Here is a 72,089-nt window from a genome sequence, read left to right as displayed (position 1 = left end):
TCTTTGGCACTATTCTTAATATTTAATTTTGTGTATTCTTTTATAAATAAATCATTGCAATACATGCAAAAATAATGTAAAATATAAATTTAATAGATATAAAATAAACTCAGTTAAACAATGAATTAAACAATGAAAAGACAATAAATTCTTAAATGTATGTTTGTTTAATTTAAAACAATTTTATCAAATATTTTCAGAAAATCTGCCAAATAACAGAAAATATTTTACACAAATTTATCCAAACAAGAGAAAATATTAGATTTTCCAAAAAAATCATTTTTAAAAATAATTTTTCAAAACTATTTTCAGTCAAATAAATGGACCCTAAATGTAAATCCAACTTAAAAAATATAATAGTAATGCCACAAAAATTATATTTAACATATATTTCGTTGATCAACCCCAGATATAATTAATTTTCAAGTTTCTAATAATATCAAATAGAATTGTTTTTGGTCTTCTATATATAAAAATGAAGATCTGTAGAAGAACAGAACAAAGAATCGGATGGATAAAAATGAGGATGAGGTGTTGTAATGTTCTTAGACATACAGGGAAGCAGCCATAATAAAAATTTGTTGTTATTGTATTTATGAACTGTGTCTCAACGGTTTCTTTCCTTGCCTTTTTATGATATGATGATTCAATCTTAAACTCTCCGAAAGAATTGGCGTCAATATCTTATCCTATCAAACAGATCACATAAAATATTCATTTTTTATTATTTATTACCCTAACAAATAATGAAGTGATTAACAAAATTAGTAGAAAAATACCTTTATAATTCATAAACTCAAAAGACCCAGAATTTTTTTCCCCCTAAGAAGCATTGTTTGGTTGAAAATCTTTGTTGATTGATACCCTAGACTATTGGAAAATTGGACACTTAATTTTCTTGCAATACTTTTTCCTAAGTAACCTAATGAATGAAAGCCAACACGGGGACGATGAAGGCCAATGCATCAACCGCCCCTCCAGCCCTACCCCCACTACTACCTCTCCTGAAAACTCTGTCAAGAATGACAAGAAAAAGAAGGTATATAATAGTATATTTCTTGATTTTATAGACAATTTGTCGTAGTTTTTTATATATATATTTGATTGGTTTTTTGGGTTGCTGTTGGGGGGTTCAAGTCCTTTATCCCAAAGATTTTTTCTTACAAGAGACGAGCTAGAGGTGGCTCATCAGACGAGGATTTTGGATGTGAAGGAGTTTCTTCTGGTATTACGTTTCCTCTCTCTCATGCTATTTGAATCACATCTTATTTATTTATTTTAAATATTCAAGTCCTTTACGTGATATGTTTGGTAGAGTTGGAGAAGAAGATTACATCAAACACCAAAGAATTCATGGAAGCCGCTCCTTTCATGAAAAAAAGTTTTTCAGGTATATATGATGAGTGTAATAGGAGCATTGAGCCATAATTTCCTCTCCTTTTTACATTATATATAGTTATCTTATATGAATATGAACAAACAGGCCCGCCATCGTGATTTAGTTTTATGTATAAAGGTTACCGCCACGTATCCCGTTCGCAGGGAGACTAATTAATTTCTTCTCATCTGCCATAGAGCTTTGGTAGCTAACCTAACAAGAAAATAGTTAAATTTACAATGTAGTTAATTATGATTGAAGGGGAAGCCTTCGGCTTTTATCATTTACAAATTTGTTGGTATTAGAATCTAGAAATGATAGAGCCAAAAAATAAAAAACAATAAAAAAGGAAAAAAAGAAATGTACACCATGATGCTAATTTGTTATTTGATCCCAGAAAGAGAGGAAAGTAGTGGAGGGTTAATCGAGGGGCTGAATCTCTCGGATTTCGGGTGTTCCATGGCTTCAGCAAAGACTGAAATTCGGGATTTTCGGTATCCATTTATACATACACTTTGATATGATTTTATGAGTTCAGTGAATTTTACGTTTTAGTTTCTTTCAGGCCTATATGTTTATATGTTATAGCAGTAAAATATGGGATTATTGGGATTTGCAGGATATTTGTTGCCACTTGGAATGTGGGAGGGAAGGCACCCAATCTTGATATGAACCTGGAAGATTTCTTGATAATGGAAGACTCTGCAGATATTTATGTGTGTGGGTATGATTCACTCAGCCTTCAGTTTTCATTTATTTGATTCTGCAATGAGAAGATGTTGGAGCTTGTTTTTACATAGGATATTGTTTTCCCAGGTTTCAGGAAATTGTGCCACTCAATGCCGGGAATGTTCTAGTAATTGAAGACAATGAACCTGCTGCAAAATGGCTAGCCCTTATAAACCACGCACTTAATAAGCCAGATTACGATTTAACGCACCCATCTCCCGACGCTAGCCAAAGTTCGAAACACTTCAATACGTTATTGAAGGATCACTTCTTCTATAAACCGTCACTCAAAGTCCTGAGTAGGAATTTCAGGGCTGAAAGCAGCCTTCTCAAGACCTGCAACTGTCCCGTTGAATCCACACATGGGGAGAACCGAGGCCAAAAAAAGCTTAGGGATTTAGCAAGCAAACTAGACCTTGGTCCCCTTCCTGCGCGTCGTGATGGTGCAGTTGATGAGTTGGTTGAACTTTCTGGTATGCCCCCCAATTTTTCAAGTGGCCAGATGGGTTACCGGCTCGTAGCTAGTAAGCAGATGGTTGGGATTTTCCTCTCAATATGGGCTCGAACTGAGTTAGTGCCATACATTGCTCATCTACGAGTTTCCTGCATAGGAACAGGAATATTGGGACGCCTTGGTAACAAGGTTAGTTAATGAATGTTCCTTGAACAGGATGACTTTCATTCATAAAAAAATGAGGCATCCGATGCATTGAAATGTTAGTCATGCCACTGCAGGGATGTATAGCAGTAAGTATGACATTGCACCAGACCAGCTTCTGCTTCGTTTGCAGTCACTTAGCTTCAGGCGAGAAGGAAGGCGACGAGCTGAAGCGGAATGCTGATGTTAATGAGATACTCAAAAGCACACAGTTCCCTAAGATTTGCAAAGCTTCAAATCCTCGAGCCCCAGACAAAATTATCGAGCATGAGTATGTTTGCTTTCATATAACCATTTTTCAATATTTTGTTCGGTAAAAGTACCGCCCAAATAATGTATTAGGTATTAGATTACTTTTTATCGGCTCTATTTAAAAAGAAATTAATTAATTTTATATATTAAATTATAAAATAATCTAATTTTAGTGTTAAAATTTATTTTTGTAGTTAAAATTTAATTTTATACATCAATATAATATACATATAATAAGTCATATATTATTGTTTGATTATTTTATCAACTAAGTTAATTTTTAACAATATTAATGAATATAATTTTTAATAAAAACATAAATTTATTTTTAATTTAATCTATATACAAACTAGTTTACCTTCGTAATACTTTTAGCCATGATTTGTATTTTACTATTATTGTTATTATAAATATTGCAGCCGAGTATTGTGGCTTGGAGATTTGAACTATCGGGTAGCCTTGAGCTATGAAAAAACCAGGACTCTTTTGGAGGATAATAATTGGGACATCCTCCTCGAGAAAGATCAGGTAAAGCTCCTCACAAAATAAAATAAAATAAAAAAATGTTAGATTGTAAAAGGGTAATAATTCTCTTCAACTATCACTTAACTGTCCATTCATTAATATGTTATATACTTTTTTTCTTTTTTATGAACGAATATATAAAATATTTTTATAAGCAAGGAAAAGCAGTGGGAAAGCCAGGGGTTGGCACGCCCTAAAATAAAACTTTTTTCATTTCATATTTTATAATTTATAAAATTTTAAATTAATAATAAAATTATATTTTTATCTTTTATAAATAATAAAATTTAATTTAATCTTTTAAAAATTATAAAATATAAATTATTAAAATATTAAAATTATTTATTATTATAAAAATATATAATTTAATTATGCAAAAAGTTTTAAAATCGCCCTTCAATATTATTTTCCTAAAATATTAATATCGAAATAATATGGGATTGACACATTTGAATCCCACTAACCAAAAATTTGAATCTTGTTTCACTCTTCCCATAAAATATGATTGCATGTATAAGCTTTGCACTCTTTTGCTATGCTCATAATTCATGACCTCAATGAATGGGCAACATTATAACTTTATATTAAAATTATGTAAACGATCGTAATTATTAATTTTGAGTTCGAAATTTTGCATAATGAAATAATAAAATAAAATATGCTACACTTGTTTTAAATAATGAAAAATTAAACTATTTTCTTACAAATGATTTAAAAAATTTAAAAAACACTTAATAAAGTTTAAATATTGTTCTTTATTGTAATAAACTTTTTTTAACCAATCAAATATTTTATAATAGAAAAAATATAGGAGTGGAAACGAGTATTGAATTTTGTTAGAAATATTATCAGCATAAAAATTGATAAATTATATCTATATTTATTATAAAGTTTTGATTAAGTTGGTATCACAATTACTCAGATACTAATTTAATTGAGAAAAGATTTACAAAATAAATTGTATTATTTTAAAGATATTTTTGTGACTTTGCATATATATTATTTTCTAATATATTGGTGCAGTTAAACATAGAGAGAGATGCGGGAAGAGTGTTCAATGGTTTCAAAGAGGGACAAATACACTTCGCTCCTACATACAAGTACTCTGACAATTCAGATACATACGCTGGTGAAACTGTTAAATCTAAGAAGAAACGTCGAACCCCCGCATGGTATATTTTCTCTCTTCTTAACTCCATTAACACTGAGTTCAAAAAAATTTTCACATCGAAAACATTTCAGGTGTGATCGGATACTATGGCACGGTTTTGGCATTGAACAATTATGTTACGATCGTGGTGAGTCACGATTTTCCGATCACCGACCTGTTTCGTCGATGTTTTTGGTGGAGGTGGAAGTAACGAGAAAGTCTGATAATAAATTCAGGAAGGGCTATTCATGTGCGTTAAAGATGTCGGAATATGAAGATTCGATGCCAAAACGACATAGTTTTTATGATTTGTAACTAAAAGCTTCAGTTTATTTCGTTTAGGTCATTATCAAGTTTATTTCACCTGTATCTATTTTCCTTTGAAATTATTTGATTTTAGTTTCTCTTTACGGGCTTAATAAATCTGAGGTATTTATACTTACTATGTTGGCAACAAGGAAAAAACTTACATATATTAGGCATGACTTTTCGCATTTAATTTTTAATTATATTTTAAATAATGAATTTTTAATTATTGTATTAATATAAAGTAATATTTATTATTTGAATTGTAGAACATAATTAAAATATATTAACTTAAGTATTGCTTGATAAATTGAAGATTAAGAACTGACAAATTAAGTACTAAAAATTAAATGCTGAATCGAATGATAAAATCTATTTAGTATGTTACTTAAAATTAAAATTAAGCACGAATATAATTAAACTATCTAATAAGTTTAAATTTTAAATTATGAAAGTTTCTATTTTACATTTGTTTTCTTACATTTTAAACATTTAATATTATTTTAAACAAAATTCAATTCCTAAATAACATTTTATAAATATTAAAATTTTGGAATAAAATATATTCTTAATAAGTATAAATATTATGAATCTAAAAATAAACATTTCTCATTCTTGCTCGTTAGTCTCGCTAGATGATTATATTCACTAATACTTTACTATACCTTAAGAACTAGAGATAAAATGTAAGTGGGAGAAAGGGATATACGGTGGTAAGCTTAAGGGTTAAATTGGGGAAGTATTGGGGTCAATATAATGTGTCAAATATTTTCGTGCTTTAATAGTTTTGTGTGCTGATTTCTTGGTTTCGAACCAACCTAAGTCGCAGAACGTTACAAGTCGAAAGACCTTTCTGACCTAAATGATACGATTTATGGATGAAAATTGACTAAAATTTGATGTTTCTAAATACTTGTTTTCTTCTAGCATAAATGATTTTTTGTGTACATGTTCTGATGGATCAATATACTTAACACTATTGAATTTTTTTGTTTTGTAATTTTATGAACTAATGTGTGTGAAATTGAAGGTTGAGTGTCAATTGTATATCGTGTTAGAGTTACATATTCGTTCACATTGTCCTACATACATAGGTCCAATCTAGTCCTTGTATATGACATGCTCAAACACTGTTTGATTTTATGCATGTTTTATTTTAATTCTTTTTATCTTGTTGCTTGAGGACAAGTAACGAATTAAGTGTGGGGGAGTTTGATCTGCCACAATTTGTTGTGGAAAATTAATGTATTTCTGACACTTAACAAGCTTATTTATAACTGTTAACAAGCTTATTTTATAACGGTTTTATGTGTTATTATCTCATTTTTTAGTTTTTATTGCTTTGTGTTTAATTAATGCAATATAGGTGCTTCTATGCAATTTTGAGTTATGTAACAACCTAATGGGCCACTATGGGCCTAGGGATGATCTAATGGCTCTATCTAGTGTGTAGGACATTGTTTTTGAGCTTAGAAGGTGATGGACGACTTTAACATCATGACATTGAGGAGTGGTGTCTGTCGCGTGTGAATATGATATGTGAATTGTGAAAGTATACACGTCGAACCAAGTAATAAAGTGATAAGTGAGATCGTCTCTACAAGGATCGGATTAGGTATAGAAATGGTTAGGTTATGATAATGATTAATGTTATGGCAAAGATGAGTTAAGTACGCAGTGGTAAATGAAAATAATAAAGATGAGTGTGAAATATATACTGACTAATTCTGGAAAATGCTAAGGAAATGCAAGAGTAAAAAAGCAATGGCAATTACAAGAATATTTTATGAATAAAACACAAGTGAATAAATAAATAACTAGGACTGTTATGGCAAAGATGTTGTGGTAACGATTTGAAGGTCTACAATAGTGATTTGTAAAGTTGAGATTACTAAGAATCTGCCTTTACTTTTAGTAATGCCTCAGCATAATTGTACTCAATCTACTACTCAAAAGTGACCTAAAGTGACCTGCTTCTTTCAAGAGCTAGATCTCAAGTTACCTAGCTTGTGCCTATATGCTTTAGCATGGTACCCTGCAATATTTTGTCTTCATTCTATACAAATGATGCTGTATGTCCAGAGTCTATTGCAAGTATTCGATTGAATACTCACTTGCATCATTCAATTTCGGTCCAACTAATCCAACCTTTTCAAAATTAGAATTAGTTTATGGCCATACTGAACATTCATCTATCTCTAGGGAATGTACGCATACAATTGGGAAATAAATAAAAAATTGAATGAAACAGTTGGTTAAATCAAATATATGCTTCAATCATTAAAGAGAATAAAAATTTTCATCTTGTAATCCCTAACCTATGAGATTTAGCTCATGGGTTGGTGATTAAAATTAAAGTTCAAAATAACATCCAACATCGTTTCAATCAATTCAATTCAAGGGAGAACAGATTAAGAAATAATAGAAGAACTTAGAAAGATGGTTGCCGCCAAACCAATTCGCAATCCAACAGAACAATGTCCTGTGGTGGCTGAGAGGGACTGCCTTCGGTGTCTTCTTTCCTTCTCTACTCAGTCGCCACCTTCTATTGTTGCCTCCAGATCTCCACACTTAGTGCTTCCTCCTTCGACTTTTTATAAGCTTTTTGTCATTAGGTAACTCCAACAGCCTACAATATCTTTTCCTTTTTAGGCATATTTTTTTGGTACAAGTAGAGGTGAGCTGAGAGTGGTATGCGCTGGATGTTGACTCAGTCATCTTTCTAAATTGCCACGGCATTCAAGATAGAAAATTGTCCAACCTTTTGCCTCAGAAAACCTTCACTCCTTTATTTCTTTCTCCACAGCCTACATCTACCAACCCACCAAACACAACCCTTCCACACACAATTAAAAGCATCTAACATGTAAACACCATCCAAGCTTTTATGCAAATGATAAATAATAATAAAATGTCCTTAAATGCCACTAAATATACCCAAGTACAAGCAATTAGCTAGGTCTAAAGGCATGAAATATAACTCTTTTTTAGAGTTTTCAGTGTTGCAACATTAGACTTTGAAGCCAAAATCCTAGGAAATGAAGGCAGTGTCGCGATATCGGTCTTGTGGTGTCGCGACATTGTTAATTAGGGATATTTTAGTTCTTAAAATGTATCTTAATCAGAATTTTGGGCTGTTTAGCAACCTTAATTAAGTTGGAGCATAAACTCTATAAATAGGCATGTTAAGTCTCATTTGATAAGGCTTGGCCAAATGAGCCGTTTTAGTATTTTTAGGTTTTTAGTTTAGTTTAGTTTTCTTTTCTTTTTAGTTTAGTCATTTTTATACTTTTGTTACAATTTTAACTTCGATTCGATTTAGATCCAAGGCTTCAATATATTAGTTTTTAATTATTTTGTTGTTGATTCCAATTGCAATCAAGGTGATCTTCGTAAATGTTACAAAAGATTTTGCTTCTAAGCTTCAATCAATATCGAAAAAGGATTTCTTTCTCTACTCCTTACTTTTATTTAATTTGCTATTTTGCATGCTAAATATCAGGTTAGGAATTATTGTATTTCGATCCATGAGTAGCTAATTTCTATAGGGAGTTTAATAAATGAATGTGTGAATAATTAATGAATGAATGGGGATTGAATCCAGGTTAGTTGGTTTAAATTCTGTGCAATTAAACCCTAGGGAGTGACAACCGTAGGAAGTACTTTAGGATTCATGAGATTGAGATATAAGTTTACCAAGTACCTCATAATTTATTTCAGTCAAGAAAGTGTGGCGAAGAGGTAAGTGTGTATTGGTCTATTAGTTAATTAGTTAGAGGCCTAGATATAATAACTAGCTATTTAATAGCTAACTTGATAAAACCTGAGTTCTGAAGTTAATTAGGATCCTTGAAATGAGTTAAAATCCAACTTGTTTTATTGGGTTTTTTTCAATTGTTAAATTGGTTGATTTTGAGTTTAATTAATTTTCAAGTTAATTAGATTAATTGATCTTTATTTGATTTTTTTGTAATATAATTTTAAATCGGTACTATTTAGACTTATTAGTGTAGAGAATTAATTTTGGTTTAATTCAACCTCCCTTGGGTGCAATCTTTGGAATACCTCCCTAAGTGTTTCGTTGTAACATTCTTCTATATTACAATTTGACCCGTATACTTGCGGGCACCGCTATTTAATTAATTAATTATTTTTCTGCAGTATTTCTAGTCCAGACGTTTGTACATCTAGCAATGGTCAATAACTGAGTGTGAAAGGCTATAAATATCTAGGAAATGACTTCCGGAGGATACTTCTTATCAAATATGTTTGATTTTCTTCATTTCTTCATCTTTTTCCTTGGTTGTTGGAATGATGAAAATGTGCAAGTGTACACAGTCATTGACAAGTAATAAAGTGATAAGTATCGAGTATCGTCTCTATAGGGACTGTTAAGCAATTCTTTCTGAAAATTTAAAACTTAAAGAAATTGGTGATGAAAAATAATATGGTTTAAAAATATGGTGCAAAAAAATAAGAGTAGATTACTAATTTAATTAACTACTAATTACCTAAGTATGCAAATTAAAATATGCAAGTCTTAAGAGTTATCACAATAGATGCTTGTGTTAGAATAATCATTCTTCCTAGCTTAGAATTATTCACACTGTTAAAAGATGTTACATAGATTCTGTGGCAAATTAATCATTTACTAGCCCTATTCAAATTAAGTAAAAATATTAAACTTATTTAATTACTAAACTTATGATCGCGAGATTTCGTGATAGGTTTTAAATATTTATAATTACTGATTCTTGAACTAACTATTATCGCGATGTAGGCAAGTGTACCTATTGAACAGTAGTATAGTTTTAGCAAGACTGGATTGTCAAACCCAAAGGAACTAAAAGTACTAGTAATGACTGTCTTTTTATTATATAGCCTAAGAATAAAGAGGTTTTGTTTTAATTAACTAATTATCTAAACTAAGAACTCACAGAGAAAAGAATTGGGGAATTGCTTTTGGGAAAATTGATTGAATGAAGACAATACATAAGGAAAAATCCACCTAGACTTTACTTGTTATTTTGGCTCCGAATCGGACGATTTATTCATTCAACTTGTTCCGTAGAGATCCCTAAGTTATATTATTATCCCTATTCAAGACTAATAACGTCTAATCCCTAGATTGAATAACCGAGACTTTTCTCTAATAAACACTCTAGGGTTGCATTAACTCGATCTATGGATCCCCTTATTAGGTTTCACCCTAATCCGGCAAAATCTTGTCACCCTATTTCTAGGCGCGCAATCAACTCCGCTTAATTATGAAAAAAGTACTCTTAAACAGGGTCTATTCTTCCTCTGAATAAGAGCATGTCTTGAATCAGTATCCTGGGATATCAAAACAAGAATTAAGAACACATAATTAAGAACAAGTTAAATATTTATCATACGATTCAGAAAATAATAACAAGATTCGTCTTAGGTTCATTCCCTTTAGGTATTTAGGGGTTTTAGTTCATAACTAAATAAGAAAACATCTCAGAAGAATAAAGAATACAAAACATAAAGAAAATCCAAAACTCCTGAAGGGAAATTGAGGAGAGATCTTCAGTCTTCATGATGAATCCTGGCTTCCGAGATGGATCAATCGGCTTCCATGGAGTAATTCCTTATGTAACGCCCCGTACCCGAGACCGTCGCCGGAGTCTAACACGAGGTGTTAACAGACTTAATTAATTACTTAAACAGCTCAAACAATTTATTTTTAAAATTTCCAGTTAAACTAGCAATCTGCGTCACAGTCGCTTAAAAATTCATATCTCAAGTTACGAAACTCGAAATCCAATTCGGTAAATTTTCCCTGAAAATATACCCATTTATATATTTACTATTTTTTTTATAGAATTTTTGGTCAATCCAATTAGTACAGTTTATTAGTTAAAGTCTCCCCTGTTTCAGGTTCATTGCTCGACCTCTGTGTATTACGAATCAGATATCTCTCTGTACAGAATTTCAATGACTATGAAGTTTGTTTCTCATAAAACTAGACTCAATAAGAAATCTGTACATATAAATAATGACTTCTAATTATATTTGTACAGTTTATGATAAATTTTTAAAATCAGAACAGGGGATCCAGAAATGACTCTGGCCCTGTTTCACAAAAATTCAAATATGTCATAAAATATAATTCATATACCTGTTTTGTTCAATCCATATGAAAATAGACTCATAATTCTTAAATTCCATATTTTATTTATCATCTAATTATATCTCTACTGTTTTTAATGATTTTTCAAACTCACATCACTGTTGCTATCTAAATCTATTTTATGGTAAATTTTACCTATTTCATGGTTTCCATGGATTAGCTAGCAATTTAGCATACATAACACCAAATATGGTCATGATTAGCCATTCCAATGGCTAATCATTACCAAGCATTTCCATACCACTCAATAACCATATCATAAGACCATATATACAAAATGATTATAATGCTATACATGCCATACTCAAAATATACAAGCCATTATGCCAAGATGGTATACGGATAGTGTGAGTGTGCCTCCGACCGTTCCTGATATTTGAGCTGGCTTGTCAACACTACAAGGAATGAAAAGGAGGGAGTAAGCATAAATGCTTAGTAAGCTCACATGCAAATAGCAAGTAACACAACTATATACGCAAACATAAAACATCATTTGCATAATCATCACCGAGACATTCATATCACATTTTCATTTATCATCTTACCATATTGTTGTTATATCGAGTTTTCAACCCAAGGGTTAAGTACATACTTGTTCAAAGTATTCATTTCACAACACTTACCAATACGTCCCTTTCATCTCGAGTATTCCTCCATTTGAGTAGAATTTTACCCGTTGAACACATCGGAATATAATTCGGATACATGGAAAGTTTGCACATAAGTGCCACATATGTAGCCAAGCTACCATGTAACCTGCCCATAAGTGAACTCGGACTCAACTCAACAAGTTCGGGCGTTCGCATCCATAAGTGAACTCGGACTCAACTCAACGAGCTCGGATGCCTAGTTACATCTCTCGAACTCGGACTCAACTCAACGAGTTCGGACATTCGCATCCATAAGTGAACTCGGACTCAACTCAACGAGTTCGGATGCCCAAATATCCTAGTGACATGTCACTTGTATCCTAATCCATTCCTAAGGTTCAACGGACCTTTTCCCAATCATGTGTCTCAACCATCTTCTACGGAATGTCGCTTCTGATACTCGGTAGTATTTCACATTTTCCAAGTATATCACATAATTTGACATATTAACAAACAATTATCACAAGATAATATTTCATAATAATTATCATATCATTTAAATAACATTAAAATATTTAAAATAATAACTATGTTACCAACATTTACATATGAACTTACCTCGTATGCTAAAATGGCTACTTTTACCATTTCGTCCACAACTTGGTATTTTTCCCATTTTAGCCTAAATTTTAGTTTTCCTTGCTCTATCATTTAAAATATAGTCTAATTAGGACTCACATTATTCAAATTGACCCAAAATCATATTTTGGCAAAATTACGCTTTGCCCTAAACTTTTGCATATTTACACTTTTCCCCAAAGCTCGTAAATTAAACTTCAGCCTATTTTCTTATGTTTTATGACATGCTGATCATTTTTCCCTTCTATGGTAACATCAAATTCTTACTCTAACATGTACTTATGACTATTAGGTATTTTTACCGATTAAGCCCTTTTGCTCGTTTTCACTTAAAACCGAGTGGTACAAGTTGTCTAACATAATTTAAAACCTCATATTCTATCATAAAACACCAAAATACACAAATTTCACCTAAGGGTATTTTTCCAAATATGAACCCTAGGTTGAATTATTGCTAGCATAAGCTTAATCGAGCTACCGGGACTCCAAAAATGTAAAAATCATTAAAAGCGAGGCTAGAACGGACTTACAATCGAGCTTGGAAGCTTGAAAAACCCTAGACATGGTTTCTCCTTACTATATTCGGACATGGGGTTGAAGATGAGCAAAATTGGCTTTTAATATTGTATTTTAATACATTTTACCCCTAAATGACCAAAATGCCCTTACTACTAAACTTTCCAAAAATTCCATCCATGTCCAGTTTTTGTCCATAGACTTATAAATTGGTAAAATTGCTATTTAATACCTCCTAATTAATATTTCAAAACAATTTCATACTAGAAACTTCCAGAATGCAAGTTTTACAAATTATTCGATTTAGTCCCTAATTTCAATTTAAGCACTTTATGCATAAAATTTCTTCACGAAATTTTCACACAATCATGCAATCATATCATAGACCTCAAAATAATCATAAAATAATTATTTCTATCTCGGATTTTTTGGTCACGAAATTGCTATTCCGACTAGGCCCAAAATCAAGATATTACACCTTACCCCTTCTTCTCCGTCTTCTCTTTTCTCCTGTTCTCGGGTGTATTTATAGGCTTTGGAATGCCTATAAGCCCTCAAAAGTGGCCTTTTCTGAATTGGACTCAACTTGGGCTCGACAGGGACATGCCCGTGTAACACGCCCATGTGCGATTACTTTAGGCTGTGTTCGAGCCTGTTAAAATGGCACGGGCGTGTGCTATACCCATGTGAATCATGCTTCAATTCTTCTAGATTGACACGGCCGTGTGGTCTGCCCGTGTGAAGAGGTCCAGGCCGTGTTGATTTCGTACTTTGGCCCATTTTATCTGTTTTTAGCCCGTTTCTCGTTCCTTTCGCTCTCCTATGCTCTCCTAGGTATAAAATATGAAATTAAAGCATTAGGAGCATCGAATTCACCAATTCTAATGAGAAATCATCCATAAAATGCATTAAACATGGGGTCAAAATATGTATAATTTACAGTTTATTAAATAGCCTCACACTTAGGCATTTGCTTGTCCTGAAGCAAAATTCTCAACTCATAATCAAAATAAATTCTTCTTAACTTATAATTTCTATCGATGATATCTTAGAATAACCCATAGATAATCATACATTGAGCATTCAACTAAAAGAACATAAAAGTTTCAAACATTCAAATTTGAGTATTTAATCATGCAAACATAGGTGTCTCTCTGCATCTAAGTAATTACCTTTGATTCAGAATATCATAGAGTTTCACATCCTCATTAAAGAGTCACTCAAATCACTCGACGTGTTTAAGGACAATAAATGAAGCACTCAATAGTCAATAATGAAAATTCATTACCATAGGCTTGCATGAAAATCAAATCTCCACCACCATAATTTAAGATGATACATCAATCAAAAGGTCTTTAGAGGGTTGTAGTGAGGCTTGGTTAGGGGATGTGGTCACAAGCTGAAAGAAAGGGTTAGAATCGAGATTGATTGAAAAATTGCCTAACTAGAAAAAGAGTTAAACTTCACTTGCGTACAACAGAGCTTCTTTTCAGAATATGAAATTACAAATATGTATACTTAGTTTTTTTTTTAAGAACAAGTTAAAATAATATAGACTAACTATTAAAAACAAAACATAGCTAGGCAGTCCATTCAACTCAAATCTCGAAAAAAAAATAGGGATTAATTTAGGGGATTTCAACAATAATGGGTTAAAGGTTAATATTAAGGGTAATACAAGAAATGGTTTGTTAGGCTCAAGGGAGTTTACTAGGGGTTAATTGTGGAGGTAGGCTTTTTCATGGCATGAGTGGGTTAATCCTAAGTGCCTTAATCATTTTGACATATCAAATCAAATGGTGTGGTCTTGACATGCATAATCAAGCAAGTTCTAGAATAACAGTTCAATACTGACGCACTCAAAGCAATAATAAAAATGAGCATGAAAGAATTAATATATGCTCAAAAGGCTCAAAAATCTCACAATAAATTATGGCTTTTTGATGTTTAGACTCATGAATTCCATTTCAAAGTAATACCTAGACTTGGGAAACAACTTATAATTTTAAATTCTTAAAAATAAATTTATCATGCTTGATTCTCTAAAGTCTTAAAGTTTTAAAAAATCAATACATAAATCCCTATGTTTTAATTCAAGATATATCAATCAAAATCATAAATTAATTAAAATTTATCCTAAATATGATATGAGATTTTTTCAAGAGAACAAGATGATTATTCAGGGATTTTTCTGATAATGAAATAAATCCCCTACACTTAAGATGTACATTGCCCTCAATGTACAAAGATAGATGTTAAAGTATAAAAATAAGATAGGGAGTGAAGTGAAACTTCCTGTATGATGAATTCCTCGAATTAGAGTTATGGAAAATGATCGGTTCGAGAGTGAAGGAGGATACTCCGGCGGTTGTAGAGGTTCATTAGGCCATAAGTCCTACGCCAAAAGAATATTATATCTAGTGGTAGCTATGGTCGTGGTCGAGCAGGACATGGCAGTCGTGGAGAACCTTTCCCGGTGGAGTTTTAGTTCCTATGTGATGATTTGCTTAAGAGCTCTATATAACTGTGATAAAATCAGGAACTTTTTAGGGGATATTAGGAAGAATAAGTACTCGAAAAGAAATAACTGAAATTAATAATAAAATTCTAAAATCTAACAAAAAATGTAGTTTCAATAAAAATTAAAAACATAAATAATAAATAAATATTTCTAAACATCTTCATCGCTGGATGGTTCACGAGGTGGGACTGACGATGAGATGTGGAGGTGCTGACAAATCTACTGTAGGGTAGCATCAATGTTGTCAAATCGTTGAAAACACTGATGCTCGAATCGGGTAAGGCGCTCAGAGATGTCAGCATATGAAGCCGCCGCATGAACTGGACGAGAGGGTGGGGGTGGCTGAGTCGGTGGGTCCTCGTGCTATGGGGGGACATCATCAAGAATGTCCTTGTAGGCTCCTCCTCCGTAGATTGGGCAAGACGATACTGGGGAGGGTAGGTTCCTCGGCGCCTCTCGATCATCCTCATGCTAAGTATGCTCGAGATGCCTTCTGGAGACATCTGGCCGATGAGGGTGAGGGATGATTCTTGGGTCGCGGTGTTGAGGAGCCCGAAGTGTCGTGCCAGCCTAGTCACGTAGGGGCCAATGGAGATGACCCCCTTCCAATGTCGTTCTGTAACAGCCCTAAATTGACCCTAGTCGGAAAGTGGGTTCGGGACCACTAAACCGAGTCATAAAAATAATTAACTGTTATAGTTGATGCTCATTATATGTACATATGCATGTGTGAAAATTTCATGTTTGAATTTTGTTAATTATAAGTGAAATTTGTCAAATAGGACTTATGTGAGAAAATTTAGAAATGTGCTAGGCAAATGTAGGGTGGCCTACAAGTGCATGTTGTGAGAAAAGGTGGGTTTGCATGTCAATTTACCCAAATTTAAGCATGATGGCCGGCCATGCTAGGGGTGGAAACATGTTGCAAACATGTTTAGTTAGTGGGTATGTAGGAAAAAATAAAATAAGAAGCATGAGTAATAAAGAAAAAAAAAACAAGAGAATGGTGTGGGTGTACCCCCCATTGCCGTGAGTTGAGGGAGAGAAGAAAGAAAAAAATGTTCATCATTTTCTTTCACTTCTTGTGGCATGAAAATGAGAGATTTTGAAGGCTTAATAAGGAGGGAAGAAGGAGTGCTCATGTTTTCTTTCTTTTTGCAATTTTCGTAACTAGAGGAAGAAGTGTAACACCCCGAACCCGAGACCGTCGCCGGAGTCGAACACGAGGTGTTAACAGACTTCAAACCACTTATTGAGAATTTCCAGACAAGCTGCCAATCTGTGTACTAGTCGCTTCAAAAATCATAACTTGAGTTTTACAACTCGAAAATCAGTTTTGTAATTTTTCCCTGAAACTAGACTCATATTTCCATCTACAGATTTTTTTCTAGAATTTTTGGATAAGCCAATTAGTACAGTTTATTAGTTAAAGTCTCCCATGTTACAGGGGTCGACTACACTGACCTTCGTGCGTTACAACTCGAATAACTCCCTGTGCAGGGCTTCAATACTGATTCTGTTTGTTTCTATAGAAACTAGACTCAAATAGGAATTTATAAATATATGGTATGACTCCTAATTATCTCTGGTTAATTTATAATGAATTTTAAAAGTCGGAACAGGGAATCCAGAAACCGTTCTGGCCCTGTTTCACGAAAACCCAAATATCTCTTAACATACAACTCATATGACCGTTTCGTTTCTTCCATATGAAAATAGATTCATCAAGGTTCATTTAAATAATTTATTCACTATTTAATTCCATTCCTACTATTTTTAGTGATTTTTCACATCCACATCACTGTTGCTGCCAGCATCTATTTCTAGGGTAGACTTTCTCTAACACATAGTTTCTATGATTCAACCACCCCTTTTTCATATATAGTCCAAAATATAATCATGATGACCCATTCTAATGGCTGGTCATTGCCAAACATTTCCATGCCTCTTAATGAGCATATACATACCAAATGATTATAGCATTATGCTCAAAACATTTATAAGCCATTTTCGCATGGCTATTCAAAATTTTACATACCAAGTTCAAACAAAACATAATAGCCTATACATGCCGAAATGTACTCCTAGACCAACTACGAAGAAAATACCAAAAGTTGTTAGCTGGTGTGATGACTTCGACGACGGTCCCGAGCACGCAAAATGGATCAAGAACCTAAAAAAGCAACAATAAGCACCAAATGAGTACAACTCAGTAAGTCATAAGCATTGCACTACCATCCATTAATAACATTGTCATAAGAGGAAACAAAATGGAACGATGCTAAGTACTTCCTCCAAGCCGAACTATACCATAGTTCCTTAGACCTTTCGGTTCAATCTCACACCAAGTTACACACTCACATTCACATTCCACATACTAATCAATAGGATATTTGAAGTGTTTTTATACATCATTTTGTTTTCGTTACAATCATACAACTAAATAGCCTTTTCACTTATTCCACGATAATTCTCATGTACGTGACTTCAATTAAAATTGTCACATAGGTTCAAAACTTACCAAGCTCAACTCCAAATATAAACATAGCGCCTATTAGCCATGAACTCAAGGTGCTTACCCGATCCGCTGTCCGTGATCAACTTAATAATGTCGCACACTCAGTGTCAATGGTGATTCAAAAACATATAGTGAGTCCGCACACTTAGTGCTATAAAATCAACTCGCACACCTAGTGCTATATAATCAAACTCGCACACTTAGTGCTGTACAAATTAAAAACCCGCACACTTAGTGCCATTCTCATGATCACAAATGTTTATACCCGCACACTTAGTGCCGAAATCAACAACTCAATACATCTCACCTCTTTTCCTTTCATTCAATACTTTCATCACCACATACATACATGTATATAAATTCATCATTCCATTCGGCATAATTTCATAGACATCATGTCTATTTAAATCGATACAAAATATACGCTTAGTGACTTACCTTGTGTTGGGTAAAATAGTTCCACGTCGGCTACTCGATGACCTTCGTCTTTCCCTTGCTTGATTCTCCCTCTTTAACTCCTTGAGCTAAATCAATAAATTAACTAGTTTAACCATCTTGCTAAACATTCATAATTCAATTACACATGCATATGAATGTTTGTATATTCGGCACCCATCCTCACTAATTACCCATTTAGTCAATTATCTAAGCCAAGATAAGGCTTCAATATGGTTGCCTCTAACCGAATACATGCACACCAATCTACTTCATTTGGCCGAATATGCATGTCTATGTTGAGGTCAATTTTACACTAACACCACACAAAAAAAACAGCATACATTTTACTTGTCTAACGATTACATATTGTAGCTCAATACACATCTCTCATTTACTTCATAACCAAACATCATCACAAGCAAATATACACCTTGAAATAGTATATATATCATACCAATACATCATGTGCAAACATATATTCATGTAGGTGCAAGGGCCGAATCTCAAATTGTTTATATCCAAATATAAACACATATCCAAAGCTCAAATCTTACCTACCATGCAACATGCATGAATCATACTTATGGATATACCATGACCGAATACATCACAACACCATAATTTTGGTCATGATTAAGCAAAGAACTTAATGTCTTACTCAAAAATACTAAAAAGAAAGTCCAAGAGCCATCAATCCACCATCACATATACCATTAGCAAGCTTCATATTTAACATGCAATGGCATTAACACAAAATCCACCTTGGCCAAATACCATCCCCATGATATAACAAAGATTTGAACCATGGGCCAATAAGAACATCAAGCTAGTAACTAAAAACATGCATGAATCCCATGGCACAACCTCAAACATACCTTAATCTTGATGCAAGTATAGCCAAACCCCTTCCTAATCCTCTTCCAACCCAAGCATGAAGCAAAAATTCTCTCTTCTTCCTTAGGATTTTCGGTCAAGAGAGAATGGAAGGATGAACAAAATTATTTTTCTTTCTTTCCCCTCAACTCACGGCAATGAAGCATGCATGAGACCATTTTTTTCTTTTTCCCATTTCTTTATTACCCATGCTCATTAATTTATTTTTTTCCACCCATGATGCACCAACAAAACATGTCTATGACATGTTTTGCCCATATTTCTTTGTCATGGCCGGCCACTAGAACTTGGGGGGGGAAATTTGACATGCAAGTCCTCCCCTTTGGCTACATGCACTATTAGGTCCTTATAGATTAGCCTATCACTTTTCAAAAGTGTCACACAAGTCCTACTAACTGAATTCACATGCTATCGACTAAATCGAAGCTTGAAATTTTCACACATTCATAATTACATATTCTAGACAATAAATATTACGTTCAAACATTTCGGTGACTCAGTTTAGCGGTCCTGAAACCACTTCCCGACTAGGGTCAATTTTGGGCTGTCACAAGAAGAGGAAGCAAGATTCGGCCAAGGTGGTCCTTTAGATCAAGGTATGTTCAATGATATTTTTTTTGGAAGTTTACACAACCTTTGGGTGATGGGTCTAAATACTATCTATCCCAAGGTTGGATTTGGAGTTGTTGGAGAGTTGGAAGTTGACAAGAAGCTTAAAAATTTTAGTTGATACCTTGATGCTATTAACATGTTAGTTGTATGGATGAACTAAGTTGCTTGTTATGTTAGCATGAAAAGGAAGATGTTAAGTCCTTTTTGTTGGAGGTGCCAAGTTGGGACTAAGAAGGGAGGAGTATTCGCTAACATAGTTGAAAGGGGATGTTGCCGATTTTAGAATTTGATTATGGGAGTGGCTATAATGGGCATAGAGATGTTGAACTTAAGAAATGTAGCAACATGCAAATTTATATGATATCACAAATGGAGGTGAAGCTATGCTAGATTGGGAAAAAGGTTGATCAAGTGTGCATGAGAAAAATTTAGGTGTTTAGATGATGTTGTAGATAACACTATACATGTATATGTATATTCGGCCATCAAAGTGAGTATGTAGGTGATGTTGAGTCAAATTTTGGTGCACAATCGGTATGTATATATATATATAAGTATGCCCATTCATGATGTTACCTTTAATCATGTATATAATCGGCTAAATGGGTAATTAGTAAGAGGGGTTGCCGAATATGCAAATATACATGTGCATGTGTAATTGAATTATAAATGTACAGCAAGATGACTAAACTAGTTTATTTATCTATTAAGCCCGAGAAGTTAAAGAAGGAGAAACAAGCAAGGGCAAAGCCAAGGACATCGAGTAGCCGGGTCGGAACCGTTATACTCAACGCAAGGTAAGTCCTTAAGCACTTGTTGTGAGAACTCCTTGATGGATATTTTTGAGTGATTCTCCTATTTATTAATATAACCATATGTACAATTTGAATTTAGTAAATTGCTTTACCATGATGAATTGACATAGGGCACAATGTGTGCAAAAATTATGTGGCACTATGTTTGCCGATTGGGAGGTTGAGGCATGAGGCTATCTCAAATGCACTATGTGTGCAATTTATTATAGCACTATGTGTGCGATTTACTATGGCACTATGTGTGCGATTTACTATGGCACTATGTGTGCGAACATAATAAGCACTATGTGTGCAACGTTTGGTTGTTGGTATAAATTGTGATGAATGAGGTAAGTGATTGAGCTATTAACTAAATATCGAATTTGAGGTTGTGCGGTGTATGCATAGATTTATCTAGTGCATCGTTGTTCCAAACTTGAGGAAATGGGTCTACATTGATTGGGCTGACTTGGCATTGAATTAATTGAAGGACTTGGCATGAGATCGAACCAAGAATTTAAGAAACTGTAGCATAGTTGTTATGATTTGAAAGAAAGAAAAAAAATGATTATTAATGTTGGATGGTAGAGTAGTGCTTATGACTTACTGAGTTATGTACTCATTTGGTGTGCTTGTTTGTTGCTTACCTAGGTTCTTGATCCATTTTGGTGTGCTCGAGACCGTCGTCAAAGTCATCACACCGGCTAGCAACTTTTGGTACTTTCTTCTTAGTGGGTCTAGGAGAGCATTTTGGCATGTATAGGGCTAATATGTTTTGTTGAAAATTTGGTATGTAAACTTTTAGCCATGCGAAAATGGCTTGTATGCACCTTGGCATGGTATCATGATCATTTTGTATGTTGTTCGTTAAGAGATGTGGTAATGTTTGGAATCGATTAGCCCTTAGAATGGTTAATCGTGATTATCTTTTGTGCTATGTATGTCAAAAGGGCTAGTTGAATCAAGGAAATTATGAAGTAGGTAAAAATCTACCTTAATGACAGAGGCTGGCAGCAGCAGTGACGTGGATGTGAAAAGTCACTAAAAATAGTAGGAATGGAATTAAATAGTGAATAAATTATTTAAATGAACCTTGATGAATCTATTTTCATATGGAAGAAACGAAACGGTCATATGAGTTGTATGTTAAGAGATATTTGGGTTTTCGTGAAATAGGGCCAGAACGGTTTCTGGATTCCCTGTTCCGACTTTGAAAATTCATTATAAATTAACCAGAGATAATTAGGAGTCATACCATATATGTATAAATTCCTCTTTGAGTCTAGTTTCTACAGAAATAAACGGCATCAGTATTGAAGCCCTGCACAGGGAGTTATTCGAGTTGTAACGCATGAAGGTCAGTGTAGTCGGCCCCTGTAACATGGGAGGCTTCAACTAATAAACTGTACTAATTGGCTCGACCAAAAATTCTAGAAAAAATCTGTAGATGGAAATATGAGTCTAGTTTTAGGGAAAAATTACAAAACTGATTTTCGAGTTGTAAAACTCAAGTTATGATTTTTGAAGCGACTAGTACAGATTGGCGCTTGTCCGGAATTTCTCAATAAGTGGTTTGAAGTCTGTTAACACCTCGTGTTCGACTCCCATGACGGTCTCGGGTTCGGGGTGTTACAATTTTATTGGTATCAGAGCTATGGTTTAGTCGGTTCTAGGACTACCATAGCGCGTGTGAGTCTATCTATACATGCCAAAATGTTAGCGATTAAAAATGTGATGACTTCTGACGGTTGAAATTTTTGTTTTGATTAGCAAATGGAACCCGGGGTAGAGAGACCCTTGGCGGATGACGTTGAAAGTGTAGCGGCTGCTCCTGCGCAAGGGACACCGCCTGTTGAGCCTCAGTCATCTACGAATAATCAAGATGAAGGGGCAAAACAAGCCTTCTTCACCATGATGAATGAGTGGGTCGCGCAATATGCCCGAACCAATCCGGCTGTCCAACCATTCCCAAATTTAAATAATCCACCCTAAGAGCCCGTAATGCCATCAGTTGCTGATCCTGTGAGACTGAGTAAACCACCTGTGGACTTGATTAGGAAGCGTGGGGCCGAGGAGTTTAAGGCCATAGTTACTGATGATGCCGAAAGGGCCGAGTTCTGGCTTGATAACACCATTAGAGTGTTTGATGAATTGTCATGCACACTCGATGAATGTCTTAAGTGTGCTATATCCTTGTTGTGAGACTCAGCCTACTATTGGTGGAGGACCTTAATTTCCATAGTCCCAAAGGAACAAGTTACTTGGGATTTCTTCCAAACGAATTTCGAAAGAAATACATTAGTCAACAGTTCATCGATCAAAAGCGTAAGGAATTCTTGGAGCTCAAGAAAGGTCGATGATGAGATCTCGAATCTGAACATGAGTTCGTAAGACTCGATCGGTATGCTCGGGAGTGTGTGGCTGATGAGGTTGCTATGTGCAAAAGATTTGAAGAGGATTGAATGAAGAGTTAAAGCTACTGGTGGGTATTTTGGAGATAAAAGAATTTGTAACACTAGTTGAACGAGCACGCAAGGCGAAAAGAGCTCGAAAGGAGAAGAGGAAGGCTGAATTTGAAGCTAGAGATTATCGTAAAAGATTGACGGGCAAGGCTCCATTTTCGGTGTAAAGAAGTTCGAGAGGACACAAATAAGTCGAGGGCGATCGGGGATTTCTATTAGAGCACGACCATCGATGGACTCACGAGCTACTTGGTAGCTAGTGTGGGCAATAATCATCAAGAAAAGCCTGAATGCCCCCAATGTGGAAGACGACACATAGGTGAATGTTGGGGTAAGTCATTAATAGGGCTGTTATGGATGCGGTTCAAGGACCACTTCATTAGAGATTGCACGAGCTAGATGAGAAGAATAAGATGCAAGGTGCAAGATCTAGTGGACGACGGCTAGAGGTAGACTCAGAGGATTTCGGGAGGTAGGGGTGGTAATCGAGAGAGGTCTCGATACGGTTGCTCGATCCGAGACTCGTGCTCTGCTAGAGCATATGCTATCCACATACGAGAGGAGGCATCCTCCCCTGATGTTATCACTGGTACTTTCACTCTCTTTGATACTAATGTGATTGCTTTAATTGACCCTGGTTCTACTCACTCTTATATATGCGAAACCTTAGCATCCAGTAAGACTTTACCTATTGAGTCTACTGAGTTCGTAATTCGGGTGTCAAATCCCTTGGGTCGTTATGTGCTGGTCGACAAAGTGTGTAAGAAATGCCCCCTAGTAATTCGAGGTTCCTGTTTTCTGGCGGACTTGATGCTTTTGCCGTTCGATGAATTTGATGTTATTCTTGGGTTGGATTGGTTGACCGTGCATGATGCGGTTGTCAATTGCAAAAGCAAGACTATTGATTTGAGATGCGCAAATAATGAGATGATCCGAGTTGAGTTTACGGACTTAAAGGGGTTGCCAGCTGTAATATCATCAATGTTGGCCCAAAAATATGTAAGAAAGGGGTGTGAAGCATACCTTGCGATGTACTTGATGATAAGGAGTTAGAAATAAAACCCGAATTTGTGCCGGTGGTTCGTGAATACCCGGATGTTTTTCCCGAAGAATTACCGAGTTTACCACCTGTTCGGGAAGTAGAGTTTGGTATTGAGCTTGTACCTGGGACTACGCCAATTTCGATAGCTCCGTATCGTATGGCACCAACGGAATTAAAGGAGTTGAAAGCTCAGTTGCAAGAGTTGGTGGATAGAGGTTTTGCTCGCCCGAGTTTTTCACCTTGGGGTGCACCAGTGTTGTTTGTGAAAAAGAAGGACGGAACCATGAGGTTGTGCATCGACTATCGTCAGCTTAATAAAGTGACAATAAAGAACAAATATCCGTTATCGCGTATCGATGATTTATTCGATCAACTGAAGGGAGCCTCAGTGTTCTCAAAAATAGATTTGAGATCGGGCTATTATCAGTTGCAAATCCGAGATTTGGATATACCCAAACGCCTTGAGCGAGATATGGTCACTCGAGTTCTTAGTGATGCCGTTTGGGCTCACTAATGCCCTACAGATTTATGGATTTGATGAATCGGATCTTCGAGACCGTACTTGGATCGGTTCGTAGTTGTGTTCATTGACGACATCTTGGTCTATTCAAGAGATGAGACCGAACATGTGGAGCACCTGGGATTAGTGTTGCAAATTCTACGGGATAAGCAGTTATATGCTAAGTTCAGCAAGTGTGAGTTCTGGTTAAGAGAGGTTAGCTTCTTGGGTCATGTGGTATCTGCATCGGGTATTCGAGTCGACCCGAGCAAAATTTCAGCCATACTTAACTGGAAGCCTCCAAGAAATATTACTGAGGTTTGGAGCTTTTTGGGACTTGCCGGTTACTACCGACGGTTTGTAAAAGGATTCTCGATGATAGCCACACCCATGACGAAACTGCTTCAGAAAGATGTCAAGTTTGAATGGACGGAAAAGTTGTAACACCCCGAACCCGAGACCGTCGCCGGAGTCGAACGCGAGGTGTTAACAGACTTCAACCCACTTATTGACAATTTTCAGACAAGCTGCCAATCTGAGTACTAGTCGCTCCAAAATTCATAACTTGAGTTTTACAACTCGAAAATCAGTTCCGTAAATTTTTCCTGAAACTAGACTCATATGTCCATCTACATATTTTTTCTAGAATTTTGGTCGAGCCAATTAGTACAGTTTATTAGTTAAAGTCTCGCCTGTTGTAGGGATCGACTACACTGACCTTTGTGCGTTACGAATTGGATATCTCCTGTACAGGGCTTCAATACTAATGCCGTTTGTTTCTATAGAAACTAGACTCAGAGAGGAATCTACACATATATGGAATGACTCCTAATTATCTCTGGTTAATTTACAATGATTTTCCAAAGTTGGAACAGGGGATCCAGAAACCGTTCTGGCCCTATTTCACAAGAACTTTAAAATCTGTTAGCTTATAACTCATATGACCATTTCGTTTCTTCCATATGAAAGTAGATTCATCAAGGTACACTTACATAATTTATTTGCTATTTAATACCATTCCTACTATTTTAGTGATTTTTCACATCCACGTCACTGCTGCTGTCAGCATCTGCCTTTAGTAGGCTTTACCTATTTCATACTTTCCATGATTCAATTGGCCCTTTTTACATACATAGCACAAAGCGTGATCATGATTAACCATTCCAATGGCTAATCGTTTCAAAATAATTCCATACCTCATAAGGGTCAACATACAAACGATTATAGTTCTATGCTAAAACGATATAAGCCATTTTCGCATGGCTATCCAAGTTTACACAAACCGGAAGGTACATGACCTTCAACAAAGGATGGTCCTATACATGCCATTTCAAAGTTCAACCAAAATTTGTACCAAAATGGGGCTTCGATAGTGTGGATGACTTGACTTCTTTGATCCCGAATCCGATAGCTAACGAGCGAAACCTATAAAACAGAGAGCCAAAGCAACGGGTAAGCATTTTAATGCTTAGTAAGTCTCAAGCAATGAAATCAGCTTTGACTAAGGTATTTTATTCACATGGCTAATTAAACCACTTTACTAATTCACATTCCCATACTCATACTTATTTCACATCACCGACCCTTATGTTCATACACAAAAGAACAACTTAGCCCAAGGCGGTAGCTCGTTTATCAACTTAGCGCATACTTACTTGTAAGAATTCAATTAGTACAAGTACATACAAACATACCTCATTGCTGGAATTTTCACAAGTGTATAAGCTGAAATTTTCACAGCAAGATTGCTCACTTCGAATCACATACTTTCGATTTAACCGGATATAGCGACTCATACGATTGCCTTGGTCATAACCCGGATTTGGTGACTTGCACAAAGGCCTTGGTCTTAGCCCGGATATATCAACTCGCACGAATGCCTTGGTCTTAGCCCGGATATATCAACTCGCATACGAATGCCTTGGTCTTAGCCGGATATATCAACTTCATACGAATGCCTTCGGTCTTAGCCGGATATATTTTCAATGTTCACTTACACATATATCAATATTCAAGACACGTCCATAGTTCATTTTCGTTACTAAAGCTCTAACACAAAATATTTATCAACCTTTACTATTTCGGCTCAATGGCCACACAAACAAGGAGCATAATTTTGATATAATTCAAGTAGGGTCATCACTCAAGACTTACCTTGGATGTTGTCGGCGATTTAACGGCTATTCAACTACTTTTCCTTCCCTTTATCGGATTTAGCTCCCTTTGCTCTTGAGCTAATTCACACAAATTTAACTTATTAAAATCTCATCATGATAGCTTATGGCGAATATGACAAGGAGTGTAAATGGTCATATGGCCATCCTTTAGCTCAAATACACAATGGTCATGCACATTTTACATCACAACAAGCAATTCAATACATTCAAACATCAACGTGAAGTTCAAAGTACTTGGCCCTTATATACATTAGGCATCAAAGTTGCATATGTACGAAATCATAAATCGAACTCAACACATTAGTTAATATTCCTCTTAGCGAATTTTCTAAGCCAAGAATAGGCATCAATATGCTTGCCTCAAACCGAATGCATGCACACTAATTACCCCTCATGTGGCGAATATACACTTAATACCACACAAAAAAAACAGCATACATTTTACTACTAACACATTACATATCGTAATTCATTGCACATCTCTTATTTACTTCATAATCAACACATCATCACAAGCAAATATACACTTTGAATTAGTATATATGTCATACCAATCCATCATGTGCAAACATATATTCATGTAGGTGCAAGGGCGAATTCTCAAATGGCTTATATCCAAATATATACACATTTCCAAAGCTTAAATCTTACTTACCATGCAACATGCATGAATTATACTTATGGATATATCATGGCGAATACCACAACACCACACCATTTCAATTTGGTCATGGTGAAACAAAGAACTTAGTATCTCATTCAAAAAAAAATGCTAAAAGAAAATCTAAGAATCTTCAATCCTCCATCACATGTATCACTTTCAAGCTTGTCATTTAACATGCAATGGCATTAACACCACATTCACTTTGGCGAATTTCATTCCCATGACATAACAAGGATTTGAACCATGGGCTAACAAGAACATTAAGCTAGCAACTAAAACATGCATGAACCTCAAACATACCTTAATCTTGATGCAAGTTTAGCCAACCTCTTCCTAATCCTCTTCCAAACCAAGTATGAAGCAAAACTCCTTCCTTAACCTTAGTATTTTCGGCCAACAAGAGAGTGAAAAGAGATGAACAAAATTTTTCTTTCTTCCTTTAGGACATTCGGCCAAGCTATGGAGGAAGATGGACACTTTTTTTTGTTTCTCATCTACTAACATTAATTGTTTATTCCATACCCTTATTTTATTCTTTCCATCATAACCCATTTACCAAACATGTTTCATGACATGATTTTTGCCCATAAATCCTTGTCATGGCGGCCACTAGCTATGGGGAAATTTGACATGCAAGTCCATTGTTTTGCATGCATCCTTTAATTAGTCATCACACATTTCCCTCATACTTTCAAAGTTTATTACTAGGTCCTTTCTAGTGAAATTCACATCTATAATTCTAAATCAAAGCATAAAAATATCACACATGAGTTAACACACATTATAGGCAATAAAATAAATATTAAATTATTTTTATGCCTTGGTTTTGTGGTCCCGAAACCACATTTCGACTAGGGTCGTTTTAAAGGCATCACAACTCTCCCCACTTTAGAAATTTTCGTCCCGAAAATCTTACCGATAAATAGGTTTGGATATTGCTCTTTCATAGAGTTCTCGGGTTCCCAAGTAGCTTCTTCTATCCGTGTTTGAGCCATAACACTTTCACTAGCGGAACCCTTTTGTTTCGCAACTCTTTCATTTCACGAGCTAGGATACGAATCGGTTCTTCTTCATAACTCATATCGGCTTGAATTTCAACCTCGATGGACTAATTACGTGCGACGGATCAGATCTATAGCGTCGAAGCATTGAAACATGGAAGACGTTGTGAATCTTTTCAAGTTCGGGGCAAGATCAAACGATACATGAATCGGGCCAACTCGTTCGGAGATTTCAGACGGCCCAATGAATCTCGGCTCAACTTGCCCTTACGGTAGAATCTGAGTATCTTTTTCCACGGCGAAACTTTAAGAAACACTTTATCTCCCACGATACTCAATGTCCTTTCGTTTCAAATCCGCATACGATTTACGACGATCGGAGGCTATCTTGATTTTCACGGATTACTTTTACTTTCATTCAAAGCATCTTTAATCAAATCCACTCCAAAAATTTTGTTCTCACCGAGCTCGGTCCAAAACAATGGTGTACGGCATTTACGCCCGTACAAAGCCTCGTAAGCGCCATCTTAATACTTGATTGAAAACTATTGTTGTAAGCGAATTCAATCAAAGGTAGGTACCGCTTCCCACGAACCATTGAACTCGAGGATGCAACATCTCAACATATCCTCAAGTATCTGAATTATACGCTCGGATTGACCATCGGTTTGGGGTGAAAGGCGGTCTTGAAATGCAACTTGGTGCCCAATGCTTCTTGTAATTTCTTCCAAAATCGCGAGGTGAACCTCGGATCTCTATCCGACACAATGTAAATCGGTACCCGTGTAATCTCACAATCGAGAAGCGTACAATTCAGCTAGTTTATCCAATGAAAAATCCATACATACGTGGATAAAGTGAGCCGACTTAGTTAGTCTATCAATAATAACCCAAATTGCATCCTTCTTACTTGCTGACAACGGCAGTCCGGACACAAAGTCCATTGTGACTCGATCCCATTTCCACTCGGGTATCGTGATCGGCTGAAGTAACCCTGAAGGCACTTGATGCTCCGCTTTCACTTGTTGACATATTAAACATCTTGCAACAAAGTCGGAGATGTCTCGTTTCATACCATGCCACCAAAACCGACGTTTCAACTCATTGTACATCTTCGTACTCCCCGGGTGGATTGCCATTCGGCTACAATGAGCTTCGTTCAGAATTATCGAAATAAGTTCCGAATTCTTTGGAACACACAAACGACTTCTGAACCTCAAACAATCGTCATCATCAATTTGAAACTCCGATTCCTTGTTCGAACACACTCGGCCCGTTTTGCACGCAACTCCTCATCAACTTTACGAGCTTCACGAATTTGATGAGTCAACAATGGTTTGGCCTTTAATTGGCTACTAACACATTGTCGGGTAGGATAGACAAGTGTACATTCATCGTCAGAAAAACAAGCGGTGATTTCGGCTTAAGGCATCCGCAACCACATTAGCCTTTCCCGGGTGATAGTCAATGACCAGCTCATAATCCTTTAACAGCTCGAGCCAACGTCTTTGTCGCAGATTTAAGTCTCTTTGAGTCATCAAATATTTGAGACTTTTGTGATCCGAATACACATGGCACTTCTCACCAAATAAGTAATGTCGCCATATCTTTAAAGGCGAATCGATGGCGACCAATTCGAGATCATGGGTCGGATAATTTTTCTCATGTGGCTTTAATTGTCTCGACGCATAGGCCACAACTCGACCTTCTTGCATCAATACGCAACCTAACCCAAGTAGGGAGGCGTCACTATAGATGACAAACTCTTTGCCAGATTCGGGCTGTACTAGTACTGGAGCTTCCGTCAAATGAGTTTTCAATTGGTCAAAACTTTTCTGACACTTTTCCGTCCATTCAAACTTGACATCTTTACGAAGCGGTTTATCATGGGTGTGGCTATCATCGAGAATCCTTTACAAACCGTCGGTAGTAACCAAGTCCCAAAAAGCTCGAACCTCGGTAATATTTCTTGGAGGTTTCCGCTAAGTATGGCTGAAATTTTGCTTGGGTCGACTCGAATACCCGATCACGAGATACCACGTGACCCAAGAAGCTAACCTCTCTTAACCAGAACTCACACTTGCTAAACTTAGCATATAACTGCTTATCCCGTAAAATTTGCAACACTAATCTCAGGTGCTCCGCATGTTCGGTCTCATCTCTTGAATAGACCAAGATGTCGTCGATGAACACAACTACGAACCGATCCAAATATGATCTGAAGATCCGATTCATCAAATCCATAAATACCGCGGGGCATTAGTGAGCCCAACGGCATCACTAAGAACTCGTAGTGACCATATCTCGCTCGAAGGCGGTTTTGGGTATGTCCGAATCTCGGATTCATGGCCCGATAATAGCCCGATCTCAAATCTATTTTTGAGAACACCGAGGCTCCTTCAGTTGATCGAACAAATCATCGATCGTGGTAGCGGATACTTGTTCTTTATTGTCACTTTATTAAGTCGGCGATAGTCGATGCACAACCTCATGGTTCCGTCCTTCTTTTCACAAACAACACCGGTGCACCCCAAGGTGAAAAACTCGGCGAGCAAAACCTCTATCCATCAACTCTTGCAACCGAGCTTTCAACTCCTTTAATTCCGTTGGTGCCATACGATATGGAGCTATCGAAATCGGTGTGGTCCTGGTACAAGCTCAATGCCAAACTCTATCTCCGAACAGTGGCAAACCCGGCAATTCTTGGGAAAAAGCGTCCGGGTATTCACAAACCACCGCAGAGATTTGGGTTCTATTCCTAACTCCTTATCATCAAGTACATACGCAAGGTATGCTTCACACCCTTTTCTTACATATTTACGGGCCAACATTGATGATATTACGGTGGCAACCCTTCAAGTTCGTAGACTCAACTCGGATCATCTCGTTGTTTGCGCATCTCAAATCAATAGTCTTGCTTTTGCAATTCACAACCGCATCATGCACGGTCAACCAATCCAACCCAAGAATAACATCAAATTCATCGAGCGGCAAAAGCATCAAGTCCGTGGAAAAGCAGTACCTCGAATTACTAGGGGCATTTCTTACACACTTTGTCGACCAGCACATAACGACCCAAAGGATTTGACACCGAATTACGAACTCAAGAGACTCAATAGGCAAAGTCTTCTTGGATGCTAAGGTTTCGCATATATAAGAATGAGTAGAACCGGGGTCAATCAAAGCAATCACATTAGTATCAAAGAGAGTGAAAGTACCAGTAATAACATCTCGCGAGGAGGCATCCTCGCGTCTGGCGTATAGCATAAGTCCTAGCTGGGCGCGAGCCTCGGATCTGGTCGCACATCTCTAGATCCTCTCGACCACCACTAGCCTTGCCCGTATTTCCGGATGGTCTACCTCGGCGGTGGTAGTACCGGTTTCCCACTCCGATCTACATTCTGCTCGGACAACCTCGGGCAATCTTTAATGAAGTGGTCAACTGATCCACACTTGTAACAGAGGCGGTCACGGAATCTCTGACTTCCAAAATGCCATTTGCCACAATCTGGCACTCCGTCCTCTCTCGTCGATCATTCCCACTCTTGGCGATCGAAGTGATTCGTGTGGTCACGGGGGTCGATCGCGATCTCGTCTAGAAAAGCCGAAGTGTCTCTAGATCGGCCTAAGCCATCTCTAAGTTTCTTTGATGACTGTTGGAAGGGCTTCCCGAATACCTCTTCTGAAACTCCCTTGCTCCCGCTTCGCTTTCCTTTTCTCCATACTAAACTCCTCGGCTTTGCACGCTCGCTCGACGAGAGTCACAAACTCTCGGTTTCCAAAATGCCAACATACTGACTTTATCTCATCATTCATCCATCTTGAGCGTTTACACATCACGACTTCGAAGAAATGCATTCTCGCAGCGTCTGGCTAAGCCTCACGAATTTTCGTTCATAGTCGATGTGACATGGAACCTTGTTTAAGTTCGAGAAATTCCTTTCGTTTTTGGTCCATAAATCTCGATGATATACTTTTTCCAAAACTTCGGTTTGGAAGAACTCCCAAGTTACTTGTTCGCGGGCACAACAAAGTCGAGTACTCCACCAATAGTAGGCGAAATCACGTAGCAAGGAGATGGTACACTTTAGGCATTCATCGGTGTACAAGATAGCTCATCGAGTGCGGGATCGTGTTGTCCAACCAAAATTCGACTTGCTCGGCATCATCACTATCCGTAGCTTTAAATTCAGTAGCCCCATGTTTTCGGATTCTATCAACTGGGGCTTATTCGACCTTATTTGGTCAATTACGGAGGCATTGTAGGTCTTGGGTTGTGTTTGTTGGGAATGGAGGTTGTGGAACAGTAGTATTAGTTCGAATGTATTGGTTGAACCAATCATTCATCACGCTATAAAAGGCTTGTCTAGCCTCGTCATTCGGATTACTAGCAACAGGTTGAGAGTCCATGGCGCTGTCCCTTGTCTTGGGAGCAGCGCCACACTCTCCACATCATCAGCTATCGCTCGGTTGGGATCGGGATCCATTACTATAAATAAACACAAGTTCAAACGTCGAAATCACCACACTATCATATAATCACATAAAATGGCATGTATAGCTAGACCCAAACGCATTACGGTAGTCCTAGAATCGACTAAACCGTAGCTCGATACCAATAAAATTGTAACACCCGAACCCGAGACCGTCACGAGTCGAGCGCGAGGTGTTAACAGAACTTCAACCCACTTATTGACAATTTTCAGACAAGCTGCCAATCTGAGTACTAGTCGCTCCAAAATTCATAACTTGAGTTTTACAACTCGAAAATCAGTTCCGTAAATTTTTCCTGAAACTAGACTCATATGTCCATCTACATATTTTTTCTAGAATTTTGGTCGAGCCAATTAGTACAGTTTATTAGTTAAAGTCTCGCCTGTTGTAGGGATCGACTACACTGACCTTTGTGCGTTACGAATTGGATATCTCCCTGTACAGGGCTTCAATACTAATGCCGTTTGTTTCTATAGAAACTAGACTCAGAGAGGAATCTACACATATATGGAATGACTCCTAATTATCTCTGGTTAATTTACAATGATTTTCCAAAGTTGGAACAGGGATCCAGAAACCGTTCTGGCCCTATTTCACAAGAACTTTAAAATCTGTTAGCTTATAACTCATATGACCATTTCGTTTCTTCCATATGAAAGTAGATTCATCAAGGTACACTTACATAATTTATTTGCTATTTAATACCATTCCTACTATTTTTAGTGATTTTTCACATCCACGTCACTGCTGCTGTCAGCATCTGCCTTTAGTAGGCTTTACCTATTTCATACTTTCCATGATTCAATTGGCCCTTTTTACATACATAGCACAAAGCGTGATCATGATTAACCATTCCAATGGCTAATCGTTTCAAAATAATTCCATACCTCATAAGGGTCAACATACAAACGATTATAGTTCTATGCTAAAACGTATATAAGCCATTTTCGCATGGCTATCCAAGTTTACACAAACCGGAAGGTACATGACCTTCAACAAAGGATGGTCCTATACATGCCATTTCAAAGTTCAACCAAAATTTGTACCAAAATGGGGCTTCGATAGTGTGGATGACTTGACTTCTTTGATCCCGAATCCGATAGCTAACGAAATGAAACCTATAAAACAGAGAGCCAAAGCAGCGGGTAAGCATTTTAATGCTTAGTAAGTCTCAAGCAATGAAATCAGCTTTGACTAAGGTATTTTATTCACATGGCTAATTAAACCACTTTACTAATTCACATTCCCATACTCATACTTATTTCACATCACCGACCCTTATGTTCATACACAAAAGAACAACTTAGCCCAAGGCGGTAGCTCGTTTATCAACTTAGCGCATACTTACTTGTAAGAATTCAATTAGTACAAGTACATACAAACATACCTCATTGCTGGAATTTTCACAAGTGTATAAGCTGAAATTTTCACAGCAAGATTGCTCACTTCGAATCACATACTTTGATTTAACCGGATATAGCGACTCATACGATTGCCTTGGTCATAACCCGGTTTGGTGACTTGCACAAAGGCCTTGGTCTTAGCCGGATATATCAACTCGCACGAATGCCTTGGTCTTAGCCGGATATATCAACTCGCATACGAATGCCTTGGTCTTAGCCGGATATATCAACTCATACGAATGCCTTGGTCTTAGCCGGATATATTTTCAATGTTCACTTACACATATATCAATATTCAAGACACGTCCATAGTTCATTTTCGTTACTAAAGCTCTAACACAAAATATTTATCAACCTTTACTATTTCGGCTCAATGGCCACACAAACAAGGAGCATAATTTTGATATAATTCAAGTAGGGTCATCACTCGAAGACTTACCTTGGATGTTGTCGAGCGATTTAAACGGCTATTCAACTACTTTTTCCTTCCCTTTATCGGATTTAGCTCCCTTTGCTCTTGAGCTAATTCACACAAATTTAACTTATTAAAATCTCATCATGATAGCTTATGGCGAATATGACAAGGAGTGTAAATGGTCATATGGCCATCCTTTAGCTCAAATACACAATGGTCATGCACATTTTACATCACAACAAGCAATTCAATACATTCAAACATCAACGTGAAGTTCAAAGTACTTGGCCCTTATATACATTAGGCATCAAAGTTGCATATGTACGAAATCATAAATCGAACTCAACACATTAGTTAATATTCCTCTTAGCGAATTTTCTAAGCCAAGAATAGGCATCAATATGCTTGCCTCAAACCGAATGCATGCACACTAATTACCCTCATGTGGCGAATATACACTTAATACCACACAAAAAAAACAGCATACATTTTACTACTAACACATTACATATCGTAATTCATTGCACATCTCTTATTTACTTCATAATCAACACATCATCACAAGCAAATATACACTTTGAATTAGTATATATGTCATACCAATCCATCATGTGCAAACATATATTCATGTAGGTGCAAGGGCGAATTCTCAAATGGCTTATATCCAAATATATACACATTTCCAAAGCTTAAATCTTACTTACCATGCAACATGCATGAATTATACTTATGGATATATCATGGCGAATACCACAACACCACACCATTTCAATTTGGTCATGGTGAAACAAAGAACTTAGTATCTCATTCAAAAAAAAATGCTAAAAGAAAATCTAAGAATCTTCAATCCTCCATCACATGTATCACTTTCAAGCTTGTCATTTAACATGCAATGGCATTAACACCACATTCACTTTGGCGAATTTCATTCCCATGACATAACAAGGATTTGAACCATGGGCTAACAAGAACATTAAGCTAGCAACTAAAACATGCATGAACCTCAAACATACCTTAATCTTGATGCAAGTTTAGCCAACCTCTTCCTAATCCTCTTCCAAACCAAGTATGAAGCAAAACTCCTTCCTTAACCTTAGTATTTTCGGCCAACAAGAGAGTGAAAAGAGATGAACAAAATTTTTCTTTCTTCCTTTAGGACATTCGGCCAAGCTATGGAGGAAGATGGACACTTTTTTTTGTTTCTCATCTACTAACATTAATTGTTTATTCCATACCCTTATTTTATTCTTTCCATCATAACCCATTTACCAAACATGTTTCATGACATGATTTTTGCCCATAAATCCTTGTCATGGCCGGCCACTAGCTATGGGGAAATTTGACATGCAAGTCCATTGTTTTGCATGCATCCTTTAATTAGTCATCACACATTTCCCTCATACTTTCAAAGTTTATTACTAGGTCCTTTCTAGTGAAATTCACATCTATAATTCTAAATCAAAGCATAAAAATATCACACATGAGTTAACACACATTATAGGCAATAAAATAAATATTAAATTATTTTTATGCCTTGGTTTTGTGGTCCCGAAACCACATTTCGACTAGGGTCGTTTTAAGGCTGTCACAAAAGTGTCAGAAAAGTTTCGACCAATTGAAAACTCATTTGACGGAAGCTCCAGTACTAGTACAACCCGAATCTGGCAAAGAGTTTGTCATCTATAGTGATGCCTCCCTACTTGGGTTAGGTTGCGTATTGATGCAAGAAGGTCGAGTTGTGGCCTATGCGTCGAGACAATTAAATCCACATGAGAAAAATTATCCGACCCATGATCTCGAATTGGCTGCCATCGTATTCGCCTTAAAGATATGGCGACATTACTTATTTGGTGAGAAGTGCCATGTGTATTCAAATCACAAAAGTCTCAAATATTTGATGACTCAAAGAGACTTAAATCTGCGACAAAGACGTTGGCTCGAGTTGTTAAAAGATTATGAGCTTGTCATTGATTATCACCCGGGAAAGGCTAATGTGGTTGCGGATGCCTTAAGCCGAAAATCACTGTTTGCTTTACGAGCTATGAATGTACACTTGTCTATCCTACCCGACAATGTGTTAATAGCCGAATTAAAGGCCAAACCATTATTGACTCATCAAATTCGCGAAGTTCAGAAAGTTGACGATGAGTTGGTTGCAAAACAGGTTGAGTGTGTTTCGAACAAGGAATCGGAGTTTCAAACTGATGATGACGATTGTTTGAGGTTCAAAAATCGTTTGTGTGTTCCAAGAAATTCAGAACTCATTTCGATGATTCTGAACGAAGCTCATTGTAGCCGAATGTCAATTCACCCGGGGAGCACGAAGATGTACAACGATTTGAAATGTCAGTTTTGGTGGCATGGGATCGAGTCACAATGGACTTTGTGTCTGGACTGCCATTGTCAGCGAGCAAGAAGGATGCGATTTGGGTTGTTGTTGATAGACCGACTAAGTTGGCTCACTTTATCCCGTCGTCTGATTTTTCATTGGATAAACTAGCTGAATTGTACGTTTCTCGATTGTGAGATTACACGGGTATCGATTTACATTGTGTCGGATAGAGATCCGAGATTCACCTCGCGATTTTGGAAGAAATTGCAAGAAGCTTTGGGTACCAAGCTGCATTTTAGCACCGCTTTTCATCCACAAACCGATGGTCAATCCGGCGAATAATTCGAGATACTTGAGGATATGTTGAGATATTGCGTCCTCGAATTCGATGGTTCATGGGAGCGGTATTTACCTTTGATTGAATTCGCCACACAACAATAGTTTTCAATCAAGTATTAAGATGGCGCCTTACGAGGCCTTGTGCGGGCGTAAATGCCGTACACCATTATTTTGGACCGAGCTCGGCGAAAGCAAAATTTTCGAGTGGATTTGATTAAAGATCTTTGAGCAGAAAGTAAAGGTAATCCGTGAAAGTCGAAGGCGACCACGGATCGTCGAAATCGTCACGCGGTTTGAAGCGAAAAGACATTGAGTATCGGTGGGAGATAAAGTGTTTCTTAAAGTTTCGCCTTGGAAAAAGATACTCAGATTTGGCCGTAAAGGCAAATTGAGTCTGAGGTTCATCGGGCCATATGAGATATCCGAACGAGTCGGTGCAGTTGCGTGTCGTTTGATTTTGCCCCCGAACTTGAAAGGATTCTACAACGTCTTCCATGTTTCGATGCTTGACGTTATAGATCGATCCGTCACACGTAATTAGTCCATCAGAGGTAGAAATTCAAACCAATATGAGTTATGAAGAAGAACCGATTCGTATCCTAGCTCGTGAAGTGAAGGAGTTGCGAAACAAAAGGGTTCCCTTAGTAAAAGTGTTATGGCTCAAACACGGGATGGAAGAAGCTACTTGGGAACCCGAGAACTCTATGAAAGAGCGTTACCCAAACCTATTTACCGGTAAGATTTTCGGGGACGAAAATTCCTTATGGGGGGGAGAATTGTAACAGCCCTAAATTGACCCTAGTCGGAAAGTGGGTTCGGGACCACTAAACCGAGTCATAAAAATAATTAACTGTTATAGTTGATGCTCACTATATGTACATATGCATGTGTGAAAATTTCATGTTTGAATTTTGTTAATTATAAGTGAATTTTGTCAAATAGGACTTATGTGAGAAAATTTAGAAATGTGCTAGGCAAATGTAGGGTGGCCTATAAGTGCATGTTGTGAGAAAAGGTGGGTTTGCATGTCAATTTACCCAAATTTAAGCATGATGGCCGGCCATACTATGGGTGGAAACATGTTGCAAACATGTTTAGTTAGTGGGTATGTAGGAAAAAATAAAATAAGAAACATGAGTAATAAAGAAAAAAAAAAAAGAGAATGGTGTGGGTGTACCCCCCATTGCCGTGAGTTGAGGGAGAGAAGAAAGAAAAAAATGTTCATCATTTTCTTTCAGTTCTTGTGGCATGAAAATGAGAGAGTTTGAAGGCTTAATAAGGAGGGAAGAAGGAGTGCTCATGTTTTCTTTCTTTTTGCAATTGTCATAACTAGAGGAAGAAGAGGAAGCAAGATTCGGCCAAGGTGGTCCTTTAGATCAAGGTATGTTCAATAATATTTTTTTTGGGAGTTTACACAACCTTTGGGTGATGGGTTTAAATACTATCTATCCCAAGGTTGGATTTGGGGTTGTTGGAGAGTTGGAAGTTGACAAGAAGCTTAAAAATTTTAGTTGATACCTTGATGCTATTAACATGTTAGTTGTATGGATGAACTAAGTTGCTTGTTATGTTAGCATGAAAGGGAAGATGTTAAGTCCTTTTTGTTGGAGGTGCCGAAGTTGGGACTAAGAAGGGGAGGAGTATTCGGCTAACATAGTTGAAAGGGGATGTTGCCGATTTTTAGAATTTGATTATGGGAGTGGCTATAATGGGCATAGAGATGTTGAACTTAAGAAATGTAGCAACATGCAAATTTATATGATATCACAAATGGAGGTGAAGCTATGCTAGATTGGGAAAAAGGTTGATCAAGTGTGCATGAGAAAAATTTAGGTGTTTAGATGATGTTGTAGATAACACTATACATGTATATGTATATTCGGCCATCAAAGTGAGTATGTAGGTGATGTTGAGTCAAATTTTTGGTGCACAATCGGGTATGTATATATATATATAAGTATGCCCATTCATGATGTTACCTTTAATCATGTATATAATCGGCTAAATGGGTAATTAGTAAGAGGGGTTGCCGAATATGCAAATATACATGTGCATGTGTAATTGAATTATAAATGTACAGCAAGATGACTAAACTAGTTTCTTTATCTATTAAGCCCGAGAAGTTAAAGAAGGAGAAACAAGCAAGGGCAAAGCCAAGGACATCGAGTAGCTGGGTCGGAACCGTTATACTCAACGCAAGGTAAGTCCTTAAGCACTTGTTGTGAGAACTCCTTGGATGGATATTTTTCGGAGTGATTCTCCTATTTATTAATATAACCATATGTACAATTTGAATTTAGTAAATTGCTTTACCATGATGAATTGACATAGGGCACAATGTGTGCAAAAATTATGTGGCACTATGTTTGCCGATTGGGAGGTTGAGGCATGAGGCTATCTCAAATGCACTATGTGTGCAATTTATTATAGCACTATGTGTGCGATTTACTATGGCACTATGTGTGCGATTTACTATGGCACTATGTGTGCGAACATAATAAGCACTATGTGTGCAACGTTTGGTTGTTGGTATAAATTGTGATGAATGAGGTAAGTGATTGAGCTATTAACTAAATATCGAATTTGAAGTTGTGCGGTGTATGCATAGATTTATCTAGTGCATCGTTGTTCCAAACTTGAGGAAATGGGTCTACATTGATTGGGCTGACTTGGCATTGAATTAATTGAAGGACTTGGCATGAGATCGAACCAAGAATTTAAGAAACTGTAGCATAGTTGTTATGATTTGAAAGAAACAGAAAAAAATGATTATTAATGTTGGATGGTAGAGTAGTGCTTATGACTTCTTGAGTTATGTACTCATTTGGTGTGCTTGTTTGTTGCTTACCTAGGTTCTTGATCCATTTTGGTGTGCTCGAGACCGTCGTCAAAGTCATCACACCGCTAGCAACTTTTGGTACTTTCTTCTTAGTGGGTCTAGGAGAGCATTTTGGCATGTATAGGGCTAATATGTTTTGTTGAAAATTTGGTATGTAAACTTTTAGCCATGCGAAAATGGCTTGTATGCACCTTGGCATGGTATCATGATCATTTTGTATGTTGTTAGTTAAGAGATGTGGTAATGTTTGGAATCGATTAGCCCTTAGAATGGTTAATCGTGATTATCTTTTGTGCCATGTATGTCAAAAGGGCTAGTTGAATCAAGGAAATTATGAAGTAGGTAAAAATCTACCTTAATGACAGAGGCTGGCAGCAACAGTGACGTGGATGTGAAAAGTCACTAAAAATAGTAGGAATGGAATTAAATAGTGAATAAATTATTTAAATGAACCTTGATGAATCTATTTTCATATGGAAGAAACGAAACGGTCATATGAGTTGTATGTTAAGAGATATTTGGGTTTTCGTGAAACAGGGCCAGAACGGTTTCTGGATTCCCTGTTCCGAATTTGAAAATTCATTATAAATTAACCAGAGATAATTAGGAGTCATACCATATATGTATAAATTCCTCTTTGAGTCTAGTTTCTACAGAAATAAACGGCATCAGTATTGAAGCCCTGCACAGGGAGTTATTCGAGTTGTAACGCATGAAGGTCAGTGTAGTCGGCCCCTGTAACATGGGAGGCTTCAACTAATAAACTGTACTAATTGGCTCGACCAAAAATTCTAGAAAAAATCTGTAGATGGAAATATGAGTCTAGTTTTAGGGAAAAATTACAAAACTGATTTTCGAGTTGTAAAACTCAAGTTATGATTTTTGAAGCGACTAGTACACAGATTGGCAGCTTGTCTGGAATTTCTCAATAAGTGGTTTGAAGTCTGTTAACACCTCGTGTTCGACTCCGGCGACGGTCTCGGGTTCGGGGTGTTACACGTTCCGTCTAGTCTTGAATCGCAAGGGTGATGAAATAGGCAAGGTCGATGGCGTGCCCTTGCGACATGCACCATAAGAAGTAGACATCGTGGGTGTTGACGACGCCAGTGCTCTCTCGCCTCCCTGTAATTGTGTTAGCTAAAATAGCGTGTAAGTACCTCAGGGGTGGTGGGAGAACTGATGTGTAATACCCTGAAAATTTTTACAGTAAGATATTATCTTTGATATAGTAAAATAAGGAAATAAAGTGACAAAAAGGGAAATTTTGAGTTATGTCAATATTGAGAAGTATATTATGATATATTAATTCAAGAAAGGACTAAATTGTAAAAGTGAGAAAAGTTTTGTTGCACAAGAGTAAATATTCATAGTTTGAGGGGTTAAAGTGTAAATATGAAAAAGTTGAAGGACCAATAGTGTAAATAATTTAAGAGTGGAATGATCTAGAAACTAAGGAAAATGGATGAATCCACCAAATTGAATAGATGAAGAACTATGAGGGACTAAATTGTAATTTTACCAAATTAAATGATGACTCAAGGATGGAATTTTAAAAGATAATGAAGGGCAAAATGGCCAATTGGAAGAGAGAGAAATCTAGAAAGTAATAATGATGCTAGAGATATTTTGATATTTTATAATTATTTAATTAGATAAATATTATTTTATTAATACTTTAATAAGATATTTTATTATTATTTTATTAGTATATAAAGAAAGAAAGATGAGAAATTCTCATCCATATTTTCCCATGCACTAACGTGAGAGAAAAAGAGGAAGAAAGAAAGTTTTGCTTTCTTTACAATTTGGTCCTTTTACCAAAAATTCACCATTTTCACCCAAAAATCAAATGAATTTCCATAGCTACCAAGAGACAAAAAATGTTAAGGAGAGCATGGGGAGTTAGAATATCAAGTTGGATTCAAGAAATAGAAGCTGGAGGAGAGAGAAAATCAAGTTAAAGATTAGTATCAATAGAACAAGGTAAGTATATCAAGATTTCAATATGTTTTTAAGTTTGTTATTATTGACAAAGCATGAAAATAATGTTATAGTAGAGTTTTCTTACATAAGGTCCTATGTTTTTGATATGTTAGTGAAGAAAAAATAAGAGAAAGTGATGAGAAATGGTGTAGAAAAAGAAATAAGGGTGTTCTAACATGGTAATTAATAGCTTGCACAAAAACAGTTTGGACAGCAGTAGTAGACTGACTTTGAAAAATCACCATAAATTGTAGAAATCGAATTAGAGATGAAAAAAATATGGAATTAAATATTATTGAGTATAGTTTCTCATATAAGAAATATTATAAGCAATGGATTTGTAAATTTTGAGATATAATGAATTTTGTGAGACAAGGTCAGAATGAATTCGGGTTCCCCTGTTCTGAATTTGAAAAATCATAAAAAATTGAATAAAAATAATTAGGGGATTAAATTTATATTTCTAAAATCCTGAATGAGTCTATTTTTCATATAAACAAACAATAACATAATTTGAATCCTGTATGAGGAGATAATTAATTTTTGGTGAAGAGGGGTCAGAACTGTCAGACAGCAGAACAGGGGTAACTTTAAAGAATAAACTGTACTTATTGGCTAAACCAAAAATTCTTAAATTTTTATGGTAAGAATATATATGAGTCTAGATTCAGGGAAAATTATTGGATATTAATTTTGAGTTCTATAGATCAAGATATAAATAATTTAGTGACTATGATGCAGATAGATAGCTTGAATATTCATAAAAGTAAATAATAAAAATTATGGATAATGTTACTTACAAGTGTGTTATCTACATTAAGGATGTGGAATGGAGAGGAGGAGGAGGAAAAATATGTATGAATATTCATCTAGCATGGCTAATTTGCATATTTTAGGCTAAGGGACTAAATTGAATAAAAGTAAAACTTTATGGGCAATTTTGTAAACATGTCGAAATGACCAAATTGCATGAAATGGATTATTTTATTATTTAAATTACAAAATTGAATGAAATTATTAATTTAGTTCAAGATCGAGGAAAACATGTTTTAGGGATTAAATTGAAAAGTGTTGAAATTATGAAAAACTCTGATATTTTATAGAATTCATGGATTGTTATCAATATATATGAGAATAATAGCTGGAAATAAGGATTAAATTGCAAGAATTTTATTTTCCTGACCCTAAGGATGAAATCGTCATTAATTAAAAGATTAGGGGCAAAATGGTAATTTTGCCTAGAGCATTAATTAAATGCATTAGAATATGAAATGAATGAAAATAATGATCAAATTTATTTATAAAGATTCGGACGACTCAAATATGAGACTTGATCGTGGAAAAGAAAAGATATCAGATTAATGAAATTATAAACACAAGCAAGCAATGAGGTAAGTTTGTGTAACTTGAATTATATTCTTAAATGCTTGAGATTGTATGTTATTTATGTGAATATGATTTGAATGCTCATTGTATGAAAATTTATGAAACATTGATAAATTTGATAAAAGGAGAAGAAATCCGGTTGAATGAAAGGAAAATTCGATGGATCTCGAAAAGGAATTGACGGTAAAAGGATCTAGCAGGACGGGTGATCCTATCTGATATAGCCCTCCAGAAGAATATGTGTAAAATGGATTTAGCTCGAGCGGGTAATCTGAATTAGGGTCTGAATTTAGCCTGGACTGGTAATTCAGATCCAAGCTCATTAGAGTAATTGTCGTTGCAGGGGATTTAGCCTAGACTGGTAATCCACTGTAAGGATGAGGTTCGCGGGAGTGTGCTCTCTGGTATGAAATGTGTAAGACCATGGTTGAAAGATACCGTCTATGTCAATTAAAACTGAAAACAAAAAAAAAAAAGAAAAAATATTAAATTAAAAGTACCATGGTTGAAAGATACCATGGCAACCTGATATGAAATGTGTAAGACCATGGTTGAAAGATACCATGGCAACCTGATATGAGATGTGTAAGACCATGGTCGAAGGATACCATGGCAACATGACATGAAAAGAACAAGACCATGGTTGAAAGATACCATGGCAACATGACAGAAAATCAGTAAGACCATAGTTGAAAGACACTATGGCATCACGTCAAAGATAAATAAGACCGTGGATGGGAGACGCTATAACATCTGTTGAACAATTGATATTCAGGTAAAATGTATCAGATGACGAATGGTTATATGAAATGGTTGTGTGAAATGTTTACAAGAACTGGTCATATGGAAATATATGTACAAAAGCGTTGTATGAAATAATTATGAAAATGGATAAACGAAATAAGTATAAGTACATGGAATATAATTTATGTTAAGTTTGATATAAGCTATTACCGAATAAATATACATAAAATATATGGAAATGATGAAGCATAAAATATTGATATAATGAAATGAATGATATATGCTTGTGAAGAAAGCAGTAAGAGCATGATATGTTTCATGACATGTACATATATGATTATCTTTGATATGTTGATACAAGGAAATTATGTAATTGAGACTATTATTAAACTCAAGTGCGACATGTCGAGAAAATAGATATATCAATGTTGAATTTATATAAGATATGCGCAAGTATACTAACAATATTGTTGTTTGATGCTTATACAAGTGCCAAACTGTTGATTGAATGGTAATATATTTATTTTATATGATGCATTGAATCGGTAAGTATTTTAATTTTTTTAAGTGATCTGCAAATGATAGTAATGCTCCGAAACCCTGTTCTGGCAGTGGATACGGGTTAGGGGTGTTACATGATGCCTTGGAATGGCTAGGATTGCACGAGGCCGTGCTAGGGGCCAAAGTGTGCCAGCACTTCGAGGGAGAGAAATGTATGTGGCGACTGAGAGCATGTAGTTCATTCTCCTCTCGAAACTCCTCCATACATAGGCCTAGAGCAACACCAAATTTTAGGACCCTTGGCTGGTAGATTAATCCTCCTAGGCAAAACTGGACCATGCCGGGATCATCATATCTTGTCATTACAGTCTGGAGATGGAACGTTGAGCATAGTTCCATCGTGAGCTCAAGATATGTCGACTCGATATTCATGAAGAACAGCTCCCAAGGGTCGGTGGTTAGGAGAGCCCGAATCGCGTCAACCATCTGGACTTGTTCTATGGTAGCTCAGTCGATGCAGCGGCCCGCAATTAAAGGTCGGGCCCAAAGTATTTGGAACAGTTCTTCTTGTGGCCCTTGGGGAAACTGTAGGAGAGGGTGACGAATTTTTGCGATTGGGCCCGTGGAAGAGGACGCTCCCTTCCTCTTCTTCGAAGTAGGTATGGTGGTTTTCTTTCCTCTTGACAATGACTTGGTACCTACGATTAGAATCATCAAGTCATCTTGATGAGTGGTCGAAGTAAAAGGAATACAATTTCCAACATAACTAATATAATAATTTTGTGACTTTGTCATTGTATGTAGTAATGGCATGTGTAAAAGAATGAAGCTTTCCTAACAATATGAAATGTATAAGAATTAATTGAACAATGCAAATTACATGAGAGATATTGGCATGGGAATATCATGAGAATGAGCATGGTAAAATCATGGGTATGAAGTTTCCTAATCACTGGATTTAACATGCAATGTATAATAACTAACTAAAAATGCAAACTAAATGATAAATTAATGAACATAAATGGAAGATAGTTCAAAAGAAATGGAGATTATTGCAATAATAAGCATTAAAAGAAATGGAGATTATTGCAATAATAAGCATTAGTAATAAGTAAAATAAAAGTGAAGAGAGTAAAAAAACACTAAGGAAGAGAGATTGGGTGTCAAAAACGAAGTTGAAGGTGGTGCATGGGCATGGCAAGGGGTCGTGTGGAGTTGTAGCGGCTAGGGTTGGGGTTTTTGAATGGGGAAGAAAGTGAATAGTGTAGGGTATTTATAGATTTTGGGACACACAGCCATAGCACACGCCCGTGTCCCACAATTTAAGCTCGTGTGATTTGCAAATTTCAAATTTGGGCGCATCTGACATTTAGTACACGCCTGTGTTCATCAGGCGTGTGGGTTCACACGGTCGTGTCTAGCTTTGTTCACTTCTCCCACGCCCGTGTGTTCAAGCTCCATGCCCGTGTTACGTTAACAGGTTTGACCACGGGTGTTAGACACGGGCGTGTCGCGCATCCGTGCTAGTTTCTCGATTTTAACCACGAGTCTTCCACAAGAGCGTGTCGCACCCCCGTGTTGTTTTGGCAGGCTCGACCACGGCCATGTTGCATGGCCATGGAATTTTATTGTAGCCCGTGTTGGGGAAATCTTTTGCCCTGTTTTCACAAGGCCTTAAGCATGCCCATGTGCTTGGCCGTGTCTCTGTGGAAACACCTGTATTCAAGATCTCTATTAGTAGGTTAGGAGTTGAATACCAAAATTTAAAGAAATTAATAATGTTAGTGCTCGGGTTGCCTCCCGAGAAGCGCTTATTTATAGTCTTAGCTCGACTTACCTCTTCAATGAATGGTCATGGCAGTTTGAGGAGTTTATACTCCTTATTCCTGCTATCAATCTCATCAAAATAAGGTTTTAATCGGGTGTTGTTTACCTTAAAAGTGCCGAACCTGAGATGACTCACCTCCGCTATATCGAATGGAAAAATACTGAGTACCGTAAGAGGGATTTCCTCATTTGGTGTTGTAGTGACAATGTGGGGATCTGCAATATCTAGTAAGACTTTATCACCAACCTTAAGTTTATTTGGACAGGTATCGAACTCCTTCTGGTGTAACTTTGGTTTATCGTGTGTTCTTGGTTTATGTGCTCGCCATTTGTCTAGCTCCTCTATCCGTAGCCTTCGTTCTTCATGAATGTGTCCTTGGTCATTACTGGAACATGGCTCGTGAACTTCTTGGAAACTCAATTTCTGCAAAGTAGGTTGTGTCATATTGTTAGTTTGAGTAGATTGGTGTGGACCATTACCTTCAATGTTCAATGTGCTGCCAGAATTACGAGCTTGAAGGGTGATCATTTCGTCTCCCACATGAAGTGTAAGCTCACCTGTGCCAACATCAATAATTGTTGGCCTCCTTAAAATCAAAGGGGCGTTATTATCCTCCTCTATGTCTAGAACAACAAAATCAACGGGAAATATGAACTTATCTACTTTCACTAGTACATCTTCAATAATACCCCCAGGAAATCTTATAGTTTTATTTGCCAATTGAATGCTCATCCTAGTTTGTTTAGGTTTCCCAAGACCTAGTTGCTTAAACATTTTGTAAGGCATGACGTTAATACTAGCCCTAATGCATGACTTATATCTAAACTACCAATTAAGCAAGGAATTGTAAAACTCCCTTGATCTTTCAATTTGTGGGGTAGCTTATTTTATAGAATAGCTGAGCAGACTGCGTTTAGCCCCACATGCGACGCTTCGTCCAACTTTCTCTTCTTTACTAAAAGCTCTTTTAAAAATTTTATTGCATTTGGAATTTGCGACAAAGCTTCAATAAACGGTAAGTTAATATGTAATATTTTCAAAAGCTTGAGGAATTTACCGAATTGTTCGTCTGAGCGGTCTCTCCTTGTTGCGTTAGGGTATGGGACACGATGTTTATATTCTTCATTCACCACTTTTTTATAACTTACCTCAGTTTTCCCTTTGCTCACAATAGTTTCTTGCATCAATTCTGGCTCTGGCGCAATGAATCCTTCCTTATCTTGAGTACTAATTACGTTGAGGTGCTCCTTTGGATTAGGTTCAGTATTACTTGGTAAGCTACCTTGTGGTCATTAGGAGATTAGTTTGGATAGCTGGCCTATCTGAGTTTCGAGCCCTTGGATCAATGCTTGTTGATTCTTAAGTGCTGTCTCAGTATTTTAGAAATAGGTTTCTAACACCGAGATGGTTCTTCTCTTTAAGGTTCGGTTTCTTCTCTTGTTGATAATGTGGTTGTTGAAAACCCTGAGGATTTTGTGGCTTTTGATTCCCTTGACCACCCCAATAGAAATTTGGGTGGTTCCTCCAGCCTGCATTATAAGTATTACTATATGGGTTAATTTGAGATCGAAAGTTATTGTTACTTATATAGTTGACTTGTTCCTCTTCGGTTGTAGGATTGAAGGATTGATATTTTGTATGCACACCTCCTCCACTTGAGTCACACCTCATTGCTGGATGTACCTACGTAGAACCAAGTAAACCATCAATCTTTTTATTGAGAAGTTCTACCTGATTTGACAGCATAGTAACTAAGTTGACGTTATAAACGCCGGCTGTTTTTGTTGGCTTAGTCCTCACGACTTGCCACTGATAATTATTCAGTGAATTTTCTTCAATGAATTCATAAGCCTCTTCAGCTGTTTTGTTGTTGACGGTTCCTTCAGTAGCTGCATCAATCATCTGTCTTGTTGAGGGATTCACACCATTGTAAAACGTTTGAACTTGCAGCCATAGAGGTAACCCATGGTGTGGGCACCTTCGCAACAGATCCTTGTATCTCTCCCATGCATCGTAAAGTGTTTCTAAGTCCATCTGCACAAAAGAAGAGATATCATTATGTAACTTAGCCATTTTAGCTGGTGAAAAATATTTTAGTAGAAATTTTTCAGTCATTTGTTCCTAAGTAGTGATGGACCCTCGTGGTAACGAGTTCAACCACTGTTTAGCTTTGTTTCTCAGTGAAAAAGGGAATAACTGAAGGTGAATGGCATCATCAAAAATGCCATTAATTTTGAAAGTGTCACAAAACTCCAGAAAATTCGCCAAGTGAGTGTTGGGATCCTCATCCTGCAAACCATCAAACTGAACAAACTGTTGTATCATCTGAATTGTGTTAGGTTTCAGTTCAAAATTATTCGCAGCAATAACAGGTCTAACTATACTTGACTCAGTTCCTGTTAAAGAAGGTTTAGCATAGTCATACATAGTACGTGGAGCAGGATTTTGATTAGCCGCAATTGCAGGAGGTAGCTGATTGCCTTGGTTTTCAGCCATCTCTTCGGTTGGGGGTTGAGTATTGTCTTCTTGCTTGTTCTCTGTGTATCTTATGCTTCGCCTTATTTCTCTTTGGTTTCTACGAACTGTTCGATCGATTTCTTTGTCAAATGGTAATGGTCCCGACGGGTTTCTTCTAGTCATAAACTATGAAAACCTACCAAGAAGGAAAAAGGAAGTTAATAAATAATAATAAAATTAAATTAAATTGCAAAAAAGATAAATAGCTAAAGTACTAAAAATTGAGTGTTCCAATTATTTCAATTCCTCGACAACGGCGCCAAAAACTTGCTCGCAAGGTTTCGTGATAGGTTTTAAATATTTATAATTACTGGTTCTTGAACTAACTATTATCGCGATGTAGGCAAGTGTACCTATCGAACAGTAGTATAGTTTTAGCAAGGCCGGATTGTCGAACCCAAAGGAACTAAAAGTACTAGTAATGATTGTCTTTTTATTATCTAGCCTAAGAATAAAGAGGCTTTGTTTTAATTAACTAGTTATCTAAACTAAGAACTCACAGAGAAAAGAATTGGGGAATTGCTTTTGGGAAAATCGATTGAATGAAGACAATACCTAAGGAAAAATCCACCTAGACTTTACTTGTTATTCTAGCTCCTAATCGGACGATTTATTCATTCAACTTGTTCCGTAGAGATCCCTAAGTTATGTTATTATCCCTATTCAAGACTAATAATGTCTAATCCCGAGATTGAATAACCGAGACTTTTCTCTAATTAACACTCTAGGGTTGCATTAACTCGATCTATGGATCCTCTTATTAGGTTTCACCCTAATCCGGCAAAATCTTGTCACCCTATTTCTAGGTGCACAATCAACTCCGCTTTATTATGACAAAGTACTCTTAGACATGGTCTATTCCTCCTCTGAATAAGAGCATGTCTTGAATCAGTATCCTGGGATATCAAAACAAGAATTAAGAACACATAATTAAGAACAAGTTAAATATTTATCATATGATTCAGAAAATAATAACAAGATTCGTTTTAGGTTTCATTCCCCTTAGGTATTTAGGGGTTTTAGTTCATAACTAAATAAGAAAACATCTCAGAAGAATAAAGAATACAAAACATAAAGAAAATCCAAAACTCCTGAAGGGAAATTGAGGAGAGATCTTCAGTCTTGATGATGAATCCTGGCTTCCGAGATGGATCAATCGGCTTCCTTGGAGTAATTCCTTACCCCCTCTTCTCCGTCTTCTCTTTTCTCCTCTTCTCGGGTGTATTTATAGGCTTTGGAATGTCTATAAGCCCTCAAAAGTGGCCTTTTCTGAATTGGACTCAACTTGGGCTCGGCAGGGACACACTCGTGTGACACGCCCGTGTGCAATTGCTTCAGGCCGTGTTCAAGCCTGTTAAAATGGCACGGGCGTGTGCTATAGCCATGTGAATTGTTCTTCAATTCTGCCAGATTGACACAGTTGTGTGGTCTGCCCGTGTGAAGAGGTCCATGCCGTGTTGATTTCGTACTTTGACCCATTTTCTCTGTTTTTAGCCCCTATGCTCTCCTAAGTATAAAACATGAAATTAAAGCATTAGGAGCATCGAATTCACCAATTCTAATGAGAAATCATCCATAAAATGCATTAAACATGGGGTCAAAATATGTATAATTTACGGTTTATCAACTTACCTCACATTTTTCAATGTTTAATAGACTTAAAATTTCATAAGTAAATCATATTACAGGGTTATGTAAGGGAATAATAGTTTTGGTATTATTATAAGTTTAATCCTAAATGATTAAACATATTCCATGCAAGTATTGTGTCAATTAATTAAAACCTTGTTTAGATTAACTATTAATTCATACATTTCTTCACATTAAACATGCATAAGAAACTTAATCATGATTTTACTTGCATGAATAAATAGATCAAAAGCACAAAACATCTTTTAACAGAATTGAATAAATCAAACTATGGAAATAAGATCATTTTAACACTAATGAATTTAAGCAATCATGTTTATGAATTAGTTGAAATTAGTTGAAATCATGTTTATGAATAGAACAAAAACAAAAGATCAAAATGGAATAAAAATCTCAAGCCAATTCTAGAAGATCCCCTAGGCATAAATTGCTTGCTATTTCTTTTGTTCTTCTTTCTTGTTGTCACAATTAAGCCAAGATGCTATAAATATAGCCAAATAGGGTTGCTCTCAAGGCTTTGCAAAGATCTTTTTCAAGAGGAAGAAATAGGGAATGGAAAAAAGAGAAAAGAAAGAGCAAATGGAGAGGAAAGAATGAAGAATGAATTGAATGATTTTGAAAGGAAAATTAATATCCTATTCATAGTAGTATGGGATGAATAAAAATAGCATGGGAGAGCCTTAATATTAGACACTTTGAGCCTCTTCCTTTGCATCAGGCTATCCAATTTCATTAACCCAATTTTTAATTTGATCAGATGAATTTTTAGAAAGTCCAAGAATGTTAATTTGGGTGTCCATAATTGTTTAATAATCAGCTATCTCTTGTATGAAAAATATTCTGAAAGATGCTTCAGCAATTTAATCTTCCCAAGGTGACTCCACGACTAATTTTTTCTACTATTGCATAAAACTGCTTAAAATTGGTAGAAATTTGTAGGTTTAGCATAGAAGTAGTTAAAAATAGAAATTTGTATTTGATTTGTCCAACTTAGATATTTTGTAATAAAATTACACAAATATGCTAAAAACAACTCGAAATCTGCAAGAATTGTCAGTTAAAAAGTGCTGAAAAGACTATATATTTTTGAGTTTTCAGTGGGCTCAAGGAGGAGATAGTTATGGAAAAATATGCATGGAGCGATGATCATGAGTTTTAAGTAGAAAAAGTAGAGAACCCAACAAGTTGGGAAGGTTCTTAATCCTTTTTTATACGTAAGGTTGAGAAAATAAAGATAAGGATTTTCAGAAACCATTTTAGAGGTTCTGTATGTTTTTGGAAAATTGAGTTTAAGGTTGGAAATTTTGAGCTTAAGTCATAAATTTGGTTATAATGCTTAGCTTCCAGGAAATATGGAAGCTTTGGAATTTGGAATGGATATGCTTAGGAGGCAAGAGTCATTAGCTGAGATTCCATACTCCATCTCTATAATGTTGTGTGTTGGCATGATTATGTGCTAAATTCTTGAATGAGTTCCATGATGATGCATAATATCTTTTACTTGAGAATGCTTGCTTGCATAAGAGTGAGTAGGTTTATGAGTGTTCGCTAGTGTGTTATTATGAAAAGATTTTTATGAATTTTATGTAGTGTCTATTTATTTATTATGGAATATAGAAGGGAAAATATCAACGGGATAGATGACATTAAGATGAGAATAAGGGTAGTTCTATTAGATACTGCCATACGAGTAGGATGTCAATACTTTTGCCAGAGTTATGGTGTGTTCACGAGCATGGATGAATTCAAAAAGGATGTATATCTAAGAATTTGGGAGGAAAAAGAATACAAAAGGTGAATTATGAAAAGAAGTGTGGAGATCCGTAAGGATGATAAATCGGCCAAAACCCACCATAGGTAGTCAAAGGGTCATAAGCCGACTAGGTAAAGTTCATCAATGATCATTTCGTCATTAAAGATAGGAAAACGCTGAATAGATGTCCAACTTCCCAGGCAAATCAAGATCGTCAAAATGAAACAAGGACTAATGTGTTTGGTTCTTTCCTATTTGAAACTCCCTAAAATATGGGGCTATTTTCTTGTGATGCGGTAAAGAAACTCACTAAGTTCATTTGAACTTACAAGGGTTTTGACCTACAGTTGTAGGATCTGTGGGATAAGAAACTCAAGGAGGGACTAAGTTAGACCATGTTGGATCAAGGATCATTGTTAGTAAAGTGTCATGCACATAGGAATGGGGTACCTTTAGAAGCTTTGCCTCAGTAAAAAGATTACTTAGAGTTGAAGTTTGGGAATAGTAAACTTTTATTTTAAATTTTAAGGTTTTTATTATAGGAAATAGTTATTATTTAATAAATATTGTCCTAAAATTATCAAGATTACAATTTGACATTTAGTTCAAATGGGCCCATTTGTAGCACTCCACACTCGGATTTGATGATCGAGTTGAGTGCGGGTGTTACATCAAGTGGAAAGGAAAAGAAGCAAGAAACCTAAAGACTTATCTAAGTCTAAGTGTTTCTTTTGCAGCTAGAAAGGGCCTTCAAGGCAAACTGCAAAGAGTGGAAGGAATACTTTACTACTAAAGGCAAATGTATGACACTCTTTATGATAGAAGCTTGTTTAGTGGAAGATTCAATATACCATTAGGTCATTGATTTTGGCCAAAAATCATGTTTGTGTTTCTCAATAAGTGTTTGAGGAGACGAAATATCTCAGAGATAAGAGTCTATCGTTGTCGGCCAAAAATGGGACAATTGTGGTAGCTAAAGTAGTGGGATATGTACACAATTTATTTCTGATAATTTTAGGAATATTATTTTAAAATACGTTTACTATGTACCTAGTTTCAAAAGAAACTTGATTTCTGTTGCATGTTTATATAGACGACTTTTAATAATAATATTGCAATATTTAGAAATCACAAACTTGTAATAGATGAATGTCAAATAATCTCTATTTTATCAAACTAAATATGTACACACTACTTGGGACTAAAATTTTGAATAAAAGACTTAAAATTTCTAAATCTAATGAGTCATACCTTTGTCATTTGAGACTTGGTCATATTAACTAAGAAAGAATCACTAGGCTTGCATAGAATAAGCTACCTGGGAATCGAAAAAAGCTATGAAATTACAATACTTGAACCCCTTTTCTAGTAAGATTTTCGGGGACAAAAATTCATTTAGGGGAGAGAGTTGTAACAACCATTTTTTCAATGAAATCGGAACAGTGGTTTTGAGACCACAAATTTGATGAGTAAATAATTATTTTATTATTATTTTAATGTCTACAGTATGTTAGTAACGTCATATAAAATTTTTGTTAAGAAATTTTGATGTTTGCATGCTTAATTAAACAAAAAAGGACTAAACCGTAAAAGGTGTAAAAGTGGAGTTCTATTAGCTAAAGTTGTTAAATTACTATGAATTTTTAATATGAGTGACTTAAATGGTAATTAGACCATTCATAGAGTTAATGGAAATATATGGGCATAACTTTAGTGATTTTTGAAGTTAAAAACAAAGGTTAATTAACATAAATCAATTAAAAGAAAAATAAGTGTCCATCTTCTTCAAGCTTTTTCTTTACCAACTAAAAGAAGGAGAAGCCATTTTAGGGTTCTTTCATTCGACCATGGTCTATCCTTGCATGTAAGTGTAATTTCATCCCGTTTTTAATGATTTTTATGTTTTTGAAGTTGTTGTAGCTTAATCTAGCTAGCCGAGGGATTAAATTGCAAAACTGTTAAAGAATTAAGGTTTTACCATGAATGCTATTATTTTATTCATGAAGTTTGATGTAAGATCATGAGTCATTATTTTTGATGAAATAATCATTTAGGGACTTATTTGTAAAAGTATTAAAATGTCATGGTGAAATTGTAAATTAAGGATTTTTTTGGTTTGGTATGAGTCCCTAGGTAAATCGGCTAGCATGTTGTGTGATGAAATTACATGAATGTTAATTTACGAGCTTAAGGACTAAATTGTAAAAAAGTTAAAGTAATAGGGGCAAAATTGTTGTAACAACTCGATTTTAGGCCTAGTCAGAACAGTGGTTTTCGGACCACGAATCTGACATAGAAAAACTTGTTTTTATTACATTTTTATAGTCTACAGTTTTATGGAATGATTCTATAAAAAATTCGTTCGAAAATTTTGACGTTTGAGCACTCAATTTATTTAAAAGGAGAATTGCAAAGAATGCAAAACTTGAGTTCTATATGCTAGAGGTGTCTAATTGCTATGGAGTTTTAAATTGAAGGTCCTTAGATGGTAATTAGACCATTTGTTAAATTAGTGGACAAAAATGGACATGAGGAAAGAGAAATTTTATGTTTTATGTTAGGGGCATTTTGGTCATTTAGTAATTAAATGAATTAAAAGGCAAAAATCAAGCCAAAAACCTTGTCCATCTTCTCCCCCTTGTGTCGAAAATTAGAAGGATGACATAACTAGGGTTTGGCCAACTTCGAAGCTCAATTGTAAGTCCGTTCTTGTCCCGTTATTTAATTCTCTTTACATTTTTTAAGTCGTTATCACTCGATCTACCTATTTCTACCACTAATTTGAGAAAAGGTTAAGGTCTAAGGTTTGACCCATGTTAGACATGTGTGTATTTTGATGTCTAATGGTAGAAAATGTATGTTTGGAATATGATAAACAACTTTTGCTAGGTGATTTTTGATGAAATTGCTAAAAGGACCTATTTGTAAAAAGGTTATAAAATGTGTGTAAAAGTGTGATTAAAAGAAAAATGTGGGCTATTATAAGCATGAAAGAGGTTCGGCTAGGCTTGGGAATTGAAGAAATTGAATCCATTTCAATTTACGAGCCTAGGGACCAAAGTGTAAAATTGTCAAAGTTTAGAGGCAAAAATCATAATTTTGCCATAATGTAATTTTTGAACTGAATTGAGTAATGTGAATAATAAATGAGTTAAATTTGCTATTATAGATCAAGAGAAACGAGGTTCGGACCTAGATCGGGGAAAATAAAGTGTTTGACTATTAAGTCCCATTTCTACTATTTTTGTACCAGGGTAAGTTCGTCTGTAAATAATACATTGTTCTAATTATGTTTTATTTTTTTTATTATTGTATGAATTGTGAATGACCTTTGGACGTATTCAACAAAGTTACGACAAGCGTGAAATCCCGGTTGAACCTTAGGAATAGATAGGATACAAATGTCATGACATTAGGGTTACTGAGATTAAGTGTAAGACCATATCTGGGATACGACATCAATATGAGACTACATGTAACACCATATTTGGGGTATGGCATCGATATGAGACTTCGTTTAAGACCATAGCTGGGCTACGTGTAAGACCATATCTGGGATATGGCATCAATATGAGACTACGTGTAAGACCATATTTGGGGTATGACATCGATATGAGACTTCGTGTAAGACCATAGCTGGGCTATTGGCATCGATATGAGATTACATGTAAGACCATATCTGGGATATGGCATTGGTACGGTACCATGTGTACCGAACTCCCGAGTATCCATTAGTATTCCAAGCGGTTCAGTGGGTAATTTAACGAGTATGTCAAAGATGAATTTTGTGTAAATCCAATTTCGAAATGACTCAGGTATGTCTGTAAACCTCATTCATAATGAGCTCATTATGTGAAGAACCCTCGGTAAGGTTAAGATTGAGTAATTTATGATTATAAGATCTTAATAATATTTATGCCAATTATCATGTTAATTGTATGTTAAATGTTGGATATGATGCTTATTATTTGCATAGGAACTTACTAAGCTATATAGCTTACTCCCCTTTCTTTTCCCTTGTCTTATAGTGTCACCAAGCTAGCTCAGGGATCGTAGACTGTTAGAGATCCACTCACACTATTAACTTATTATTTTGGGTACCAATGAATTTAACATTTTGAGTTATGGCATGTATAGGGACTTGGTCATTTTGTTATGTGTCATAATTGATTTGGCCTAATGCATTGGCCTGTAATGGTTGTTAATTCATTTTATAAATGACAATTTAAAATTGGCTAATATTGGTATAAGTATTTACGTATGATGATGCTTTCCTTGGGTGTGGAAATTTGCATGGTTTAAGTTGATAAGTATGTGATGTTCGTATGTGATAAATGGTAGCATGTGAATGATGTGCGAATGTCTTGATTGTGGCTGTTTCAGTTGTATGTATATGCTTGGATTGGTGTTTATGTTGCTGTGCAAGTATGTGCATGGAAGGATGACAAAATGGCTTGGTAAATAGCCTTTTTCTTGTCCACAAGGGTAGACACATGGGCGTGTGTCTAGGCCGTGTGTGACACACAGCTTGCCCCATGGACGTGTGTTCTGGCCGTGTGTCCCTAATTATTGTAAAATAGAATGCTCAGTATTGAGTACACAGGCAGAGACACGGGTGTGTGTCTCAGCCGTGTTGACGACACGGCCGCGAACATGGGCGTGTGCCCTAGCCTTGTGAAGTCTGCACCTATTTTATGAAAATTATGAAAATTAAATCGACCACACGGCCAGAACACATAGAGAGTTACACGGGTTAGGGACACGGACGTGTATGACCGCACGGCTTGCCCACACAAGCATGTCCTACAGCCACACAGGCATGTGACCAATGTTTAGTGAAAAATTTTCTAAGTGTTGTAAAATTTTCTAAAGTTCTCGATTTAGTCCCGAACCACTTACAATGTATGTTTTGGGCCTCGTAGGATCATTTTAAGGAAGATATGAAAAGTTTTAAATTTTGACAAAAATTGATATGAAAAGTTTTAAATTTTGACGAAAATTTACGTCTCGGTTTTGTATGATTGCTTGGGTATAAGTCCAGTAATGCCTCGTACCCTATTCTGACGTTGGATAGGGGTAAGGGGTGTTACATTTAGTGGTATCAGAGCTATAGTTTAGTCGATTCTCAGACTAACGTAGCATGTGTAAGAGTCTAGCTATACATGCCATAAATGAATTGTGATAGTGTGATGACTCCTGACAATTTTAAATTATTTTTTCATATAGTAAATGGATTCTAATCGAGCTGAGGCTGATGACGTTGAAAGTAATGCACTGGCTCTCGCTCAAGGGGTAGTGTCGTCTGATAGTAGACCTCCTACGGTTAGTCAAGGAGAAGGGGGTAGGGAAGCCTTTCTCCATATGATGAACGAGTGGTATATGGAGTTTGTTCGAACAAATCTGAATGCCCAACCTCCTTCACCCCCACCTATTCCTCAACTGGTTCTCGTAGCTCCACAAGGTATGGAATTTGTACGAATGAACAAGCCCTAGGTTGATAAGATCCAAAAACATGGAGCCAAAGATTTTAGGGCTAATGTGGATGATGATCCTGAAAGAGCTGGATTTTGGCTCAAAAACTCCATCAGGGTATTTGATGAGCTGTCTTGCACACTGGATGAGTGTTTAAAGTATACCATCTCACTATTGAGAGATTCTGCATATCACTGGTGGAATACACTAGTATCTATAGTGTCAAAAGAGAGGGTTACATGGGAATTCTTTCAAGAAGAGTTTCGAAAGAAATATATTAGTCAGCAGCTCATCGATTAGAAACGTAAGGAATTTTTCGAGCTGAAACAGGGTCGTATGATAGTGACAAAGTATGAACGAGAATTTTTCAGAATTAGTAAATATGCTTGAGAGTGTGTTTCCACCGAGGTTATCATGTGCAAGACATTTGAGGATGGATTGAATGAGGATATTCGTGTGTTAGTTGGGATCTTAGAACTGAAAGATTTGTGGTATTGGTAGAACGAGCTTGTAAAGCTGAAGAGTTGAATAGAAAGAAGAGGAAAGTTGATCTTAAAGTTAGAGATTTGAGGAAAAGACCTATGAGTAAGTCATTTCCATCTCAATCAAAGAAATCTAAAGAAATGTATTCCCATTCGAATGTTTCAGCTGGGTATTCACACAGAGATCGTGGGAAGTAATACTTTGGTTCTAAAGATCAAGCTACTTCGATGGCAAGTGTCGGTAATGTTAGATCTAATAGACCTAAATGTCAACATTGTGGCAGACGTCATCTCGGTGAGTGTAGAATGAATGACCGGGCTTGTTTCAAGTGTGGTTCTCAAGAGCATTTTATCCGAGATTGTCCTGAAATGGATGAGAAAGAAAAATTTTAGAGTGCGGGGCCGAGAATACTAATAATAGGGGTAGGCCACCGAGGAATATCGAAAATGGAACTAGTAGTAAAGGTGTGATGAAGGATTCAGCTATGAGATCCGAAGCTCGAGTGCCTACTAGAGCCTATGCCATCCGTGCTCTCGAAGAAGTGGCATCTTCCGATGTTATCAATAGTACTTTTTCTCTCTATACTAATGTAGTTGCATTGATTGATCCTGGATCGACCTATTCTTATGTTTGTATGAAGTTAGTAACTAGTAGGAGCTTACCTGTTGGGTTTACTGAGTTTGTGATTAGAGTGTCAAACCCCTTAAGCAAACATGTATTAGCAAGAATTGTCCCTTGATGATTCGAGGGCACTATTTTCTGGCTGATTTAATGTTGTTTCCATTTGATGAATTCCATGTTATTTTGGTTATGGATTGGTTGACACTGCATGATGCCTTAGTGAACTGTAAAAGAAAGATTATTCAACTAAAATATGAAAATGGTGAAACTCTTCGGATTGATTCAGATGAGTCGGGTGAGTTACCTATTGTGATTTCTTCGATGTCTAGCCAAAAATATGTAAGGAATGGCTGTGAAGCTTATCTTGCTTATGTGTTGAATACAAAAGTGTCCGAATTGAAAATTGAGTCAATGCTGATAGTTTGTGAATATTCAGATGTGTTCTCAGAAGAGTTGCCCGAGTTACCACCAGTTAGAGAAGTCGAGTTTGGTATTGATTTAGTACCAGGGACCTCGCCTATATCTATTGCTCTGTATAGGATGGCCCCGACTAAATTGAAAGAATTGAAAGCTTATTTGCAAGAGTTGACAGATAATGGTTTTGCAAGAACGAATTTTTCTCCCTAGGGTGCTCCTGTATTATTTGTAAAGAAGAAAGACGGATCCATGAGGCTTTGTATCAACTACTGTCAGCTCAACAAGGTGACTATAAAGAACAAGTATCCTTTACTGAGGATTGATGACTTGTTCGATCAGTTGAGAGGAGCAATAGTATTCTCAAAAATTGATTTGAGATCTAGCTACTATCAGTTGAGAGTTAAAGAGGCGGATGTGTCGAATACCTCTTTCAGGACAAAGTGTGGGCATTACAAATTTCTTGTTATGCCTTTCAGACAAACTAATGCACCTGTTATTTTTATGGACTTGATGAATACAATCTTTCGACAATATTTAGATAAGTTTATGGTTGTGTTCATCGATGATATCCTAATTTATTCTCAAGACGAGTCTGAGCATGCAAAGCACTTGAGAGCTGTATTGCAGACTTTGAGAGATAAGAAATTGTTTGCTAAATTTAGTAAAAGTGAGTTTTGGCTCCGAGAAGTCAGATTTTTGGGTCATATTGTTTCAGGTGATGGTATTCGGGTTGATCTAAGTAAGAATTTGGCAATTGTTGATTGGAAACCACCGAGAAATGTATTTGAAGTTAGAAGCTTTTGGGCTTATCCAATTATTACCGACGTTTTTCAAAGGATTTTCAATGATCGCTACTCCTATAACCAAGCTGTTGCAAAAAGATGTTAAATTTGAGTGGTCTGAAAAATGTTAGAAAAGTTTCGAGAAGTTGAAAGCATTATTGACTGAGGCACCGATTTTAATGTAACCTGAACTAGGAAAAGAGTTTGTGATTTATAGTGATGCATCACTGAATGGATTAGGATGTGTGTTGATGCAAGAGGGCAAAGTGATAGCTTATGCCTCGAGACAGTTGAAACCATACGAGAAGAATTATCTGACGCATGATTTGGAATTAGCTGCCATTGTGTTCGCTATAAAAATTTGGGGACATCATTTGTTTGGTGAGAAATGTCACATCTTTACTGATCATAAGAGTTTAAAATACTTGATGACTTAGAAAGATTTGAACTGGTCACATCTTTACTGAAGGATTACGAGCTAGTAATTGATTACCACCCAGGTAAGGCAAATTTAGTCACAGATGTGTTGAGTAGAAACACTTTGTTTGCTTTAAGAGCGATGAATACACGATTGAATTTGTCTGATAACGGTTCGATCCTAGCTGAATTGAGGGCTAGCCCGTTATTTCTTCAACAAATTTGTGAAGCTCAGAAATGTGACTATGTTTTGCAAACCAAAATAGATCTTTGTGATTCGGGTAGTGATTTAGATTTTCATATCGGATCCGATGATTGTTTGATGTTCCGAGGTAGAATTTGGGTACCGAAAAATGATGAACTTATTCAGAAAATTTGTAATACCCCTTACCCATATTCAACGCTAGAATAGGGTACGAGGCATTACCGGACTTATACATAAGCAATTATACAGAACCGAGACATAAATTTCCATCCAAATTAAAACTTTTCAAAAACATTTGTATCGTCCCTTAGATGAGTCTACGAGGCCCAAAACATACATTGGGAGCAGTTCAAGACTAAACCGAGAACTTTGGAAACTCCCCAAACACTTAGAAAATTTTTCATAAAAACAGGGGTCACTTGTTTGTGTGGTTTGGGACACGCCCGTGTGGGTAAGCCCTGTGGTCACACACGCCCATATCCCTAACTCGCGTAACTCTCTATTCATGACATCATCAGAGCTAATGAAACTATTTTAGTGAAATTTAACTATCTCAATTCCCGGGCGATCGCACTAAAAATTTGAGTTCCTTTTGGATTTCCTTCTTGATCAATGACAACGGCAGAAATTAGGGTCACACGACCAAGGCACACGCCCGTGTGTTAGCCTATGTGGGTGATTTAATTTTCATAATTTTTCATAAAATAGGTGCAGACTACACATGCCCTGGGCACACGCCTATGTCCCTAGGCTGTGTCCTTCACACGGCTAAGACACAAGACCATGTCTCTGCCCGTGTGGCCAATTCGAAGCTAAAATTCAAAAATGCAGGGGGCACACGGCTAGATCCACACCCAATGGGCAAGCTGTGTGTCACACACATCCTAGACACATGTCGTGCATCTACCCTTGTAGACAAAAATAAGGCTATTTACCAAGCCTTTTTGCCACCCTTACTTGCACCAACCTACACAACATCAAACAACACCAATCCAAGCATATACACACAACCAATTTAGCCACAACCAAGACATCCACACATCAATTACATGCTATTTTCTATCACATACAACATTTCATAATTATCATCACTTCATCCATGAAAGGCATCTCTATATGTATAAATACTTAACCAATATTAGCCAATATCAAATGGCCATTTACAAAATGAATCAAATACCATTATAAGCCAACACATTTGGCCAAATCAATAATGACACATATCACAAAAAGACCAAGTCCGTATACATGCCATATTCAAAATATCAATGGTCAAATTGATAGTGTGATCGATGCTCCGACTACTTCTGATCCCTGAGCTAGCTTGGTACACTATAAGAAATGAAAAGGAAGGGGGTAAGCTTTGAGCTTAGTAAGTTAGTATGTAAATAATAGTCAACTTTAAACATACAATAACATAATGTAAATTAGTACAAAATCATCAAGTGATCATAGACATATCTTACTCTTGTGCATCCTTACCAATAATGCATCTTAAACTGAGATCATTTCTCATGAGTTTTGCGTACATACCTGTACCACATCATAACATAATCATAACCTTTCACATCTTTGACATAATCTTTAAATTACCCGTTGAACCACTTGGAATACTAAAGGATACTCAGGAATTACATACACATAGAATCATACCAATGCCATATCCCAGATATTGTCTTACATGGGATCTCATATCCATGCCAATAGCCCAGCCATGGTCTTACATGATTTTCATATCGATGCCATGTCCAAGACATGGTCTTACACGAAATCTCATAACGATGTCATATCCTAGATATAGTCTTACACATAAACTCATAACCCTAATGTCATGACATTTGTATCCTAACTATTCCTAAGGTTCAACTGAGAATTTCGCCGTATCGAATCTTTACCGAAAGAATCCATAATGATAATTTTACAAGTTATGCAATGACAAAACATTAAATACATAATATAAATTGCGTTATTTACACATGAACTTACCTCGGTACAAAACATGGCTAACTAATTTGATTTAGACCACAACTTTGTTCTTTCCCCAGTCTAGGTCCGGACTCCTTTTTGCTTGATCTATAATAGAAAATTTAGCTCATTTAATTATCACATTGTTCAAATCAGTCCAAAAACCATACTTTGGTAAAATTATAGTTTTGCCCTTAAACTTTCACATATTTACAAATTAGTCTTTAGGCTCGTAAAACTAAATGTACTCATTTTCTTTGTTACCCAAGCCTAGCCGAGCCTATATCATGCTTATACCAGCCTACATTTTTCATCAAATCACATTTCTACTACCCATTTTTATAACTTTTACAAATAAGCCCTTTTTAGGTGTTTTCATAAAAAATCACTTAGTAAAATATGTTTATCACACATCAAACTTTCATAGTCTACCATGAAACATCAAAATACATGCATGTTACACATGGGTCAAACCCTAAGCATCAATCCTAGCTCAAATAAATGGTAAAAATGGCTGGATCGGTTGATAACAACTTCAAAAAAGTAAAGAACATTAAAAACTGGGCTAGAATGCACTTACAATCAAGCTTGAAAGTTGAAGAAACCCTAGCTATGGTGACCTTAGGAATTTCGGCTATGGCATTGAAAAGATGAGAAAATTCTTTCATAATTTTCCCTTTTTATTATTTTATTAACCAAATGACCAAAATGCCTTTTTTACTAAACTTTCAAATTTTACTTATTCATGCCTATTTTTTTCCATAAAAATAGAAATTGGTCAAATTAATATTTAAGGACCTCTAATTAATAATCCATAGCTATTTCATGCTTAAAGCTTCTAGAATCACATATTTTGCAACTTTTTCAATTTAGTCTTAAAAATCAAATTGGACACGCTAACGACAAAATTTCTTAACGAAACTTTCACACAATCATGCAACATATCATAGACCTCAACACATTCATAAAATAATTATTTCTACTTTGGATTTGTGGCCTCGAAACCACTATTCTAACTAGGCCCAAAATCAAGATGTTACGAAATTCTTCTCGAAGCATATAATGGTTGTTTATTTGTGCATCCAGGTAGTACAAACATGTATAATGATTTGAAGAAATTATATTTGTGGTCAGGTATGAAACGAGATATTTTAGAGTTTATTTTGAGATGTTTGATTTGTCAACAAGTGAAAGCTGAAGACCAACTGCCTTCGGGTTTACTCCAGCCAGTGAGGGTGCCCGAGTGGAAATGGGATAGGATTATGATGGATTTTGTAATGGGTTTTCCGTTGACTCTGAAAAGGAAAGATGTCGTATGGGTTGTGGTTGATAGATTGACGAAATCGATTCATTTTATATTGGTACGTACCAACTGTTCACTTGATAAGTTAGCTGAACTGTACATTGCTGAGATTGTGAGATTGCACGGGGTGCCTATTTCTATCATTTTGGATAGAGATCCGAGGTTTACTTTACAGTTTTGGAAGAAGTTCCAAGAGGCTTTGGGTACAAAGTTGAACTTTAGTACTGCATTTCATCTGCAAACTGAAGATCAATCTGAACGAATGATTCAGGTACTCGAATATATGCTCCGATGTTGTATTCTAGAATTCGAAGGTAGTTGGGAGAAATTTCTACCATTCGTCGAATTTGCTTACAACAACAGTTTTCAATCGAGGATAAAAATGACACCTTATGAAGCATTATAAGGCAGCAAGTACCAAACACCCTTGTTTTGGACCAAGCTTAGTGAAAAACAAATTCACGAGGTTGATTTGGTTAGAGAAATCGAAAAAAGGTAAAGGTAATCCGTGATTGCTTGAAAGCAGCTTCAGGTCGACAGAAGTCATACGCGGATTTGAAAAGAAAAGAGATTGAGTTTCAGGTTGGTGATAAAGTATTTTTGAAAGTATCTCCATGGAAGAAAATTCTTAGATTTGGTTGTAAAGGCAAGTTGAATCCACATTACATTGGGCCGTATGATCTTACTGAAAGAATAGGGCAAGTGGCATATCGGTTAGCTTTGCTAATAGAGCTGGAAAGGATCCATAATGTGTTTCATGTGTCGATGTTGTGTCGATATCGTTCTGATCCTTCACATGTGATTTCTCCAACAGAGATTGAGATTCGACTTGATATGATGTATGGTGAAGAATTGATCAAGATTTTAGCTCGGGAAGTTAAACAATTGAGAAATAAGAGTATAGCCCTAGTGAAAGTTTTATGGAAATGACATGGGGTCGAATAGGCTACGTGGGAACTCGAGGAGGCTATGAGAAAATAGTAACCAAACCTATTTTCCGGTAAGATTTTCGGGGATGAAAATCCCTAAAGGGGGAGAGTTGTAACAATCCAATTTTGGGCCTATTCAGAATAGTGGTTTTGAGACCACGAATCCGGCATAGAAAAACTTGTTTTTATTACATATTTATCATCTATAGTTTTATGGAATAATTCTGTGAAAATTTCGTTCCAAAATTTTGACGTTTGAGCACTTAATTTAGTTAAAAGGACTAAATTGCAAAGAATGCAAAACTTGAGTTCTATATGCTAGAGGTGTCTAGTTGCTATGGAATTTTAAATTGAAGGTCCTTAGATGGTAATTAAACCATATTTTAAGTTAGTGGACAAAAATGGACATGAGGTAAGAGAAATTTTATGTTTTAAATTAAGGGCATTTTGGTTATTTAGTAATTAAATGAATTAAAAGGAAAAAATCAAGCCAAAAACCTTGTCCATCTTCTCCCCCTTATGCGAAAAATTAGAAGGAAGACATAGCAAGAGTTTGGCCAACTTCCAAGCTTGACTGTAAGTCCATTCTTGTCCCATTTTTTAATGCTTTTTACATTTTTTAGGTCGTTATCACTCGATCTACCTATGTCTAGCACTAATTTGAGAAATGATTAAGGTCTAAGGTTTGACCTATGTTAGACATGTGTGTATTTTGATGTTTAATGGTAGAAAATGTATATTTGGAATATAATAAACAATTTTTTCTTGGTGATTTTTGATGAAATTGTCAAAAGGACCTATTTGTAAAAGGGTTATAAAATGTGTGTAAAAGTGTGATTAAATGAAAAATGTGGGTTGTTATAACCGTGAAAGAGGTTCGGCTAGGCTTGGGAATCAAAGAAATTGAATCCATTTCAATTTACGAGCCTAGGGACCAAAGTGTAAAAGTGTTAAAGTTTAGGGGAAAAACTGTGATTTTGCCATAATGTGATTTTTGAACTGAATTGAGTAATTTGAATAATAAACGAGTTAAATTTGCTATTATAGATCAAGAGAAACGAGGTTCGGACCTAGATCGGGGGAAAACAAAGTGTTTGACGATTAGGTCTCATTTCTACTATTTTTGTACCGAGGTAAGTTCGTATTGAAATAATGCATTGTTTTAATTATGTTTGAAATTTTTTATTATTGTATGAATTGTGAATGACCTTTGGACGTATTCAAAAAAGTTACGACAAGCGTGAAATCTCGGTTGAACCCTAGGAATAGATAGGATAAAAATGTCATGACATTAGGGTTATTGAGACTACGTTTAAGACCATATCTAGGATATGGAATCAATATGAGACTACGTGTAAGACCATATCTAGGATATGGCATCAATATGAGACTACGTGTAAGACCATATCTAGGATATGGCATCAATATGAGACTTCGTGTAAGACTTTAGCTTGGATATTGGCATCGATACGAGATTACATGTAAGACCATATCTGGGATATGGCATTGGTATGATTCTATGTGTATGTAATTCTTGAGCATCCTTTAGTATTCCAAGTGGTTCAGCGGGTAATTTAAAGATTATGTCAAAGATGTGAAAGGTTATGATTATGTTATGATGTGGTATAGGTATGTATTCAAAACTCATGAGACTACTTGTAAGACCATATTTGAGGTATGGCATCGATATGAGACTTCGTGTAAGACCATAGCTGGGCTACGTGTAAAACCATATTTGGGATATGGCATCAATATGAGACTACGTGTAAGGCCATATTTGGGGTATGGCATTGATATGAGACTTTATGTAAGACCATAGCTGGGCTATTGGCATCGATATGAGATTACATGTAAGACCATATTTGGGATATAGAATTGGTACAGTACTGTGTGTACCGAACTCCCGAGTATCCATTAGTATTCCAAGTGGTTCAGCGGGTAATTTAACGAGTATGTCAAAGATGAATTGTGTGTAAATCCAATTTCGAGATGACTCAGGTATGTATGTAAAACTCATACATAATGAGCTCGTTATGTGAAGAACCCTTGGTAAGGTTAAGATTGAGTAATTTATGATTATAAGATCTTAATAATATTTATGCCAATTATCATGTGAATTATATGTTAATTGTTGGATATGATTCTTCTTATTTTCCTAGGAACTTACTAAGCTATATAGCTTACTCCCCTTTCCTTTCCCTTGTCTTATAGTGTCACCAAGCTAGCTCGGGGATCAGAGACTGTCGGAGATCCACTCACACTATCAACTTATTATTTTGGGCACCAATGAATTCAACATTTTGAGTTATGGCATGTACAGGGACTTGGTCATTTTGTTATGTGTCATAATTGATTTGGCCTAATGTGTTGTCCTGTTGTAACACTCCTCGCCCATATCCGACGTGGGCACTTGGTTCGAGGTGTTACCTGACTTAACCTAACCAACTATACAAAGCTGGGCCATAAAATTTTGATAAATTTTAAAACTTTTCTTTACATAAGCAATATGTTCCTTAAATGGGCTTATAAGGCCCAAAACATACATTCGAGATGATTTAAACTTAATTGAGAACTTAAGAAAAACTTGGTGAAATTCAAGCTTTAGGGTTCCACACGCCCGTGTGACTCGGGACACGCCCACGTTCTCAGCCCGTGTGCGACACTGACTTTAGGGACACAAGGCCATAACACACACTCATGGGGGTGAGCTGTGTGTCACACACGGTCTAAACATACGCCCTTGTGCCTTGCCCGTCTGGACAAACAAGGCTATCTTCCTAGCCATTTTGTTACCCATTTTGCACAACCTACACAAGATCATTTCAATATGCTAATTCCATCCCAAATGACATCAATTCATTCATAGAAGGCACGTCACATACATTTACCAAAATAAATAATAGCCATTATCTAGGCTTAATACAAAATGAAGGGCTTTTATCTTAAGCCAATATACATAAACAATTTCTCAATAATACAACTCCCTAGTTTAGCCCTATACATGCCATAATAAAAAATATAAATCCAACTATACCGAGTATTACGGTTGATAGTGTGATCGATATCTTTGACTTCAAGGGATCCTCGAGCAAAATGGCAATACTGAAAGAAAAGGGAAGGGAAAGAGAGTAAGCATAAAGCTTAGTAAGTTGCATATAAATATATGTACAACGACAACTTCACCATTTATCAATTATACTCATAGCTCAAAGGTAAGTATAAACTGGACTTACTTATTACCATCAACTCGAATCATATTTTCTAATCGAGCTCATTACTAATGCATACCAAATAGGAACCTGTAACACTTACAACATTATCATACTTTTCTTTTTAAATCTCTTTCTTAACTCTTAAAGTTGAACCTTTTGGAATACTACTGAATATTCTATAAGCCTCAAACATGGGTTAAGTTGCCGCTGCCATGTCCCAGACACGGTCTTACGCTGGCTATCTCCATCGAGGCCGATGCCATGTCCCAGACATGGTCTTACACTAGCTCTCATGTATACGTGCTGATGCATGTCCCAGACATGTCTTACACTAGCACGAAACTTAGCCGATGCATGTCCCAGACACGTCTTACACTGGCTAACATCATTGAGGCCGGTGCATGTCCCAAACATCTCTTACACTGGCACTCACCTCTACGCCGATGCCATGTCCCAAACGTGGTCTTACACGGGCTATCATGATGCGGCTGATGCATGTCCCAGACACGTCTTACACTAGCCCTTGTCTTAATGCCGATGCCATGTCCCAGACATGGTCTTATACTGGCTCTCACATAACCCAATGTCATGGCATGAATATCTGGTTTGTTTCCTGGGGTTCTTACTGGATCTTTTGACTTTCTCAATCATAAATACATATACTTAGTTCCAATTCTAGAGATTTATTCTATATAAAATCAATAACAATCGAATACATGCATTAATAATATAGTTGTATTATTTACATACAACTTACCCCGGTTTACAAAAAGTACTTGACTAGTTGGCTTAATTGGATTGCTTGGCTTTGCCCTCGTCTAAGCTCGGTTTTGGAAAATCTTGATCTATAATAACATAATGCACTCATTCAGTCATTAAACATAATTATGCTATCTAAAATTTACATCTTTGGTAAAATGACCATTTTACCCTCATGATCAAAATTCGATTTTTATCAAATTTCTTCGTATTTCAATCCTAGATAAACTCTTTTTACTACTAGAGCAACCCCAAATTCTCACTATTTCACACACTTATTACTTAATTTGCAACTTATGCAAAATAGTCCCTTTAGGTGTTTTCATGCTAACACCCTTCATAAAGGTTGTTTATAACACAACTAGGACTCATATTGTAACAGCCTAATTTTCAGTGGTATCGGGAATAGAGATTTGAGATCACTAAATCCAACGAGTGAGTTGAAAATTTAATAAATTAATACCTATGAGTCAAATGTGAATATAAAAGCATTTTTGAATTAGTGAATTTGGTGATTTAAAAGAATTAATTAGGTAAATTGGGTCGAGAATGAGGTATCGAGACCTCAACTTCATAAATCAAGCCATAAATATTTTTAGAAATATTTATGGAGTGTTGGTGAGGTAGTAATAAAATTTAGTCTTAAAATTTTGACGTTTGGGTGGTTAATTAAATAAAAAGGACTAAATTGAAAAAGGTGTAAAAGTTGCTAAAAGGATTAAATAGCTCAATTGTCAAATGAGGAAGGACCTAAAGTGCAAATAAGCCCAAAGGAGATATTTTGGGCTGCAATAGCTGAGAAAAATCAGGAAATAGGTGAAATAATGGCAAAATTGGAAAATTACCAAAATGAGCTAAATAAAAATGGGACCAAATTGGAATATCTAGAATTCTCTTCATTTTCTCTTCATATTCATCAGCTGAAAAATAGCCATGGAGGAGGATTCAAGCTGATTTTCATACTCTAGCTTCATGTAAGTTTAATTCTTGCTTTCTCCTTGAAATTTTTATGTTTTTGGACCTTTACAATTGGGTCCAACTTACTATTTCATTAGTTTTTGATTCCATGGCTAATTTTTGAAGTTGTTATGGATGAGTGCTGGAAGTATATGATGATTTGGCATGTAATTAGAGCTTTAAATTGTTTATATTCTGATTTTATTGAAAGAATTGAATAGAAAGTGAATGTTTGGGACCTAATTGTAAAAGAGTTTGAAGTTAGAGTTTTATGTGGAAATTTTGAATTTCAATAGTTATGAAATAACTTATAATGTCTAGAAAAAGTATTAATTGAGAAAATTATCTTAATTGAGGGGTTAATTGAGTAAGGACTGAATTGTATGAATTGTGAAATTTGGGGCAAAATGGAAATCAACATTTTGCAATAAAACTGTTTTGGGCAGCAGCAGTAGTTTAACTTTGAAAAATCACCAAAAATTGTAGAAATCAAATTAGAGGATGAATAAAATATGAAATTAAATCTATTGAGTCTAGTTTCTTATAATATAAATTATGTAAGAAATGAAATTGTAAATCATGAGATACAATAACATTTGTGAGACAAGGTCAGAATGATTTCTGGTTCCCCTGTTCTGAATTTGGAAAATCATAAAAAATTGGATAAAAATAATTAGGGGCTTAAATTTATATATTTAGAATCCTTAATGAGTCTATTTTCAAGATAAACAAACAAGGACATCATTCGAATCCTTTACGAGAAGATAATTAATTTTTAGTTAAGAAGGGTCGGAACTGTCAGACAGCAAAACAGGGGATACTTCAATGAATAAAATGTATTAATTGGCCCAAGAAAAAATTATGAAATTTTTATAGTAAGAAGAAATATGAGTCTAGTTTCTGGGAAAATTTATGGATCTTAATTTGGAGTTCTGTAGCTCAAGATAAAAATAATTTAGTGACTATGACATAGATGGACAGCTTGAATATTCACATAAGTAGATAGTAAAAATTATGGATAATGTTACCTACAAGTGTGTTGTTTATACTAAGGATGTGGATGGAGAGGAGGAGGAGGAAAATATACATATATATATGAATGAATTGTGTATAAACTGATCACATGCCCGATTATAATTGATAAATGTTGAATTAGAAATGATATAATGTTTTATTTGGAATATTTATTATGAAATTATGATTATCGTTATAATACAAAAACCGTACTTGTGAGTTTGTATAAGTAAATTTTAGTGGTCATTTGTTAATTTTATGAATTTCATGATGTGTTATTTCATATGAATTGATGATAACTTCGTGAATATTGTGTGAACCACACAATCTGACCATACAGCCTGTGACCCCTTGCAGTGTTGAAAAATTTTAAATATTTTTGAAAAATTTTTTGAGTTCTCGATTAAGTCCCGATATCTATATTCTGGGCCTCGATGGCTCACATAAGGGACACTATGATTAAATTTGATTGATTTCAGTTATGAATGTTATGCGAAGTGAATTTTTTGTTAAATGATCTGTAAATTTTGGTACTCCGAATTCCTATTCCGACAACGGATATGGGTTAAGGGTGTTACACATATTCCTCGATAAAAACTCAGCATATACCACAAATACATCCATGGAAAAATCCTAAACTCTTGACCATTTTGTAAGATATCACCCTCATTTGAAAGCTCATGCTTCAAGGGTCTCAAAAGTGTAAAAATCTTGAAGAAAACTAATTAAAATCACTTACTTATGAGTGCTTTAAGTTGTTGCAGATTTTTGAGCTTTCAAACCTCAATATTTGATGATAATTTCGGTGAAGAAAGAAGATGGAAAAGAAGGAAATGATAGCTAGGCT

The 72,089-nt window shown here is 36.0% G+C and overlaps 1 protein-coding gene and 1 non-coding gene across 2 annotated transcripts; both read left to right on the top strand.

Annotated features, from left to right (window-relative positions):
• Positions 1–502: 502 nt before the first annotated feature.
• Positions 503–5,115, top strand: LOC108477609 (type I inositol polyphosphate 5-phosphatase 5-like). The gene is made up of 10 exons (XM_017780130.2): positions 503–1,039; positions 1,138–1,225; positions 1,316–1,390; positions 1,776–1,872; positions 1,998–2,102; positions 2,195–2,750; positions 2,843–3,036; positions 3,437–3,545; positions 4,566–4,714; positions 4,785–5,115. The coding sequence occupies exons 1-10, from the start codon at positions 926–928 to the stop codon at positions 5,005–5,007; spliced, it is 1,710 nt and encodes a 569-aa protein (XP_017635619.1). The 5' UTR covers positions 503–925; the 3' UTR covers positions 5,008–5,115.
• A 43,631-nt stretch (positions 5,116–48,746) lies between these two features.
• On the top strand, positions 48,747–48,852 carry LOC128286339 (small nucleolar RNA R71). Its single transcript, XR_008276882.1, has one exon. It is a non-coding gene; the product is annotated as a small nucleolar RNA R71 (small nucleolar RNA).
• Positions 48,853–72,089: the final 23,237 nt, after the last annotated feature.

The sequence above is a fragment of the Gossypium arboreum genome, chromosome 12, assembly GCF_025698485.1.
Source record: "Gossypium arboreum isolate Shixiya-1 chromosome 12, ASM2569848v2, whole genome shotgun sequence".
Lineage (NCBI taxonomy): Eukaryota > Viridiplantae > Streptophyta > Magnoliopsida > Malvales > Malvaceae > Gossypium > Gossypium arboreum.
Note: the sequence above shows the minus strand (reverse complement) of the source record. Positions and strands in the feature narration are given on the sequence as shown.

Excerpts from the sequence above, each read along its gene's own strand:
- LOC108477609 (XM_017780130.2), top strand. The coding sequence starts at position 926 with ATGAATGAAAGCCAACACGGGGACGATGAAGGCCAATGCATCAACCGC. Across the intron at positions 3,037-3,436 it reads GACAAAATTATCGAGCATGA|CCGAGTATTGTGGCTTGGAG; the intron begins GTATGTTTGCTT and ends TAAATATTGCAG. Across the intron at positions 4,715-4,784 it reads AAACGTCGAACCCCCGCATG|GTGTGATCGGATACTATGGC; the intron begins GTATATTTTCTC and ends AAAACATTTCAG.